This window comes from Nicotiana tabacum, chromosome 20, assembly GCF_000715075.1.
Source record: "Nicotiana tabacum cultivar K326 chromosome 20, ASM71507v2, whole genome shotgun sequence".
NCBI classification, from domain to species: domain Eukaryota; kingdom Viridiplantae; phylum Streptophyta; class Magnoliopsida; order Solanales; family Solanaceae; genus Nicotiana; species Nicotiana tabacum.
Genome location: NC_134099.1, coordinates 99,021,963 through 99,094,051, shown reverse-complemented (window position 1 = coordinate 99,094,051; position 72,089 = coordinate 99,021,963). Strand labels below are relative to the sequence as shown.

Sequence of the window (72,089 nt, the reverse complement as noted above, 5' to 3'; positions counted from 1 at the left end):
TATGCGCAGGGGAGAGGGCCTAAGATTTGAGGTTAGATTCTTGCCATTACCTTATAAAAAATAATACAAAAAGATTTGAGTTTAGGTTGTTACCGTCACTTCAACTGAATGATGGGCTTTATACCTATTTCCCTTGCATAATGGAAGTTAGAGGCGTACCAAATGATGGGACATGAAGAGGTTTTGAATCAGTTCTCTTCTTGTCTTAGGGAGGAGTTAAACTGATAGAATTAGCTATCAGACCATCTCTTCCCAAATTTAAATGATTCCTTCCTCATATTCCAGGATGTTATGATGCTTGATCAGTCAGTCTTCTTTGGGATGCCGGATATTCATGATCACCATAGGGATATGCGGCTTGATGTTGATAATATGACATATGAGGTTAGTGTGCTAAACAGAATTACATTACATTCTATTGCGAAGACGATGTGCTAAACTGTGCCTGTGTGATGTGTTTCCAGGAGTTACTGGCACTTGGGGAGCGCATTGGGGATGTTTGCACTGGGCTAACTGAAGAAACTATTTTGAGTCGTTTGAAGCAGCGAAATTATATTTGCATAAAAACAGAAGAACCCGAGGATACAGAACCATGCTGCATATGTCGGGTACTCAATTAATTTGATGTTCTCTACTATTATTGCATGCCTACTTAAAGTTCATACAACTAGTGGAGTTTTTAACTGGTTTTCATTCATTTGCAGGAAGAATATAATGATGGAGATGATGTTGGAACACTGAATTGCGGCCACGACTTTCACGCTGGCTGCATTAAGCAATGGCTCATGCAGAAGAATTTATGCCCGATTTGCAAAACAACAGGGCTGACTACGTGAGGAACCATATTCTCATGTCTAAAGAAAATGGATCGCGCTACTGAAGGTTGACGCCACTAAGTGTGCCCTCTTCTCTTCCATGCCTTAATTTGAGTAAGATCCTGTATTTTTTTCTCGTTAATTTTATTACATCTCCATTGGGGAGTTTATTCAACAAGTCAATTTAGCGCTAGCAGGATTAGACATTCATTTAGGGAAGAATTATCTGGAAATTTACATTTCCTTTTCCAATTAATTGAAACCCTTGAACATTCATTACTTTGCTGTTCTTTTATACAATACAAAATGCATACCTTTGATCGTTTTACCAGTTTAGAGGATTCATATTATAGCGTTTCCAGCTAATTTCGGATTGAGAATTGAATCTTGTACCCTTTATAATGCTGGGTGGCAAAAGCACCATTCACTTTCAAAACTGTAATCGATTGAAGTCTTTCACACAATATATATGAATTTGATTCTCACTATCTTTCTCCTTGGATTAATCAACTATGTCGACTGTGCAAGCCCTTATGGGATCGTATGGTTGGCGAACAAGTTATCTCGAGATTATAGTGACATGATTATTAGAGGCGGATCCAAGATTTGCATTTTTTAGGTTCAAATTCGAAATACCACATCGTATCTAATTTACTGGGTTCAAACTCTATATCTTACACTTATTTAGTTGGATTTTTAACACCTATATAGAGCTTAAGCCGAAGCTACTAGGTTCAGATGAATTGTAGCTTCTTCATTGGCTCCGTCCCTGATGATTATAATATTGTGGTAAATAATAACGAATTATTTAATGGAAATATTTATTGGTAAATGTTTAGTTCATTAAACTAAAAATTGGATATATAAGATATATTATAAAATATGTCTTGATTTTGAACTTATAAAGTGCACAAAAATTTATTTTCAAGTTTAAGCTTTTCTTTATTAAAAAGCTTTGGAGAATGATAAATGTGTCATTTTGTGGGGGAAGTGCACGATTAGCTACTAATAACACATGTATTTTCTTTTAAGTCACTGTTTAAAATGTCTTTAGTCTTTAGCCACTGCTTTAATAAACTTTAACTGCCCGGAGGAAAATACCTTTCTGCTCATGTCCTTAACTTTTGAACTTAATTTCAGGACTATATGTCCTTAACTTTTGAACTTGGAACTCTAAGTTCAGGACTTCAGGACTACATGTCCTTAACTTTTGAACTTGTAACTGTAAGTTCAAGACCAAATGTCCTCAACTTTTGAGCTTGTTAGTCTAAGTTCAGGACCTATTGTCCTTAACTTTTGGGCTTCTTAGGCTAAGTTCATGACCTATTGTCCTTAACTTTTGAGCTTGTTAGTCTAAGTTCAGAACTTCAGGACCGTCCTTAACTTTTGAACCTATATATTGTCCTTAACTTTTGAGCTTGTTAGTCTAAGTTCAGGACTTCAGGACCTATTGTCCTTAACTTTTGAACTTGTAACTGTAAGTTCAGGACCTATTGTCCTTAACTTTTGAGCCTGTTAGTCTAAGTTTAGGACTAAATGTTCTTAACTTTTGAACTTGGAACTCGAAGTTCAGGACCAAGTGTCCTTAACTTTTGAACTTGTAACTATAAGTTCAGGACCAAGTGTTCAAAATAAATCAAAATAAGTCTAGTTTCATATCCGTCAGTGCTCATCCAGTTAGTCAATTGAAACTTACGAAAATATGATTTAATTATCAATATCGTCTTACTTGAATTTATGATATGTAGATATTAAAGCAAATTTAATATATAATATGGACTTTTTATGTGGCAAATCTAAAATATGTTTACTGTCGAATTAAGGTAAGCATTTACCTCATCTTTTTTGTCCAATCTCTATTTTGGGAAGCTTGTCATGCATTATGGAATTTTAGTGAAAGTATAAGAAATAATTGCTTAGATAGTTAAAAGAGCCGAAGTGCATCAATGGAACTAATTCATGGCAGACGCATACACGACACGAGCCAAACCCATTGAAGATGAAGAAGAGTCTGCCATTTGTTCTTCTCCCTAACACATGAAAGAGATAGAAGGGTAACAGAATCCTTTCATATTAATTTTAATAGACTAGTGGCTGTTATTGCTAAGCATTAAAAATGCTGGATAAAAAGTAAATACCACTTTAAAAAGTGGCTATCCCACATGATTTACACTCATTTTGTTGGTTTATCCCAGAATTGGTAATCCGCGAATTATTATCTTCCATGTAGAGGGTGGTATAAAAATAATACCACAATTATCGTATAAAAATCCCATAATAATTAATCCCGCAATCAAAAGTTGTACCAAATATTTGATACTTCTTCCGTTCACTTTTATTTGTCCACTATACTAAAAATATATTTTTACTTGTTTATTTTAGCAAATCAAAAAAAGATAATTTTTTTCTTCATGTTTTACCCTTTGCTCATTCCCCAAATTATTTCCTGAGGCCTTTTGAAATGTTACCATTATTATGGGTAAAATTGTAAAATACATACTTTATTTTTTTTTCTTAGAGGGAGTGTTGATAGAAACTAGGAGTCCACCAAACAATATAGAGAACTCGGTTCTCTATCTGTTCCCAGAGTAAATAAGCGACAAGTAAAACCAAACAGTATAGAGAACCATGTTCTCTATCTGTTCCCATTGTAAATATGCAGCAAATAAAGAACATTTAAGTGAAAAACTCCTTGCCCAAGGGATTAAAAATTCCGACCTATCCTAGTAGGATTTTAACTCCATGGAACTGAGCAAACTTTAGATTACAACCTATTGCAATCTAGGAATTAAACTCTTAAATCTCTCACCCCTTATAATAGCTCTATTGAGCCCTTTAGACAACGTCATTGCACGACTGTAATAGTATATCGCGAACATCTTAATAACACTAAAATAAAATAAAATATGTCCAAATTAAAGGCCTCGATCGGGACAAAAACCACTCTTTCATACTCAACTTTGTGATACAATAAGTAAAAGAAGCTAAATCAACACTAGAAATTAAAGGAGCAGTAGCAATGTCTCTAATTTCTGAAATCCTGAAAGGATTTGATAAACCCTCCAACTCGTCAGCATAATCCATCATTATATCTTCCTCTTTGTCATGTACACAACGAACTACTGGTTCCAATCCCTGTCAACACAATGTAACACAAGGTCACTATATGCACCAAAGAAATATTCCCTCTATTCCAGTTTATGTGAACCTATTTTCTTTTTGGTTCGTTCCAAAAAGAATGACTCATTTCTAAATTTGGAAACAATTTAGCTTAAACTTACTATTCTACCATTAATGAGAAGCTTTGAGTTAATTACTCAAATGGTCACTCAACTATCCCAAATTATCTCCTAAAATCACTTTTCTTTCGTTTGAATCAACAAAGTCACTGAACTATGCTATTGCACTCAGAAGGTCACTCAACTAAATTTTCCAAATTTTAGATTGCCAAATACCTATTTTACCCTCTAAATTATAAACATTTATCTTCTTTCTATTTTTTTAAACTTTTTAATATTATGAGTTTTCCCTTTTTAATTTATATTATGGACTTACCTATAGAATAAATAAATATTATTTATAAATTAAAAAAATAAAAAGTATTTAAGCATATATAATGCTGGAATAATAAAATAATAAGCATATTAAAAAAATTAATTAGAATAATTTTTTAGTAATAATAATTTTAGTATTAACAACAAAAATTCAAAAATTTATTTATACAATTCAGAATGAAAGAAAATAAAGGTTGTAAAATATATATTCCATGCACGTAATATAAAAATAATTATTTAAATAAAGGTATTTTTATAATATACATTTTATATTCATGTAAAATTCATGAAAATTATGCTCAATTATATTAAATTCCACCATTGTTAGGTGCGAATTGAGCTTGGTTGATATATCGAAGGAAGGAGTTTTAGAGAGAAATTTTCTGGAAGCTTTATTCAATTAGCAATTATAAATGAAAATGCAATTCTCTGATACTAATGGAAGTTGCAAATAAGGAAGAGATCAAGACAAACTTTCTAATTGTAAAAGATTAATCTCATTAAGACTAGCTAGGAGACAGATGTAATAGATAAAAAAAAGTAAACTGTAAATCCAGTCGACTATTTATGTAACGACTATAAAAAAATTCAGAAGTTTCTCTTCTCCTCATACTAGGAAGATATCCCCTAGATATTCTAATATTTGCGTATTTTTCATCCATAACATAATATTCACGGGTTCGAGCCGTGAAAATAGTCTCTTGTAGAAATACAGGGTAAGACTGAGTACAATAGATTCTTGTGATCTGATTCTTTCCTGAACCCCGCCCATAGTAGAGCTTAATGCACCAAACTGCCCTTTTAAGACAATAAACCAAATAGGTTAGTTAACGCATAAATTATCGTCAAGTGTTATTTTAAGTTGTTCTGTTTTCGTTCTACTCAATGTTCTTATTTGCTTCTCGGATTTTCAAAATTTGTTTTTCAAAACATTCTTATATAGAAAAAAATCTCATATTTATGAATAATATCATCATCATTAATGCTCTCCGTGCCATCTGATCTGATTCATCATATCTTAGAAGAGATGTTATCATTCTCAAATACTGAACTTAAGTCCTCTAGTAGTAACCTAGCAATATTAGTGCTCAGAGATTTTTCCATCACTTTATTTTTCTTTCTTTCCTTTCCCTTCTTTATCCCTTCTGCACTTATTGCCATTTTCTTTTAGATTTTTCTTTTCTTTCGCTTTTCCTTTCGTTTTTCGTTCCCCTTTATTTTCTTATTGTATTTTCTAATTTACCTTAGTCGAAATTTAAAAAAAAAATTATTAGCTTAAAAGGGAATAAAGTATTATAAAATAAAGATTGTAAAGTAAATAAATCGAAAATAAGTATAGGGCTAGAGATTGATATTATTCAACTTCAAACTGATGTACATAATGAACTGAAAACTCCTCTATTTATAGAAGAAAGGAAGCAGCTGCGAGGCTTTTCAGGAAGCAACTGCAAGGCTTTTCAGGAAGCAGTTGCGAGGCTTTTCTTGAGCTGCTTGAAAGCTGTCTGCATGAGCTACTTGCAACCTGTCTGTTTAATAAGAAGCTGCTGCAAATTATTTCATTGAGTTGCTTGCAACGTGCCTACATCAGCTGCTTGTAGATAAACTTCAATGGAGTACTAAATGGATAATGTTCTTCCGCAAGATTATCTATAGCGGAGTACTAAATGAACATCCACAATATAATTATTTTCATAACACTCCCCCTTGGATGTTCATTAAAAGATATTCTGCCTCGTTACTTACTAGAAAAAATCCAGTGGAAAAAATTCTAGTGAAGGAAAAAGAGTACACATATTTAGTAATACGCATTTCTAGCTGCCTCATTAAAAACTTTACAAGAAAAATCCCATGGGAAAAATCTTAGTAAGAAAAAAAGAGTACAATGCATATTTTTCTCCCCTAATGAAAATCTTGTTTCAAATATTTGAATCTCTGCATTCCAATCTTGTATACCATCTTCTCAAAAATTGAAGTTGGCAAAAATTTAGTGAACAAATTTTCTAGATTGTCACTTGAACGGATTTGTTGCACATCGATGTCATCATTTTTCTGAACATCATGTGTGTAGAATAATTTTGGTGAAATGTGCTTCGTTCTATCTCCTTTTATAAATCTTTCCTTTAATCGGGCTATGCATGCAGCATTGTCTTTGTATAAAATTATGGATCTTTTATCACATTCCAAATCACATTTTTCTTGAATAAACTGAATCGTTGATCTCAACCAAACGCATTCCCTACTTGCTTCATGAATAGTTATTATCTCAGCATGATTTGAAGAAGTAGCAACGATAGATTGCTTTGTGGAACGCCATGATATGGCAGTACCTCCACATGTAAATACGTACCCGATTTGAGATCGAGCTTTATGAGGATCAGATAAATAACCTGCATCTGCATAACCAACAAGATCTGCACTACCTTTGTTAGCATAAGACAAACCCATACCAAGAGTTCCCTTTAAATATCGCAAAATATGCTTAATCTCATTCCAATGTCTCTGTGTAGGAGAAGAGTTATATCCTGGTAGTAAAAAAAATGCTATGTCAGGCCTTGTAGCATTAACAAGATACATAGGTGCACCAATTGCACTGAGATAGGGTGTTTCAGGACAAGGAAGTCCTTCATCCTCTTCTGGAGGTCGGAATGGGTCTTTATTCACTTCAAGTGATAGAACAATTATTGATACTTAATGGGTGTGCTTTTTCCATGTAAAAGCATTTAAAGACCCTTTCTGTATAGGCAGATTGATGGATAAAGATCCTGTCTGCTAAATATTCAATTTGCAGATCAAGACAAAGTTTTATTTTTCCAAGATCTCATATTCCTCCTTAAGATATTCAATTGCATTTTGGAGCTCTTCTGGAGTTCCAACAAGATTTATGCCATCAACATAAACAACAAGTATAATAAATTCTGATGTCATTTTTTATATAAAAATACATAGACAAATAATATCATTTATGTAACCCTCTTTCAGCATATATTCACTAAGGCGATTATACCACATGCGCTCAGACTATTTTAATCGTACAAAGACCTTTGTAATCTAATCGAGTACAATTTCTCGAGACTTTGAACTACATGCTTCATGCATTTTACATCCTTCAAGGATCTTCATATAGATTTAATCAAATGAGTCATATAGGTTATGACTTGCATTTAAATGGCATGACATCTTCATGTGTCAGGACTTTAGGTCCGCTTCTCATAATCTTTTACAATATTGTGCATTATATTGTATCAAATATATTGTCGACGATCATTTCGTATCGGTTCGCAAGAGACATAACTTGTTGAGATCTCATTACTTTCTTTATTTTCAGGTACCTAAACTTCTTCTGGAGTTTCATGAAATGTTATGTCGTGGTTTCTTCTAGAGCTTATTTCCTCCTTATTATGATCATTTTAATCTTTTTCTCCTATCCTTTTCAAGGATTGTTATCTTTGAAACCGATTGGTCTACCACGCTTCATGCGTACAGTAAACTATATCCTTCAGGGACTTTAATTTTAATAGGAGCATTTGCAGCTTAAATATGATATTTTATTTTGGATCAACAAATGCTTCTAGCATTTGACTTGAATTATTTTCTGAATGAGGATCATACTAATGATAATTCGATTCATATAACATATTTTTCAGTTTCTTATTACATCCCCCTAATGTTAGAAAAACTAACATATATCACAAATCTTCTTTGGGAACCTATATTTGTGCTTTGTGGCAGAGAAATTAATCATATACCATGCATCAAAGTTATTAGATAGTAAAAATATTTGATTTCTGATCCAGAACCAATTGTAAGGGGAGGACTTATCATATCTTGTTGGTATGATGCATACAAATGTTGTTGTATGCAATTTAGAAAATCTTACACCAACACATAAAGCTTTGTTCTCATAAACAATAATTTAGCCATTAGTAGAAGGTATTCAATGCTAAACCAGCTTGGATATAAACCAACATTATCAAGATGAACTGTCGTGATTTCATAATCTGAAAGTTATGCTCTTAATTGAGAAAAGCAATTTCAAATGTCAAACTGTCGGTTGACAATAAACACACATTAACCATTTCATATATGCATCTATAAGTGGTTCACATGATAGGTGAATTGGTCTATATTCACCTTTTATATATTCCAGAATTCAGGGATCTTAGTCCCAATTTTAGCTGGTATAATCAATTTATTATGAGAACAAGCAACACAAGAGAATTCTTGAAGAATCTTCTAGTTCTTCAGTATGCTTATCTGAATTCTCAAATAGCTCATCTAAAAATGGCTAATGAAAACTTCAAGTTTATCATGGCATGTGCTATCTCTTAGCAAACTTCCGGTTTACTATGGCATAAATTTTTGCATTAGTAAACTTGTAGTTTACTGTGATACATGATATAGTACAAATTGAAGAATAAGGCATGTAACTTCTCATATACATATTATTTTACCCCTATGATTGTGGAAGCAATAACTTTATTACAAAGCAACAAACCTTAACTAACTCTTATCAAGAATCAAACCAAACAATGATTAAAATCAATCCTATAAAGGCACTTCTTGAAAGTAGTGTAAGATTACAAATGAAGAACAAAATGACAAAGACTCAACAAACCTAAGGACTTAAGATATCTTCAATCTCTGGTCCTTGAGATTGTAGAAGCTTTATTCTTAAGAGAGGTAGTGGCTAGCACTTGAAATCCCTTGCCTTGTATTGATAATATATGTGTGAGGTCATCAAAGATAATGCAAGGGAGTGTCCAGTACACTGCATGCTTCAACAGTGTTGTTGTACTGTTGCCAGTACAATGCAACAACTTTAACACCTGTAGAGTTGACTTGTACTGCGATCGGAGGAGCTGAGCTGATCCCTATCTGTTCCCTCTACTTTTCCCTTATCTGATTTCATTGAGAATTGAACTATGCATCTAACTAGTTGCGCTGAACGCTAAGAAGCCAATTGTATCAGGTTCCCTATTTGGTTCTCTCATGAAGTTATCAAATCATCAAAACAAGGATGCATAAATTATCAATTTCTCCCTTTTTGATGATGACAAACTTAGAATTGATATTCTCATATGAGAACCAGATCTCCATATTGTTCCCCTTACGAATCAGCCATATTCCCCCTAAGAACTTGTTTACTCCCTTAAATTTTCAGTACGACGGCCAAGGGAACTGATCACATCTGGTCCATATCTGGTTCCTCGAAAACGTTTGGCAAATCATCAAAACACAAAATAGCATAACTTATCGATTTTTATCCTTTTTGACGATGACAAACCCAAAATTGATTTCCCCCCTAAGAACCAGATTCCTTACATGTACTGATCACATCTAGTCTCTAGCTGGTTCTTCGAGAACGTTTGGAAAATATCAAACTATGACATAGCATAACTTAATTTCTCCCTTTTGATGATGACAAACCCAAAATTGATATTCCCCCTGAGAACCAGATTCCTTACATATTTCCCCTACGGATTAGATCAACATGTTAACATCAATGTATCCTTTGCGAAGCAGACTTATCTTTCATGCACAATACAACATATCAATTCAATTATGTTCCTCCCCCTTGTTGATACCTATGTAACTTCCTCCTTTTGGCATCATTGAAAAGAATAACAAAAGAAGCACAACCAAAAAGAAGTTCAGCAATATTAACTCATGCCACTTGGGCAACACAACGTAACAATAACAAGAACAACAAGTGAATGTCATTGCACAAAATAGATTGATTGCCCATAGTAGAGTAATTATAATAAAAAGACAACAAGTTTAATCAATAGAGAATATGGCAATTTAAACAACCAAAGTACCAACGACATCAAACACAGGGATCAAAAGAAGATAGGAATTTGGAAAGGGTGAAAAACATGGATCACTTGACAGGAAGAAAATTAAGGGGCTAAGGTCTTGATGAGCTTGACCGTTAGTTCATTCGCAGTCCTCTGATCAGTGATCATATGCTCTGTCGGGTCCTCCACATGTTTCCTCAATCTTTCATTCTCAGCCTTCAACTGAGCATTCTCTTCTACCAAGGGACCACATAGACCTGGTTCTCTATATCTCTGAGCGAGCTTAACCATCATTTGGAACGCCAAGAATCTTCCCAAGCTTCTCCTCATCAAGAACAAACTCAGTCACATTCACATGCAGCATATCCGTAATAGACAAATTTACATAGAAGTTTTTTACTTCTTCTTCATAAACTTTGGAACTTTGAGGAACAAAAAAGGTGATTCCATTTTTGGAACTTAATAATGTCAAGAAGTTCCTTCATTTTCAGCAATATCAGAGTAAAAAACTCTGCCCAACTACAGTTTTTTAGACTTTAGAGTCTCATTCCTGTCCAACTCTGATAACTCAACCCTTTGCATCTTTAATGAACTAGGCACTCACTCACACTACCCTTTCTTTTCCTGATGGCCGAGTCTCCCTATTCTCCTTCTCAATCTATTCACCCTTATAATCTGTTACATTTTTCTCAGTCGACTTTCTTTACTCCATTTGGCTTTTCTTTGAATTCTTCCTCACAAGTGGAGAATTTTTACTTCATTCTCCTCATCCTCTACATTCACCACATCAGCAGGTGATGCCACTTCATTATTAATCAACCTATTTTTCACCAATCCTTTTTACTGGATCAGAGATTTGTTTAAACACAGCAAAAAAATCATCATCAGAATCAATATCTTGAGAAGGACCAGGTCCTTCATTTAGTTCCTCCTTTTTAGCACATTCACCAATTCCCTTGAGTTCCCTTACCACTTCTTCCACTCTTCAAGGCTTCTACAAATCCAATAACGTTTTTAACCTAACTCGCTAGAATATTAAATCTACCCTATCCCCTTTCAGTAAGAGATCCATCAAAATCTATCGAAGACTTCGTGGGGGTTTGATTCAGATGGAGTTGGGATTTTGGAAGGTGACAGAGTTGTGTTCAAAATAGGGTGGAAAGAATTGATTATGATTGGGTGTGAGAAAAAGAAATAGCTTTTTTAGGCAACGAGTCGGTTCAGAAGAGGTGTAACATGTTGGACTTCAAAAATTAGGATAGATGCGAGAATAAATGAATGACATGACACTCAAGAAGTTTAAAAAGCATATAATTATTGAAGAGACTACTAACCTGAGCCACAGGAACCAGGTTCCATGATAATTTTTGAAAATGTGAGCAACAACTTCTAGAAGTGCAATGTCACTTTTACTTGTTTTATCCTGAAACTGCCATGTGTGTATACCTGTAACAGAATAGATTTGACTTAGATGTCACCAAAAATACTTTTTAGCATTGTACCTTTCCTTCTTAACATAACCAATCATCAAGGGACCAGGTCCTTAGTTGAGTTTGATCAATCCCAACTCCAGATGATTTCTTTCAAAGTGTTCCCTACTCAACACCTCTGTGAAGATATCTGCTACTCTGTACGTGTCGAGCCTAACCTCGACGAAGTAGTGATGATGCTACGGCAGGACACTTACATTAGCCTGTACGCAATAATATTAATAATAATAATAATAATAGGAAAAAAGATAGGAATAGAAGTACTATAGGTAACTCATATCAACGAAACTCAAATTAACCAACAAAGAGTCCCGAATAACCAGTCATATAACTCATCTCAACAACCGAGGCCAATTCGACAGTCACATACAAATATTACTTTTATATATGTTGCAGCGTGTAACCCAATCCAACAATATAAACTTTAAACAAATCTGTTGCGGCGCGCAACCCGACCTCTCCATATAATCATCTGTCAATATCATAATCCATCCTTATTATGCCTTTTCAATTTTTGTTGCGGTGTGCAACCCGCTCCCCAAACAATGTAAATTAACAATAGCAACTCAATAACTAAGATTTACAAAAAATCATACATCAAGAGAACAAATGTACGAGCAATAGAGAATAACATGATAATCAAGGAGGCTCGAACTACTTGGATATCTCAACTTTATCAACTCAACGCTATCTACTGTTAACAATACATACAAGTGAAACTACTACAATGAAGGCAACAATTAATACAAAACTATAAGGCAGCAAGGCATAAGACAATTTAGATATATGAGGGAAACAAATCGAGACAAGTAGAAAATAAGTACGGAATCAGGGAAGGGATGGACAATTTAAGACAAGAAATGCTAAATGGCAAGTAGCAATTATGGCATGGAAGTCAAATAAGCATGTAGCAATTGAGGCATAAAAATAAGACTTAATATTAAGCAATGAAGATGGGGAAAACAAGTAATGTAACCGCTAAGTCATGAAATACGGGAAAGCATGGAAATAAGTAATTGACGACGTATGTACACTTGCCACCTTGCATATATGGCGCTACACATGTAATTCACATAGCACATAGCTCAGGAGTTCCTAATTTCCTCTAATCAAGGTTAGACCCAACACGTACCTTACTCCGTAATCAACTCAAGATTTATTAGTTTGTATGGGTCCACCAAACTGCATAGTACCAGATCCTCTACAAGATTCTGCTGAGAATGCTAATATAACAGTATGTAAATGAGGCAGAGGATTTTTACGTGGAAAAATTCCACACAAGGGGATCAAAAAACCACGACCTACACCTGTAGGCTTTTAACTTCACTAACTTGTAATCTGCCTATTACAAGCCACTTTACAATAATTCCTATTGCAAAGGATTTACTCAACTAACTTGTGGTACTCTTACCACAAGCTACTTTGTGACTTCCTAGTAACAAAGACTTTTTCTAACTTGTAATGCTCTCACCACAAGCCACTTTGTAACTCTACAATTATAAAGACTTTTCCTTATGACTAAATCCAGTCACAACATAAACTCAAGGAGTTTACGGATTTTCAAGAGGATTCCTAATCAAACGCTTCTAGGTAAGAAGTTTAGGAGATACAATAAGTACAATAACAAAGTTACAACTCAACTAGGATAACAATAGGCTATCTTTTAGGAACTGGTCTGTAGTTGTGTTCAACCTTGTTCTTCAAGCCTGTGAGGATTAATTTCTCTGTTTTTGCAAGAGGCTTGAATGAGAAACAGAAGCCTTCTAGTGATGTTTTGTATAAAGCTCATTGTGGGTACATCTTGATTACATCACTTGAAATGATGTGAGTACTTTGTTTGGTTAGAGAATGAGTGGGAGGACAGTGCAGTGCGACAGAAACAGTGTCGTCAGTCACTTCATTTTCAGCTATGTCCAATTGACTCTATACTACTATAAGGAAACCACAAGAGCATCAGGTCCTTGTGTGGGTTCCTAGCTTCTGAAGCTGTAGCAGTTCACCTTTAGCTGGAATCCGTTAAAGCTTGTAGCAGTCCAAGTAGGTCAGGTTCCCTATCTAGTTCTTAACAGTAAATTTGTTAGATCATCAAAACATAAGGCAAGAGTATTTAACATCTATCAATTTCTCCCTTTTTGATGATGACAAACTTAACATTTATAAACTGGAATTAGGGCAGTACCAGTTTTAAAGTATCAGGGAACACAGAGAGTTCCCACTGAGACTATGCCTTATTGTAACAATAGTTTACATGATCAGAGTAGTAAGAACCAGTTCCCCCATGTGTGTTTCCCCTGATTATTATTTTTCTTCCCCCTTTTGGCATTATTAAAAAGAATAACAACACAAAGAAGTCCAGCGAAACTAACTCATGCCACATATGTGCACACAATCATGATAGAGAATAAAACACAGAGAGTACTGACATAATAAAACGAGGATTGATATTAATAATGATTTAATATGCCTCTACCTTTGAAAAAGGCGAGAGGCAACATTTGGGCTTGCTAACGAGAGCAGTAGTGTTTCATCCCAACTATCAAAAAAAGAAAACAAAAAAAACATCTGCCAAACCATCAACAAAGAAACAAAAACATAAGAAACATATCCAGAAAACCGGTCACTGAAGGGGTACTTAGAGGGCACTAGGAGTAAAAGGTTTGGTAGCTGCAGCAAGTGTCTGGAGAACGAGGTCTATTCGGGCGTTTGCCGACTTTTGCTCGTTGAGCAGTTCCGCCTTCAGGTTCTCAACTTGCGCCCTGAGATCAGCATTCTCCTGTGTCAAACGAGCCACTTTATCATTCGACATGGGAAACCCTCGGGCTTGTTGACCTTCCAAGATAGCATTCCTGGCCTTCAACCGACGAATTTCCTCAGTTGCACTGTTGTGGGCATTGATAACCTGAGAAATGGTTGATGTACTTGCTACCCCCCCCCCCAAATACTTTTCCACGCACTCGCACTCTTCCAAAGTTGTCTATGAGAAGGTCTGCTTTTGAGTCCCCACTTTACCTATTCCCAGTGTAACTTTAAAGAATTTGGACACTGGAGTAAGCAGGAATCCATAGGGAAGGCCATGATTACCGTCCTTGAAGGTGACAACCTTTTGCATGTGTTCGATCATAATAGCAAGCAAACTCATATGATTGAAACCGTCCAGTTGCTCCATTAGGAATAGGTCAGACTTAGAAGTCACTGACCTCCTTTCAGCTCGAGGCAACATGACTTTATTAACCAATTCAAACAACAACTAGTAAACATGGAGTAGTACTTTCTTATGGATCTGGTCCCCTTTCTGATTAGCATTGTCTTTCACCACTACATTTCTGAAGTTATACTAACAAACATCTCGTACACTCGATACCTCAACTGTAGAAACTTTTAAAATCTCTCCAAACAATTTTACATCAAAGACTATGTCCACCCTATTGACCAAAGCACAGACATGGTCAGTATCAACTGGAAAAAGGCTAGCGAAGAAACTTTGTAGCTCCTCATCATACACCTTAGGTGCATCCATGTGAAATAGATGCACCCAACGTTTAAACTCGACCATTTCTAAAATTTGGCGCATTCCAGCCATCTCAGAGATTGTTGGGTCAAACGTACGACCCAACAGAACATTTTGATGCCTCAGACGCTCAGAGCCAAGACTAACTTCACTTCTCACTTCCTTCACTGAACTAGGTTCGTCAAAAGATTCCGACTTGCATTTCCCAAACTTCTCTCCACTGACTTTGCCTTTTCCCTTGGACTTAACTAGTACATCCTCATCAGACACAGAAAACTCACTCACTACCTCCTTCATCTTGGACTTAGATGTTGACCCTTTCTCTATTGACACAGGCTTTGTCTTTTTCGAGGACCGCCTAACAAGTGAACTGGGTTCCTCTGGAGTTCTCTCTTCCACCTCGACTACAGGGATAGCCTCATTATTTACAGGTACACCATCCTTCACCAACTTTCTTCTTTTCTTATTACTACTCTTCTTGCTCTTTTGGAGAGCAGAGTCGTAGGCCACTTCGACTTAAAGCCTGGTAGTAGGTCGTTTGATTTCAGACTCAGGGGTGGACACAACCCTTCGCTTACTTATGAACGCATAAAGAGCCACATTATCCAGGTCTTCTTCATCATTGGATCGCATTTCAGGTGCCTGAATTCCCAAGGGCACAACATCGAATGCGGGAACAGTACTGTCCTGGGGATGAGAGCCCTGACCTGGATCCTCTGGAGAGGGATCAGGTTCCTCATGTGATGCCTCAGTAGTATCTGCTACTGCATGCCCTTCAACAGCCACAATGGCTCCTTCTTCCTCCATACCATGTGTCTCATTTTTCTGGGATGTAGTTTCATGCAATACCCTATCAGCGGATAGTACAAACATAGTTACAACATCTTTCTCTTCTTCAACAGGTGCTTCCACAACCATGGAATCGGTGGAAATAATGGTAGAACCTTTTGTGAACTCAGTATTTTGACCCTTTTCTCCACTTAGGGTTTGACTGGTGGGAACAACAAACGATGGGGAGAACGGAACAGTAGTTCAAGGGTTTCTGAGTTAGGAAGAGATTGGGAAACTAGGGAAGGTGTGACTGCAGCAGCAAGAGTGATAGAGGGTGAGGAAGGCTCAGTCAAAGCGAAAGGTTCCATAGATGGGTCAGTGGTAGTTACAGTTGAGGCAGAGAGATCGAAAGTTTTCTCAGCCATTGAAAGAAGTGGTGTGATGATCCTTCCCTTTTGTGTGATTCTAGTATAGGACTTATGGTTAAGAAGAGCAGAAGAGAGGGTTTTTAAAAGGAAAGGATAATTATGAAGGGAGAGGAATAAGCACTAGTTCTGAAACGACGATTGGGTGTGGAGAATTGCAATGTTTCAGAGGGAGATAGAACATTTTGAATTGAAGGGATGTGACAGCATGATCTGAAAAGTTGATGACATGGCAGTTGTATTTTGTACCCTTTTTAAGACGTGTATTAAAAGGATGCACAGAACTACTAACCTTTAGTATAAGAACCTGGTTCTTGAAATTTCTTTTTTTTTCTTTTTTTTTGTTTTGAAAAGAATCAATCCTCTTTTATCATTCATGCACTGCATTTATCGCCTCTATGCTTATCATGCGTGTTTACCTGTAACAGTATTGAAGTGAGTTAGACATGACCAGAAAATACTTTGAGCCAGTTATTTCTTAAGGATAAGAGCCAGCCAAAGAGGTAACAGGCTCTTAATTAAGCTTCAACAGTCCCAGCTTTACTTTGTTTCTTTCAAACTGTTCCCTACTTAGTGTCTTGGTGAAAATGTCTGCAATTTGATCTTCTGTACTGCAGAACTTCATACATATCAACCCTTTCTCCACATTATCTCTCAAAAAATGATGCCTTACATCAATATGTTTTGTCCTTTTATGTTGAACTGGATTCTTGGTCATGTTGAGTGCACTGGTGTTGTCACATAGAAGGGGCACACTCTTAGTGAGTACCCCAAAAATCCTTCAGTTGCTGCTTGATCCATAGAAGTTGAGCACAACAGGATGCTGTAGCTACATATTCAGCTTCAACTGTTGACAGAGCCACTGAAATTTATTTCTTTGTTCCCTAAGATATAAGACATGAACCTAAGAAGTGAGCCATTCCAGAAGTGTTTTTTCTGTCCACAAGATAACCTGCATAGTCTGTATCAACATACCCAATCTGATTAAAACTGTCACCTGATGGATAATACAACACCAGGTCCTATGTTCTTTTGAGATATCTTAGTATTCTTTTGGCAGCCTTCAAGTGAAATTCCTTGAGATTTGATTGAAACCTCGCACATAGCCCCACGTTGAAAACAATATTAGATCGACTGGCAGTGAAATAGAGGAGAGACCCAATAATGCCTCTATTCATTATTTGACTCACATGAGATCCAGTTTCATCCATGTCCATTCTAGTGGCAGTTGCAATGGGAGTGTCTATCACCTTTGATGCTTCCATGTCAAACCTCTTCAAGAGTTCCCTGATGTATTTTTACTGACAAATGGAAGTACCCTTTGGGAACTGTTTACTTGAAGACCTAAGAAGAAGTTTAATTCTCCCATCATGCTCATTTCAAATTCACTTCCCATAAGTTTTGCAAATTCTTCACACAAAGAGTCAGTTGTTGCTCCAAAAATGATATCATCAACATAAACCTGAACGATGAGCAGGTTCTTTCCACGTTTCTTTAAGAAAAGAGTGTTGTCAATTTTCCCTCTTTTAAAACCATTTTCTAAGAGGAACTTTGACAGTCTTTCATACTAAGCTCGAGGAGCCTGTTTTAGCCCATACAGAGCTTTGTCCAGTTTGTACACATATTCAGGGTGCTCATGACATTCAAACCCTGGGGGTTACTTCACATAGACTTCTTCCTTAAGGAGTCCATTCAAAAATGCACTCTTGACATCCATTTGGAACAAGGTGAATTCCATATGAGATGCAAAAGCGATTAGAATTCTGATAGCTTCAATGCGAGCCACTAGAGCAAATGTTTCATCATAGTCAATCCCTTCATCTTGATTGTAGCCTTGGACCACTTGCCTAGCCTTTTCCTTGTGGTAACTCCATGTTCATCGAGCTTGTTTCTGAATACCCACCTTGTTCCTATAATGGTTCGATCTGGGGGTCTAGGTGCCAGGTGTCACACATTGTTTCTCTCAAACTGATGCTGCTCGTTTTGCATGGCTGTAATCCAATATGCATCTTTCAATGCTTCCTTGATGTTTTTGGGTTCTATCTGCATCTTTCAATGCTTTATTGATGTTTTTGGGTTCTATCTGGGAGAGAAAAGCTGAGAAGGCAAGTGAATTTCTAGCTCTTGACCTGGTTTGTACTCCGGAATCTAGAGGGGTGATGATGTTATCTAAAGGGTGAGAGCTTTGGTGTCTCCAATTAGACACCTGAGGTTCATTCTAAGAGGAGGAAAGTATGTTTGGCTAATTTTCCTCTATCCTTCTCTCAAGTACTAGTGGAGTTCCCTGAACTGCATCAACCACTCTTTCTTCAGCTTCAGTGGTTGTAATTGAAGTGCTTGGTTCTGTTGATGATGAGGTAGCGTTGTCTTAATTTGGCTCCTTTACTTGACTCATCATATCTGTCTTTCCGTTTGTCATGTTGATGACTTCACCAAGAACGAGTAAGGGTTCTCCATCTTGATCTTCCTCAGCACTCTTCTCAAATGATGGATAGGATTCATCAAAAATAACATGGACGCTTTCCTCAACACATTGAGTCCACTTGTTATATATCTTGTAAGCCTTGCTTTGAGAAGAGTAACCAAGAAATATTCCTTCGTCACTTTTGGCATCGAATTTACCAAGCTAATCCTTTCCATTGTTGAGAACATAGCATTTGCATCCAAATGTTCTTAGGTAAGTCATCTTGGGTTTTCTTCCATTCAATAATTCATACGGGGTCTTCAAAAGTGATCTGATCATGCACTTGTTCACTAAGTAGCAGGCAGGGTTGACAGCTTCAGCCCAGAAGTTCTTTGCAATTCCACTGTCAATCAGCATTGTTCTTGCCATTTCTTCTAGAGTTCTGTTCTTCCTTTCTACTACTCCATTTTGCTGGGGAGTTCTGGGAGCTGAGAAGTTGTGAGTGATGCCATTTTCATTACAGAATTCATCAAATTTGACATTGTCAAATTCTGTCCCATGATCTGATCTAATGCATACAACTCTAGACTCCTTCTTCAACTGGATTTTCTTCACAAAGGCCACAAACACTTCAACAGTTTCGTCTTTTGTTCTGGGAAATAGAGTCTATGTGAATTTGGAATAGTCATCCACGATTATGAAAATGTATCTTTTTCCTCCTCTGCTTTGCACCCTCATAGGTCCACACATATCCATATGCAGAAGCTCAAGCGGCTTTGAGGTGCTCACATCTCTTTTAGACTTAAAGGAGGACTTCACATGTTTTCCTCTAGCACAGTCATCACAGACTTTCTGCATCTTGAATTGTGACAAAGGCAGACCATGGACCAGGTCCTTCTGAATTAGTTTGTTCAGAAGGGAAAAGCTTGCATGGACTAGTTTTCTGTGCCATAGTTCAGCATCATCGTCAACAACTTTTAGACAACTCAGATCACCACTCTGTAAAGATTCGAGGTCAGCAACATAGATGTTCTTGTATCTTTTGGCCACCAGTACTATTTCACCGGTCACAAGGTCAGTGACTGTACATATTTTGGACAAGAATTCCACCTTGTTTCCTTTATCACAGATTTGAGAAACACTCAGGAGACTATACTTAATCCCATTGACATAGTACACATTTTCAATAGAATGCGTGAGTGACTTCCCAACTTTTCCAACTCCAAGAATGTACCCCTTTTTACCATTGCCAAAGGATACACTCCCTCCTTGCAGGGCTTTTAGTGAAAGAAAGTCTATGGTGTTCCCAGTCATGTGTTTCGAACACCCACTATCCATGAACTATTGTTGACTGCTTTCTTTTACTGTTCCCTGCACAAGAGATTAGGAGTTAGTTTTAGGAACCCAAACAAGTTTGGGTCCCTTTTAGTAAGCAAGAGGATGAAATAGAACTCTCTTAGTCCATGCAGGTAGTGTGTGTTTTTTGTGAGTGGAATCTGGTCCCTTTTTTGTGGTCACGGTTTCAGCAGCTGTCACACCTCCTTTTTCCGCACCCGAGGGGGCGCAGGGGAGTTTTTTCCAATTAAAGGACAATCGAAAGGGAATTGGTTTAATTATTTCAGAGTCGCCACTTGGGAGATTTAGGGTGTCCCAAGTCACCAATTTTAATCCCGAATCGAGGAAAATAATGACTCTATATTACAGTCTGCGTACCAGAAATCCGGATAAGGAATTCTGTTAACCCGGGAGAAGGTGTTAGGCATTCCCGAATTCCGTGGTTCTAGCACGGTCGCTCAATTGTTATATTCGGCTTATTTATCTGATTTTAAATACAATTATGAACCAATGTGCCAATTTTAACTTTTTACCGCTTTATTATTGTTATTTCAAAAGAATGTGAACATCGCTTAAAACACGTCTTTGGATTGCATCACATGAAATGCACCCACAATCCGGAACGCATTTTATTTGATGTTTTGAGATTTGGATTTGGGTCACATGAAATGCACACCCAAGTTTAAGAAAATAGATTATTAAACACGCGCCTAAAGAGACTATCGTGTTATTATTTTGGGAAGGCCGTGAAATTCGCTAAACGGCCCTCCTGAATTCTAAGTAATTTAAAACAAGTATTTACTGAGGGCCCCACAATTTGTATTTTTATTCGGCGAGGCTCATCTCATTCTTATTTTTTTGAAGGAATTTGCAACGACGTGGAAATGCGTCCCGGGCCACGTCACAATCAATGTGTCCGTGACTAGAGACATATTTCGACTCCGTTGAGATTTGGATTTGGGTCACATAAATGTGCACCCGAGTTTAGGGAGATAACATTATTAAAGGCGCGCCTAAAGCAACTAGCGCATTATTATTTTTTGGGTAGGGCCGTGAAATTTGCTAAACGACCCATCCCGGAATCTAAGTATTTAATACATATATTTTGTGAGGGCCCCGCAATTTGTCCCTTTTATTTGGCGAGGCTCGTCTCATTTTTTTTATTATTATTATTTATTATTTATTTATTTTTTATATTTTTAAAGGGATGCCATTTTTACGCTTTTAACCATACTAAACCTTACAGCTTCTTTACAACTAAAATCTCATAACTTGTTAGAAGTTTAATAAAAAGAGTTTTAGCGAATGAGTATTTCGGGAGTAGTAATAACATGTACTAATAATAAAATTTTTTTGAATGAACTAAGCGAAGTAAAGGACGAACAAATTAACGTCAAACTTGTGTCATAGAACAACTAGTCAAACTTAATTACATGACATCAAATAAACAAGAATCACATAACGCAAAATGAGCAAAAATGCATACGATGAAAACATAAGCAGAAAATTATCATACCAATTTCTATATTGCATCTTCGAACATTTAACGTAACATTTTCTTATCTAATACTTGAGGTTTACTAACCTTTGAACCTCGGCAAACTCAGGACGACAAACACCTCGACGAGGAACAACGACGAAACCTCGGACAAACACCTCGACGTACCGGACCCCGACGTACCGGACCTCGACGAACAGAAAGCTCGGACCCACAAATGTCAACGACCAGGGATTGTTTGGTTGCTGCTGTATTTTTCCGACGCGACACCTGTGTACGTGAAGCCGCAGTTGGAGGGGTCGTTTGGGCAGTTGACGAAGGGGGTGGTTGGACGACGCAGCAGCGATGGCTGCTGCTTGACGGGTGGTCGATGGGTGTTGCTGGGTTTTTGGATGAGGTCGACGGGACTGGGGCTGCGACGGGGGGGTGCGACGCGAAAGCATGCAGAACCAGCTGCTCGGAAATGCAGCGAAGCTTGAAAATAGTGGAGCAGCTCCGGTCGGGGTTGTCCGGTGGTGTTCAGGCGTTAGGGGGGGTGGTTTGCGACTGGTTTCTGTTTGGTTATGGTGGTTTCACGGTGGGGAAGGCGACGGGGGTAGACGCAGGTGGTTTCGGGGTATGGGTTTTCTAGTTTTCAAAAGGAGGAAGAAGGTGACGGGGAAGGTGATGGACTGGTTACGACGAGCGGTGGTCGACGAGCCCGTTTGGTTGTTCGACGGAGGTGGCGAGACGGAGAGGGACTGGTTGGTCGCTGGAGTTTTCCTTCTTCTTCTTTAGGAAGGAACAGTGAATTAGGGTTCAGTAGGTTTTTCGTTTTCACCGGAGGAAGAAGAAACATGAACAGTCATTTTTTGTTTCAAAATTTTCCAAGTCCGTTTTTCTTCAACCTTTTTCCAAAAATCCTCCTTTCCCAAATGTTTCATCCGTGTATTTAGCATGGGTTTGCCCAGAAAAATGAGCCCACGCGTGGTGGGGTTCAAGGCATATGTCCCCCACGCGTGGTGGGGTTCCCCACGTGTCCTGGACACGGTTTATTATGGGCTAGGTCCGAAAATTAGGCCTAAAACCGGGTAGTTTGAACCCGAATATTATTCTTTTGCCCAGACCCGAGAAATAGGAACACGTTGCTTAACTAGTCCTATGTAAGCAAAATAACTACCAAAAATAAGACTAGTATTTAACAAAACTATATCTTTTTAAATATTTTTAAGGATTTAAAATAGCTACAAAATATTAATAAAACTATTTTTGTAATTTTCGTAAATATTAAGATAAAATATGAAGTAATATTTTTGTATTTTTTCAAAGTTAAAATGACTATAAAATATTAATAAAACTATTTTTGTAATTTTCGTAAATATTAAGATAAAATATGAAGTAATATTTTTTGTATTTTTTCAAAGTTAAAATGACTATAAAATATTAATAAAACTATTTTTGTAATTTTCGTAAATATTAAGGTAAAATATGAAGTAATATTTTTTGTATTTTTTCAAAGTAAAAATGACTATAAAATATTAATAAAACTATTTTTTTGTAATTTTCGTTTTTTAATAAAGACAAAATATAAAATAATATTTTTTGTATTAAAACGACTACAAAACATTAATAGAATTATATATATATTTTTTTTTGTAATTTTCGAATTTATATAAAGTACCAAAATAAAGTACAATTTTTTTGTATTTTTTCAAGTTTATGAGAAGTACATAAACTAAAATTATATATATATTTTTGTGATTTTTCTTCTTGCAACGAAATAAAGTAAAATAGTTAAAATGACTATATTGGACCCAATTACATATTTATGCTAAAAAAAATGTGAAAATTCTCGGGGAGGGTCAAAAATCACGTGCTTACAGCTGCCCTCTTTGACTGGAAACACGAAGAGTTTTCCGACAAAGAACGACTAGACGTGTTTTTGACCCGACCATTACTTGGACGGACTACACTTAAGGAAAGGGAGGGAATGTGACCGAGCCCTGGTATCTGAGCTGCCTACATATTCTTGGTTATACAGGAATCAGGCCACGTGTAGTTCGGGAATGAGAGAGATAGTGAAGTGTACCGAGGTGGAGAGCCGATCGAGGTGCCGTTCCGTTGAGGTTCCGGTCCGCGGTCCTGTCATTACAACAAAAATGAAAACTGAAAAAGACTAACTAAGCCTATCAGCTACTAGTTACAAGGATTCCTATCTCTTAAGTCTTCTGAAACTTGGTCTTGAGTCTTGAATGGTGCTTCATACAGACTTTGGATCTGAACCTTGATACTTGCTAGTTGTAGGTGCTAGCTCTTGAGCAGACCACATTTGTTCTCCACTTCCGTAATTTGGGTTCTTTTTCTTTTTTTCTTTTTTTCTCTTTTTCTTCTTGTTTTTTTTTGTTTTTTGGTGACCAGCTTTTGTTGATCATCCCAGACTGTTGACTTGCATTCTTGGGGCGAGCTTCTTGTTGCTTCTATCTTGGATTGAGTGCTGGGGATTTTTGTTGTAACCTTCTGCTTTCCAGTGGGTCACTGCTTGATCTTGAAAAATGTTTCCCCGTTCTACAGGCGGACTCCTGACTTCTTCTATCTTCGACACGCAACAACCTCCGTTCTACAGGCGGGTCCCTGACAATCAAAACAAACAAAACAAACAAAATTTCCTAACCCAGTTTGTACTGGGAAGATTTGTGAGTCGTTAGCAAAATCGTAACTCACTTACACTACTGATGCAATGATGAGAGTAAACTAAAGACTAGGATGTGCATCTCCTATGAGTAAAACCAAAACTCTTGCTAGCAAATGTGTCTGCTAAAATAAAAACCTCAATGACTCAAACTAGAAAGTGTGTCTTCTATGGTTGAATCGGAATGAGCTAAACTAGGAAGTGCGTCTCCTAAGGGTGCAAACTTCAGTGACTAGAACTAGGAAGTGTGTCTCCTATGAATAAAATTTCGATTAGGAAGTGCGTCTCCTATGCGTGAAATCTTAATTTAGAAAGTGCGTCTCCTATGGGGTAAAGGTAAACTTAGGAAGTGCGTCTCCTATGGGCAAAACTAAACTCAAAGAAGTGCATCTCCTATTGGATACAATAAACTTAGGAAGTGCGTCTAATATGGGTACAATGAACTTAGGAAGTGCGTCTCCTATTGGGAAAAACTATTCTTAGGAAGTGCGTCTCCTACTGGGTAAAACTTGCTTAGGAAATATTTTTAGGAAGTGCGTCTCCTATTGGTGAAACTGAACTTAGGAAGTGCGTCTCCTATGGTAAAACTGAACTTAGGAAGTGCGTCTCCTATGGTAAAACTGAACTTAGGAAGTGCGTCTCCTATGGTAAAACTGAACTTAGGAAGTGCGTCTCCTATGGTAAAACTGAACTTAGGAAGTGCGTCTCCTATGGTAAAACTGAACTTAGGAAGTGCGTCTCCTATGGTAAAACTGAACTTAGGAAGTGCGTCTCCTATGGTAAAACTGAACTTAGGAAGTGCGTCTCCTATGGTAAAACTGAACTTAGGAAGTGCGTCTCCTATCGGTGAAACTTATCTTAGGAAGTGTGTCTCCTACTGGTAAAACTTGCTTAGGAAGTGCGTCTCCTATTGGTGAAACTTGCTTAGGAAGTGCGTCTCCTACTGGTGAAACTTGCTTAGGAAGTGCGTCTCCTGTTGGTGAAACTAACTTAGGAAGTGCGTCTCCTATGGTGAAATAAACTTAGGAAGTGCGTCTCCTATGGTGAAATAAACTTAGGAAGTGCGTCTCCTATGGTAAAACTGAACTTAGGAAGTGCGTCTCCTATTGGTACAACTATTCTTAGGAAGTGCGTCTCCTATTGGTGAAACTTCTTAGGAAGTGCGTCTCCTATTGGTACAATGGATCTAGGAAGTGCGTCTCCTATTGGTGAAACTTACTTAGGATGTGCGTCTCCTTAGGAAGTGCGTCTCCTATTGGTGAAACTAAATTTAGGATGTGCGTCTCCTCTTGGTGAATCTTATCTTAGGATGTGCGTCTCCTTAGGAAGTGCGTCTCCTATTGGTGAAACTAAACTTAGGAAGTGCGTCTCCTATGGTAAAACTGAACTTAGGAAGTGCGTCTCCTATCGGTGAAACTTAACTTAGGAAGTGCGTCTCCTATGGTAAAACTGAACTTAGGAAGTGCGTCTCCTATCGGTGAAACTTATCTTAGGAAGTGCGTCTCCTACTGGTGAAACTTGCTTAGGAAGTGCGTCTCCTATTGGGAAAAACTGTTCTTAGGAAGTGCGTCTCCTACTGGGTGAAACTATTCTTAGGAAGTGCGTCTCCTATTGGTGAAACTGAACCTAGGAAGTGCGTCTCCTATTGGTGAAATAAACTTAGGAGGAAATGCATCTCCTATGGGTAAAGACGTGGAAGTATGCCTCTGTTATCTGGGCGGGCTCCCAACTTCAATACTTGAAAGTAAAAACTGAATGTATGCCTCTGTTATCTGGGCGGGCTCCCAACTTCAACACTTGAAAGTAAAGACTGAAATGTATGCCTCTATTATCTGGGCGGGCTCCCAACTTCAACACTAAAAAAGACTGAATGTATGCCTCTATTATCTGGGCGGGCTCCCAACTTCAACACTTAAAAGTAAAGACTGAATGTATTCCTCTGTTATTATGGGCGGGCTCCCAACTTCAACACTTAAAAGTAAAGACTGAATGTATGCCTCTATTATCTGGGCGGGCTCCCAATTTCAACACTTGAAATAAAAGACTGAATGTATTCCTCTATTATCTGGGCGGGCTCCCAATTTCAACACTTGAAATAAAAGACTGAATGTATGCCTCTATTATCAGGGCGGGCTCTCAACTTCAACACTTAAAAGTAAAGACTGAAACCAACATATCCTATTTGAGGGCGGATGAACCCAACATATCCTATTTGAGGGCGGATGAACCCAACAGATCCTATTTGAGGGCGGATGAACCCGACATATCCTATTTGAGGGCGGATGAACCCGACATATCCTATTTGAGGGCGGATGAACCCAACAGATCCTATTTGAGGGCGGATGAACCCGACATATCCTATTTGAGGGCGGATGAACCCGACATATCCTATTTGAGGGCGGATGAACCCAACATATCCTATTTGAGGGCGGATGAACCCAACATATCCTATTTGAGGGCGGATGAACCCGAAATATCCTATTTGAGGGCGGATGAACCCGACAGATCCTATTTGAGGGCGGATGAACCCGACATATCCTATTTGAGGGCGGATGAACCCAACAGATCCTATTTGAGGGCGGATGAACCCGACATATCCTATTTGAGGGCGGATGAACCCAACATATCCTATTTGAGGGCGGATGAACCCAACATATCCTATTTGAGGGCGGATGAACCCGAAATATCCTATTTGAGGGCGGATGAACCCGACAGATCCTATTTGAGGGCGGATGAACCCGACAGATCCTATTTGAGGGCGGATGAACCCGACATATCCTATTTGAGGGCGGATGAACCCGACATATCCTATTTGAGGGCGGATGAACCCGACATATCCTATTTGAGGGCGGATGAACCCGACATATCCTATTTGAGGGCGGATGAACCCGACAGATCCTATTTGAGGGCGGATGAACCCAACATATCCTATTTGAGGGCGGATGAACCCGACATATCCTATTTGAGGGCGGATGAACCCGACAGATCCTATTTGAGGGCGGATGAACCCGACATATCCTATTTGAGGGCGGATGAACCCGACATATCCTATTTGAGGGCGGATGAACCCGACATATCCTATTTGAGGGCGGATGAACCCGACATATCCTATTTGAGGGCGGATGAACCCGACATATCCTATTTGAGGGCGGATGAACCCGACAGATCCTATTTGAGGGCGGATGAACCCGACATATCCTATTTGAGGGCGGATGAACCCGACATATCCTATTTGAGGGCGGATGAACCCGACATATCCTATTTGAGGGCGGATGAACCCGACATATCCTATTTGAGGGCGGATGAACCCAACATATCCTATTTGAGGGCGGATGAACCCGACATATCCTATTTGAGGGCGGATGAACCCCACAACATATCCTATTTGAGGGCGGATGAACCCGACAGATCCTATTTGAGGGCGGATGAACCCGACATATCCTGTTTGAGGGCGGATGAACCCGACATATCCTTAAGACTTGTAAATGTCTTACCTGGAAAACTTGGTGGGGATTATTTACTTACCTGTTGGGGGGTAAAATGTTATCAGCTGGGGGTACCTGACTTCCAGAAAATTTTCTAAATGGAAGGAAAATTTTCTGCCCCAGTTTGATAATATCCCTTGTGGCATGCAGTTTTGGCATCAATGCCATTTCCGTTACCTGCTTCAAATCAAACAAAATTTTGTTAGTTTAAAACGCGGTGGTTGGTTGTGATACTCCTACTGGGATTGCTTTCCCTTTCTCCTTCCTTGCTCTGCGCTCCACAACTTGTTGGGGATGATATTATTTGCTGGGGATAATCCCTTCCTGCTGGGGGATATCCCTCTTCTTTTGTGGCATAGCTTGAAAACTGGCATTTCCCCGACCTTTCAGTCTAGTATGGATTTCGCCAAATCATGCTCACCGCTTTCCTTGCTTTGTTCATGGGCCTTGGCCTTGAGGTTTATAACTTTTGTTTTGGCAAGGATATCTCTCTTGACGCTCGTCAATCCTTTTGTCAATTCCCTTTGCTGGGGATATCTTTTGACACTAGCCTCGCGCTTGTTCCTCGCTGACTATACCATTTGGATATACTAGTCAGATCTCATCTTGAAAAGCTGATGGCATATTTGAAGTCATTTCATACTTGTTCTGGCCCGATATACTCTATTGGGGAATTTTTCTATGAAAGGAGAAAGATAAAAGAAACAAAATAAAAGACAAAGGAAACGAATGACTCTTTTACAAAAGAAACTATAAATAAAAATCTATCAAACGCAGATACCGACTATAATGGCCATGACATGCGTATGTGGCCTATCCTCTGCCGTCAATCATCTTTTAAGATTTTCAATTGGCGATTCCCCCTCTGATTCTTAATCTTATTCGACTTGCAGTGCCCGAAGGGTTTTCACTATCAAGTCTCTCTCATTTCTGGTTTTTCTCTCAGCTTTCATCGCCTTATGGTGCCTGTGAAGGTTTTCACCGATAAGACTCTCTCATTTGTATCACTTTCCAGCTGGGGATGTGGAGTGTCGCCGGTATGACTCTTTCTGCTGGAGATTAGAGTCCCTTTTGCTGTGGAACAGAATGTTATGCTCGCCGGTAAGACTCTTCATTTGTCTGACTTGGCATCTTTTGAAGACTGATCGGAAGGTCTTTCTTTGGACCGTAATGTGGGTTTTGGATAGGGCTAGAAAGAAAAGGTATTAAAGGCTCAAAAAATGCATTAATTTTGGGTTATTAATTACAACCTTCGGAATTAGATTTATTTACATCAAACGCAACTTTTTGCCCCAGTTTCTTGCTTGGGGATATTTTAATTGATGATTTTTCATTTTTCAAAACTATGACCGAGCCGTGAAGCGCCTACGTATCCTCTTTGAGGAATCAGGTCAAACGTAGTTCCCAATTCCTCTTTTTCATTTGATTTCTCTTTTTTTTTCTTTGTTATCAATTTTCTTTTCTTTTCTTTTCTTTTTTTTCTCTTTTTTTTTCGTTGTTGTTTTCTTTCTTTCTCTTTTTTTCGTTGTTACTGATTCCGAACGAGGGGTATGAAAGAAAATAAATAAGGCTCAAAAGGGGTAACGAAGGATAAAGTGTTTGGGTAGCAGAACAAAATGTCTTCGTCATTCCAGTCTTCAACACATGCCAAGTGCAAACAACACAATTTAAATTTGTAGTCTCTTCTGATGGTGCTGGACTTGACAATTATATCCAACATCTGTTTGTTCATTTGTCACTTCTAAAGCACCGTTGGGCGACACTCTCATTCTCATTATTATGAATGACCCTCATGCCAATTTAGGCGAATCTTTCTTTAACGGTTTTCTTTGTGTTTACTTGCCCCAGTTCCACATGACTCGGGCTCCAAATAATCTCAAACCGTTCTTATTTCCTTTAAATGCTTTGATCACCTTCCCAGGGTTTTATGATTAACATTTAAGACTAGGCCCAAACTGGGTGCGCATGTCATGTCCCTAGAATCGGCATTGAACAAAAATGATAAAATGACTAAACAAAAAGATGACTGGGAATAATCAAAGACCGGATTTTGCATTAGACTACCGGCGAAATGGTTTGAATAAAAACCAAACAAAACAACCAGAATAAAATCCTAACACAAACTGGACAAAATTTAAATAAACTGCTATGACAAAATGGAAAGATAAGAAGGTTTGACACAGGACAAAATCCAAATTACAACCTTAATAATCCGGACAACAGAAATGACAACAAAATAAGCCACTACAAGCTTCTCTCTTGCTAACCAAGGAACGGAGCGTCCTCCCACTTTATCAAACTTGGCATCTTAGCCACTGAGCTTTGCATTAGTATTGTCAAGACCATTTCCAGCTTCAATATCATCAACCTCCGTCAATAAGTTCCCGATAGGATTTGAGTGCTTCTGCTATCAGGCCCAATCCCCGCAGAGTGTGTATCACCTTAACTTTATTTGCGAAACAAACAGGTTAGAATGGACTCAGTCGGTCCTCATTATTAACAACATCTTTTTTCTTTTCTCTTTTTGATGTTTTTTTTTTCTTTTTTTTTTCCTTTTTTCATTTCTTTTTTTTTCTTTTCTTTTTCTTTTTCTTTTTTTTCATTTTTTTTTGCTTTTCTTTTTGCTGTGGTCGAATCTTATGGAGATTGCCTACGTATCATGCCCTCGCATGAATCAGACCTTGCGTAGTTCGGGCTAATAAAAGATAAACAATAATAAACATTTTTTCACAATTTCCATTTTTCACAATTTTCAAAAGATTTATAAACTTCAAAACAAATGGCCAACTTTCTTCCTCCGTTTGCTAATTTTAACCAAATGGTTATTTTTGCAAATGTGGTCCCTTCCAATTCTCACATGAATTTTGAGGCCAGGGAGGATTATTTTATGACATTTTACAAACTTGTCCATTCTTTTACGAAAATAACCTTTCGACAACTGAAAGATACTCTAAGGCTATTTCGGCAAGAACGGTTTAAGACGCGGCCGAAGCTGGCTCGGCTTATTATTTTTTTTCATTTTTTTTTGACTAAACATCCAAACGGCATTCACCTGACCGTTTACTCTTTGTTTTTTTTTTTCAAATTATGATAAAAACTTGGTGTTGCAAAACACGACCTTTCAGCGTCTCGGGGACGAAGCTTTTTAAGGCTGTGTGGGTCAACTGGACCAAACTCCTAGACATGACCCAAAAGGTGGCTGTTTATGCAAAGTCAGCCTTCCGGCGTCTCTTTCGGGAACATTCAGCTATGTCTTGATAAAACAACGTCACCCGACTTCTTTATGACAAAAATTAAAATTTGACATATATTTTTTTTTATGATTATTATTTGTTTGTTTTTGGCTTTTTTAGCAAAAGGTGGGGTTGGACCCGATGAGGGTTGCCTACGTATCTCACATCCGGTGAGAATCAAACCCGCGTAGTTCGGGCAAATAGACTATTTTTGAGAAGACCCTTTTCCATTTTCTATTTTTTTTTTATTTATATAACACACAAACAAACTATTATTTTTCATTCATAACGAACAAACTAACGTAAAACCTAAAACCTAGAACATTCCTTCTTTTTTTCATTTGTTTTTCCTATTCTAAAGAAAAAGAAAATGTTTTTTTTTTGGAGTTTTTACCTTTAGTAAAAGAAATGCTTGAACTTTTAAAGAAGAGTCAAAATATTTTTGCATTTTTTTTTGGATTATATATATTTATTTTCGGAACAAATAATAAAATCACATTCAACGCCGGACTCTTTTTATTTTTATTTCTGGCATTTTCATAGACAAACAAAATAAAATAAAATAAAACATTTAAAAAAAACCAGACTTTTTTTTCATTTTCATTTAATGGCAAAACAAACTATTTTCTTTAATATTTTAAAAAAACCAGACAGAACAATGATGATTTTTTTTTTATTTTTCCTTTGCTTTTAATATAACAAACTAACAAGACATTTTTTTTTTATTTTCAAAATTTCGGCAGAGTTTCGACTCTACTCGGACTTCTATGCTGTTATTTTCTCCTTTTTTCACGATTTTCTTATATGTGGAAAATGATGACAACATACAAAATCTTTTTGAATTTTCATGCTTTGTTTTTATTTGTATTTTTATTTTTTATATTTATTATTTCTTTCAAAAATGTGGCATGGGAGACATAATGATTTCCAAGACTTCTTGGATTCCGCAAATGCTCCCCATGCGCTTTTCCCAACATATGAAGCGTGGGGACATATGGGAATTCCAAGACTTCTTGGATTCCACAAATGTTCCCCATGCTTTGATTAAAATAACATCATGCTGGAAATGACCAAATGACCCATACGCCCTTGACTAAATACAACATGTAGCACATAGGATGCCGAAAGATTGTCTATTATTTTCAGGTTGCTTGTCCTAGATGGACCCAACCCCTATGTTGAGTCCCCTAAGTCAAATGCACATGATGCAAATAAACGTTCCTACTAGGGATCCGGCATGTGGCTTTGTTATACTAGGTTCAAAAACCTGGGTCGGTGTTCTAGACAGTGTACCCGAGCGGACAACTCGAGCTGAGGAAGGAGCTCCTTTCCGGGAACCAAAAGGCCAGCCGGCTTAGAAACTTTCCGAGCCTCTTTTATTTAGGGTATGACACTAACAGAATAGGGAGTCTCAACCAGTAAGCACATCCCCTGAGGTAAGAAGAGAAAGGTTTCGGCACAGTTTATATACAGTTCAAATAATATCAAAGCGGTAAAAGCAGCATTTAGCACATTAGGCTCAAAACATGTAATAATCAGATAATAAATAAAGCCAAATAATAACAATTATTCTAAGCTCGAATTCTTAACCCTGAACCAGTGGTTCTAGGTGTTACATCCCCAGCAGAGTCGCCAGAGCTGTCACACCTCATTTTTCCGCACCCGAGGGGGCGCTTTGGAGTTTTTTCCAATTAAAGGACAATCGAAAGGGGATTGGTTTAATTATTTCAGAGTCGCCACTTGGGAGATTTAGGGTGTCCCAAGTCACCAATTTTAATCCCGAATCGAGGAAAAGAATGACTCTATATTACAGTCTGCGTACCAGAAATCCGGATAAGGAATTCTGTTAACCCGGGAGAAGGTGTTAGGCATTCCCGAATTCCGTGGTTCTAGCACGGTCGCTCAACTGTTATATTCGGCTTATTTATCTGATTTTAAATACAATTATGAACCAATGTGCCAATTTTAACTTTTTACCGCTTTATTATTGTTATTTCAAAAGAATGTGAACATCGCTTAAGACACGTCTTTGGATTGCGTCACATGAAATGCACCCACAATCCGGAACGCATTTTATTTGATGTTTTGAGATTTGGATTTGGGTCACATGAAATGCACACCCAAGTTTAAGAAAATAGATTATTAAACACGCGCCTAAAGAGACTATCGTGTTATTATTTTGGGAAGGCCGTGAAATTCGCTAAACGGCCCTCCTGAATTCTAAGTAATTTAAAACAAGTATTTACTGAGGGCCCCACAATTTGTATTATTATTCGGCGAGGCTCATCTCATTCTTATTTTTTTGAAGGAATGTGCAACGACGTGGAAATGCGTCCCGGGCCACGTCACAATCAATGTGCCCGTGACTAGAGACATATTTCGACTCCGTTGAGATTTGGATTTGGGTCACATAAATGTGCACCCGAGTTTAGGGAGATAACATTATTAAAGGCGTGCCTAAAGCAACTAGCGCATTATTATTTTTTGGGTAGGGCCGTGAAATTTGCTAAACGACCCATCCCGGAATCTAAGTATTTAATACATATATTTTGTGAGGGCCCCGCAATTTGTCCCTTTTATTTGGCGAGGCTCGTCTCATTTTATTTTTTTTTATTATTATTTATTATTTATTTATTTTTTATATTTTTAAAGGGATGCCATTTTTACGCTTTTAACCATACTAAACCTTACAGCTTCTTTACAACTAAAATCTCATAACTTGTTAGAAGTTTAATAAAAAGAGTTTTAGCGAATGAGTATTTCGGGAGTAGTAATAACATGTACTAATAATAAAATTTTTTTGAATGAACTAAGCGAAGTAAAGGACGAACAAATTAACGTCAAACTTGTGTCATAGAACAACTAGTCAAACTTAATTACATGACATCAAATAAACAAGAATCACATAACGCAAAATGAGCAAAAATGCATACGATGAAAACATAAGCAGAAAATTATCATACCAATTTCTATATTGCATCTTCGAACATTTAACGTAACATTTTCTTATCTAATACTTGAGGTTTACTAACCTTTGAACCTCGGCAAACTCAGGACGACAAACACGACCCCGACGGAACTCAAGCCGGACCTCACTGGACGAGGAACAACGACAAAACCTCGGACAAACACCTCGACGTACCGGACCTCGACGTACCGGACCTCGACGAACAGAAAGCTCGGACCCACAAATGTCAACGACCAGGGATTGTTTGGTTGCTGCTGTATTTTTCCGGCGCGACACCTGTGTACGTGAAGCCGCAGTTGGAGGGGTCGTTTGGGCAGTTGACGAAGGGGGTGGTTGGACGACGCAGCAGCGATGGCTGCTGCTTGACGGGTGGTCGATGGGTGTTGCTGGGTTTTTGGTTGAGGTCGACGGGACTAGGGCTGCGACGGGGGGGTGCGACGCGAAAGCATGCAGAACCAGCTGCTCGGAAATGCAGCGAAGCTTGAAAATGGTGGAGCAACTCCGGTCGGGGTTGTCCGGTGGTGTTCAGGCGTTAGGGGGGGTGGTTTGCGACTGGTTTCTGTTTGGTTATGGTGGTTTCACGGTGGGGAAGGTGACGGGGGTGGACGCAGGTGGTTTCGGGGTATGGGTTTTCTAGTTTTCAAAAGGAGGAAGAAGGTGACGGGGAAGGTGATGGACTGGTTGCGACGAGCGGTGGTCGACGAGCCCGTTTGGTTGTTCGACGGAGGTGGCGAGACGGAGAGGGACTGGTTGGTCGCTGGAGTTTTCCTTCTTCTTCTTTAGGAAGGAACAGTGAATTAGGGTTCAGTAGGTTTTTCGTTTTCACTGGAGGAAGAAGAAACATGAACAGTCATTTTTTGTTTCAAAATTTTCCAAGTCCGTTTTTCTTCAACCTTTTTCCAAAAATCCTCCTTTCCCAAATGTTTCATCCGTGTATTTAGCATGGGTTTGCCCAGAAAAATGAGCCCACGCGTGGTGGGGTTCAAGGCATATGTCCCCCACGCGTGGTGGGGTTCCCCACGTGTCCTGGACACGGTTTATTATGGGCTAGGTCCGAAAATTAGGCCTAAAACCGGGTAGTTTGAACCCGAATATTATTCTTTTGCCCAGACCCGAGAAATAGGAACACGTTGCTTAACTAGTCCTATGTAAGCAAAATAACTACCAAAAATAAGACTAGTATTTAACAAAACTATATCTTTTTAAATATTTTTAAGGATTTAAAATAGCTACAAAATATTAATAAAACTATTTTTGTAATTTTCGTAAATATTAAGATAAAATATGAAGTAATATTTTTGTATTTTTTCAAAGTTAAAATGACTATAAAATATTAATAAAACTATTTTTGTAATTTTCGTAAATATTAAGATAAAATATGAAGTAATATTTTTTGTATTTTTTCAAAGTTAAAATGACTATAAAATATTAATAAAACTATTTTTGTAATTTTCGTAAATATTAAGGTAAAATATGAAGTAATATTTTTTGTATTTTTTCAAAGTAAAAATGACTATAAAATATTAATAAAAATATTTTTTTGTAATTTTCATTTTTTAATAAAGGCAAAATATAAAATAATATTTTTTGTATTAAAACGACTACAAAACATTAATAGAATTATATATATTTTTTTTTTGTAATTTTCGAATTTATATAAAGTACCAAAATAAAGTACAATTTTTTTGTATTTTTTCAAGTTTATGAGAAGTACATAAACTAAAATTATATATATATTTTTGTGATTTTTCTTCTTGCAACGAAATAAAGTAAAATAGTTAAAATGACTATATTGGACCCAATTACATATTTATGCTAAAAAAATGTGAAAATCCTCGGGGAGGGTCAAAAATCACGTGCTTACAGCAGCCACTTTGTCTTTCTGAACTGATTGATTCTTGGCCTGGACACCTTCCTTGAAGCGCCCAGTATTCCCACATTGGTTACGAGGCCAGTTATCAGAGATAGTGACGTACTTATTGTAGGGGTTGTGAGGAGATTTCTCCCTTTGGAACCCTGCTCCCTGCCTTTTTTCACAATCATTAGAAAGCAAGGCAGTGGTAGCTTTTGAGGATTAGGTCCACTTAAGAGACTTTTCAAGATCATTCATTACTCTTTCTAGATTGGTTTGGACAAGCTTGTTTTTCTCAATTTTAGCACACATCCTAAATCTCATAGCTTTCACCTCATCTTCAAGCCTAATGTATTCCTCACTTGCTATCTCCTTTCCTCTTTCAGAACTTGCAAGTTTTGACTTAGTCCATGGTTTTACTATTGTTTCCCTTTGGTCTGCAATTTTTGCCAACAGATTACTCTTTTCTTTTTTAAGGGTTTCAATGGTTTTCTTATGGTCAGTAACTGCAGCCACTAAGTCTTCTCTAGTATGTTCAGATTCTTCTAATTCTAAGATCAAAGAATTCCTATCCTCCGCAAGACTACAAAAGGCAGTGATTAAAACATCAGCTAACACATGAGTTTTTTTTTGGAGAATAGGATTTCAGATTTCTCTGAACATCCCTGAAGTTTACATCTTTGTTGTCATTGTCTTCATTATCATCTGATTGAGCCATCAAAGCAAAAGTTGAATCATATCTAATCTCCTTGCCTTCAACTACCATCATGGAACTATCACCAGTATTATGTTTATCTTCAGACTATTTTACTTGTGTAGTTCCCTCATGAGCTGTTTGCAAAGCTTCCCATATTTCCTTTGCAGTGTCGCAGGTATAGATTCTATTGTACTCTTCAGGTCCCATTCCATATACTAGAATTTTCTTGGCACGAAAATTCTTCTCCACAGCTTTCTTGTCTGCTTCAGTGTATTCTTTGCTGGTTTTTGCCATTGAAAATGGAAATTCATCTAGTACCTTGATTGGAGTGTAGTTCCCTCATGAGCTGTTTGCAAAGCTTCCCATATTTCCTTTGTAGTATCGTGCATTCTAGCTCTCCACCACCAATAACATTGTCCATTAAACTCGGGGGGTAGGTATATGGAATGACCTTCTTCAAAATTTGATGGAGCCACCATGAGGATCCTTCCTAGGTGTTAGCCTAATAGGAGGAACCCGCTCTGATACCAATTGTTAGTTTGTATGGGTCCACCAAACCGTAGAGTTCCTGGTCCTCTACAAGATTCTGATGAGAATGCTAATAAACCAGTATATAAATGAGGTAGAGGATTTTTACGTAGAAAAGTCCCACACAAGGGGATCAAAAAACCACGACCTATACCTGTAGGCTTTTAACTTCACTAACTTGTAATCTACCTATTACAAGCCACTTTACAATAATTCATATTGCAAAGGATTTACTCAACTAACTTGTAGGACTCTTACCACAAGACACTTTGTGACCTCCTAATAACAAAGGCCTTTTCTAATTTGTGATGCTCTCACCACAAGCCACTTTGTAACTCTACAATTACAAAGACTTTTCCTTATGACTAAATCTAGTCACAACATAAACTCAAGGAGTTTACGAATTTTCAAGAAGATTCCTAATCAAACGCTTCTAGGTAAGTAGTTTAGGAAATACAATAAGTACAATAACAAGGTTACAACTCAACTAGAACAACAACATAATATCTTTTAGGAACTGATCCGTAGTTGCGTTCAACCTTGTTCTTCAAGCTTGTGAGGATTGATTTCTCTGTTTTTGCAAGAGGCTTGAATGAGAAACAGAAACCTTCCAGTGATGTTTTGTATAAAGCTCATTGTGGGTACATCTTGATCACATCACTTGAAATGATGTGAGTACTCTGTTTGGTTAGAGAATGAGTGGACAGATAGTGCAGTGCGGCAGAAACAATGCCGTCAGTCACTTCATTTCCAGCTATGTCCAATTGACTCCGTACTGCTATGAGGAAACCACATGAGCATCAGGTCCTTGTGTGGGTTCCTAGCTCCTGAAGCTGTAGCAGTTCACCTTTAGCTGGAATCCGTTAAAGCTTGCAGCAGTCCAAGTAGGTCAGGTTCCCTATCTGGTTCTTAACAATAAGTTTGTTAGATCATCAAAACATAAGGCAAGAGTATTTAAAATCTACCAAGATTCAATCATGGCCTTGCCTTTAGAACAAACCTCCAAACAAACCAAATCTAGCAAATTATTAACCAAACGATTCAAAATAAGTCTTAGAAACTACCTACGAATAAAAGAGGTTCAATTTAGATCATTATTGAAAAAGTTAATAAAAGTCAAACCATGAGCTCGCTTGGTCAAAATACGAGATTCGGACACAAACCTATCACCCATTCACCCCCGAGCATGGTTATGGAATTGAATTCGAAATTCGATCTCAATTTGAAGTCTAAATCTGAAATTTGCAAAATCCCCCAATTCTTCCCCAGTCCATAGGTTTCTACCATGAAAGAATAAAGATTAAGGCTAGAAATTAATGGGTGATGATGGATATAGAAGAAAATAAGTTAAAGTATACTAACATATGAAACAATGATGAAATATTTCTTTTAAATCGCTTCTAGGCCGAGCTCTAATGAAAAGATGGTGAAAATGGGTGGAATCCCGTGTTTGGAAATATTTAAGGTCTGGGCGTCATGCCTTTTTCGCGTTCGCGAAGGGCCTGGCGCATTCACGATACACAGCGGCTCAAATGGCCTATGTGTTCGCGAGTATACTCACGCGTTCGCGAAGGCTGCTCCTTCCAGGCCTTCGCGTTTGCGAGCCAGTGCTCCCATTTGCGTAGAGAAAATCACCTATCCCCCTCCCCAGGTCCCCCAAAGCTACACGTTCACGATATGATGTCCGCGTTCGCAAAGGGCAACCCCCTCCACTTTGCGTTTGCGTCCAGTACTTCGCATTCGCGAAGAGTAAAATCCACTCTAGTCCCAGCTACTCTTCATGATCGTGGGAGTATCTTCGCTATCGCGAAGAAGGATTCAGCAGACACTAGCAGAAGTTAAGAAAACCAAAAAATTCTAAGTTTAAATCATCTGTAGCCTATCTGAAACTCACCCGAGCCTTCGGGGCTCCAAACTAAACGTGCACACACATCCAAAAGTATCATACGAACTCGCTCGCATGGTCAAAGCACCAACATGACGTAGAACTACGAATAGCGACACCAAAACCAATGAAATTTTCAAAGAAACTTAAGAACTTTTATTTTAACAACAGGACATCCGAAGCTCGTCAAATCAACTCCGTTTTGCACTAAATTTTGCAGACAAGTCATAAATACTGTAGTGAACTTATACCAAGTTATGGAACCAGAATCCGGACCCGGTAGCAAGAAAGTCAAACTACGGTGAAACTTGGAATTTCTTTAAACCATTAAACTTCTAGTTTTCAACAAATTGTGATAATTCAAGCTAGGGACTTCCAAATTCGATTTCGAGCATACACCCAAGTCCCAGATCACGATACGGTCAGTCAAAATATTGATCCGGGTTTATTTGCTCAAAACGTTGACCGAAGTCAACTTAAAGGAGTTTTAAGGCATGATTTTACATTTTTGTCAATTTTTCACAAGCCTTTCGGAAAAAAGATACGGACAATGCATGCAAACCGAGGAAGTCTAAACAAAGCTAATCGATGTTTTGAAATACAAAATTTAGGGTTATAACTATAAATGACCTATCGAGTCATCACAACGTGATATTTACGTGGAAAAACTCCTTGCTCAAGGGATTATTAACCACGACCTAGCCTAGTAGGATTTCAACTCTACTAAATCAAGAAAACTTCAGATTACAATCTATTGCAATCAAGGAATTAAACTCTTAGTCCCTCACCCCTTACAAGAACTCTATTATAAGACCTTTACAATAACTCTATTACAAAGCAACAAACCTTGACTAACTCTAGTCAAAAAACCAAACCAAACAATGGTTAAAATCTGTCCTACAAAGATACTTCTTGAAAGTAGTGTAAGATTACAAATGAAGAACAAAATGACAAAGACTCAACAAACCTAAGGACTTAAGATGTCTTCAATCTCTGGATCTGGTCCTTTAGGTTGTAGTAGCTTTGTTATTGAGAGAGGTGGTGGCTAGCACTTGAGAGAATATGATATTTGGATTTGCAAGTGTTAAGTGAAATCCCTTGCCTCATGTTGATAATTTATGTGTGAGATCATCAAAGATGATGCAAGGGAGTGTCCAGTACACTGCACACTTCAACAGTGATGTTGTACTATTGCCAGTACAATGCAGTAGCTTTAACAACTGTAGAGTTGATTTGTACTGCGACCGGATGAACTGATCCCTATCTATTCCTTCTGTCGATCCTTTATCTGATTTCATTAAGAATTGAATCTGACATCTGACTAGTTGCTCTAAATGCTAAGGAGCCAATTGTATCAGGTTCCCTATCTGATTCTCTTATGAAGTATGTCAAATCATCAAAACAAAGACGCATAACTTATCATGTGCAAAGTCAAAAGTGGACATCTAAAAGTAAATGGAGGGAGTAAAATAATTCCACAAGTTATTCTGAGATTATAATTCTGTATACCACCAACCAAATGATCTGTAATATTTGATAGACCATGGTCTATAGATACAATAATTAGGGCAAGTTACAAATTTGATCCGTCGGCATATATATATCCCCGCACCAAGCCCCAACCACCCTCTATAGTTTAAGAAAATAAATGTAACAAGCTACTAAACTTTAGGATTACTATTTGGTTGGAAGGTGGATACATTCATATTCAATTTTGTTATCATACGATTCTGGCAGAAATCCGAGTTGGATCTTTAATAAGTTTTCTCAACCACTTTTTGATATACTACGTCTTGATCGACTGTGGATAGCTTTCTAAATTTACTAAGTAAAACTTTCAAAAACTTGTTTGGTTAAATTTTTATAACTGTTGTCTAATGCAACTAATGTTGAGGCAGTTAACTAAAATTGTTTGGTTAAAATACTTTTATGTTGATTTATTTGAAAAATCTTTCTTGTTTTCTTTATTTGTCTCTGTTCGTTCATAATAACAAATGGTAGTTACTTACCTTCAATTTTGAAATCTTCAAATACCTTATTGAATGGAATTTTCCACTACCTGATGGTAGGAGATAGTAAATATTTGTTGGAATTATCGAGATGTGCATATATTTATCCGAACACCACCATCATTAAAAAAATTATAGAACCAATGGTTCATTGATCTATATTTTACATAATTGATTAGCATGAACGAGTTCCGAGTTCGTTTTATTTTGTACATATTAATCATGAGAAGTCTTATGTAAATGGAATGAAACAAAATAAACTAATTAGATCACTATTCAATCATCAAATTTTTCAATAAAGAAACATAAAAGGACCACAGCTACAATTAAAAAAGGAAAAAAGAAATTGAAAGAAAAAGGGGTATTTGATGTATCACTATCATCCTCAAAATGGAGCCAAACAAAATCTGGTATCTTCAAGGGAATTTTTTTAACCAGCCAATTCTAACCAAACAACACCGATAAAAGAGCAATGAAGCAGAACAAGTAGAAAAAGATAAAGACACACTTTCAATTAAAGTCTATAGATGAATTACTCGGGTCCATCAGAAATCCGTATATGTATAGTCTAAAGATTCACTTTTGTTTAAAACGTCAGATCTCCCAACAAAGTGAAAATTAGAATAAGTAAAAGTTTCATCTTTTGATACAAGGCTGGCATGTGGGCCGGTCCGGTCCCTAAACTAGCCAAGTGGGCCGGTCAAAACGGTTTCGGTCCCGGTAAAAATTGCACGGGGCGCTCTATTTGATCGCCCCAATTTAATCTATACCAATTTTTTAAAAAACTTTTAATTTGTACTCACTTTTTAAATAACTTCAGCTCTCTTTCTCCTCCTTCATTTTCTTCTTTCTTCTTCTACAACGATGACTTCAACATTGCTCTCTTTGATTAATGAATCTAAAACAAATATACTGAGGACTTCCATTTGGATTATTATAACATTAAAACCAGTTTCCTCATTGTCTGGAAACACAACTCCGTCATCCATTGCTGGAAATTTACTTGATACCGTGAATGTTTCTGCACAAGGAACCCACCCTTTAACAGTAAATTTCAAATTCATTCTTTTCCATGCGCATGGAGTTTGTTCTTTTTTTTCTTTTCTCTTTTGAGTTTCTTTTTTTTTTTGCTATGAAACGTAGCTCTTGATATATTTAAAACATGAAAGTTAACAGAGTACAGTAGATGGAACTGAATGATGGATCCGATTACATAAAATCTAATAACGGTAAACTAAAGTTGGGTGAGTTATCAAAAACTAGAACATCTTGATAGTGGGATTCCCCAGTTACAAAGACAAAAACTTCAGCTCTAGAGCTGAAGTTTCCCAGTTACAACACAAAAACTTCAGCTCTAAAGCTGAAGTTCGCCAGTTACAAAACAAAAACTTCAGCTCTAGAGCTGAAGTTCGCCAGTTACAAAAACAAAAACTTCAGCTCTAGAACTGAAGTTCGCAGTTATAAACAAAAACTTCAGCTCTAGAGCTGAAGTTCGCCAGTTACAAAACAAAAACTTCAGCTCTAGAGCTGAAGTTCGGCAATTACAAAACAAAAACTTGCCAGTTACAAACAAACTTCAGCTCTAGAGCTGAAGTTTGCTAGTTACAAACAAAAACTTCAGCTCTAGAGCTGAAGTTCGATAGTTACAAAATAAAAACTTCAGATGCTGAAGTTTTGCGTGATTGCATTTGCTACTTCAGCCCCGTATGTTGAAGTTATGCGAAAAAACGAGTACGCTTGTAATTTTTTTTTACAAAGAGGGCACAAGTTAAAACGTGACACAAAAAGCGGGTATAGATGCAAAGCCCCCCGGTCCCGGTACCGGGCCGATCCCAAAATAAACGGGCCTAATGGTCTCGGGCTAAACGGTCTTTTTGTAGGAACTGGCCCGGGACCAGGCCCACAAACTCATGGCCCTGGGCTAAACGGGTCGGGGCCGCAGGCTAAGTGGTCCCAACGGCTAAATTTTAAAAAAAAATTAAATAGAAATTAGAGACAAAAAGATGTTAAAAAAAATATCTAAGGCAGTGCCTTGTAAATTTTATTATAGAATTGTGACCTAAATTTTTTAATTCAAATTTAAGACAAAAATATTGTAAAGAGATATTCAAAGCAATGCCTTGTAATTTTATTATAGCATTAAAAAAATATGGCAATATCTTTCTTAGTCTTTCTCCCTCCTATGGAATGAGCACAACAAGGTGCTAATACCACCATTGAGAAGAAAAAAAAATTAATCAAGATGTGCCAAAATACAAGTTACATAATACATACCAATTTTTGTTCACAAGTTACATGGTATCTCTTACAAACTTCATAAATCCTTCAAGGTCCGGAGGAATTTTCGTTGGTGGTGGCGAAAAAGTAGGACTAAATTTTTTTCTAATATAATGCACAACGTTAGGGTCAGAAGGAAAACTATAAGGTAAACACATAACAGTTACTATTTTTGTCAATTCTTCCCGATCTTTTTTTGGATCATAATATAAAATACAACTAGCAACAATATTAATTCCCCATTAAAATTGATTTGAACCAGTACTAGGGTCAGCCTCATTAGGAGTAGGTACATTTTCCCCCGCGGCTAAAGCTTTCAGACGAAGAAATCTGACTCTATCTTGAAGGTAATTTTGTATGTGTCTAGCCAAAATTCCCGTCCCCCTACCTCCCCCCCTCGACCCAAAATATTTAAAAGCTAACTTTGTACAACAAGGTTTATACTTAGCCTTATTTCCTGGAACTAGTTGAGTAAAAAATGGTCAAACAAGAGATGTTTCCGTCCGTTTGGTAGGTTGTCTAAAAAAAGTAGAGGTAGTAACAGGAGTATCAAATGGGACATCATTTGGATTAGCAGGATTATACTAGTTGGGTTAACATCAAGAGCAGGACTAGTGGGTGTATCATCTTCTGGTTGAGTTTTATCAAGATTAATTTCCTTATCATCATTTTCATCAATAATATTATTAAAATAAAGAATATTCATTAATTCACGGTCTAATTATTCACTAGCTACAATATTATGGCAAAATTGACTCTCGATAAATTGTAATAAACTATTATCGCTATCAAGAATAGTAGGTGTAGGGCGGATATGGGTTTTGGTTCAGGGAGTTGGAGGCAGGGGAGGAGGAACAACATGACCACTAGATTTGTCATTCTTGGATTTTCCCTTATTTTTACCAAAAAGTTTTCTTAAGGAAGCCATCTTAATTAATCAAGTAATAGCAAATAAATAAAACAAACAAAACTATAATATTAAAACTTAAGAGTTGGAACGAGTTTACCGAATTGATGAACAACTTGTTGAAAATTGATTATAGACTTGAAGACGTCAATTCACCAACTTCACAAATTTTTCACAAAATTGTAACAATAAAGTAAGCAATAGTAGCAAGTATAGAAGAAAATTAGAGAGAGACCGTGATAGATTGATATAGATTTTGTAAGAAAAACGAAAGAATGAGGGGTTATTTTTAGTTGAAAATAGAGAGAAAATGTAATTATAAAAAGTTTGGGGTTAAAATAAAGTTGGGGGATTAAATAGCTATTGACAACCCAACCGCTATTTTTAAACTTTTCAAACGGCTATTTTTTTTTTTAAAATTTACCGTTGGAACTGTTTGGCCCGCCAAGGGGCCGGTCCAGTCCGGCCCCTTGGAGGGACAAACGGTCCCGATCCTACCGGTCCCAAGGCCTAGAACCGGCCCACAAGACCGGCCCAGGTCCACATATACCGGTCCTACATGTCTTGGCCCGTTTGAACTGCGGTCCCGTGCTGTTCCCGGTCCCGGACCGACTCACTTGCCACCCTTATTTTGACACATAAAAGTGTAACATATATTCAAGTTGCTCAAGTTTAAAACAATAAATTAGACTTAGGGGTGGGCATAAAGTTTGAAAAATTGAATTTCGAATCGGACCGAATTAATTTGATATTTCGGTATTAGTTTATTCGGGGTTTAACGTCAACTCATTCAACGAATGTTCTTTCATTCACCACACGGATGAATCCTACTCTGTATTTTCCAGCGGACAGTCATTTATCTAAAGAGAATAGAAAGTATAACGGCTCTCTCTCATAACATAATGAAAGCAAGCAAGAACGAAATGAGCGCTTACCCTATCGACCGAAGCTATTGGTCATTCGGTACGATCCTCGATATTGAGGTTTCGAGATTTAGGTATAGCGAAATACCGAATTAATTTTACCTACAGTCCTACACGCCTAACCCAAATTTTAAAGGGAATCTTACAGAAATGTCCTAAAAAGTCCAAACTTATCAACCTATAGCCATTAATCATAAACTTACCAAAACTAGCCAAACACATATAAAAATTAAAAACCCAAAGAAATAAGGCCCTTTCTCTCCAAAAATCACACACATAACTAATACTAGCATAACTAATGCGAGCATAACTAATACCAACATTACTAATACATCCTATTCAGCATTATTCTTATGCACACTACCAAACGACCCCTAAGTAACATCCATTTAACACCTGCATTGCATGACTGCATTAATTTACAAGGGTCGTTTGGTAGGAGGTATTAAAAAAAAAATAATGCAAACATTAGCTCTATGAATTACTAATACTTTGTTTGGTACATATTTTCAACCTGTGTATAACTAATACTTGTATTAGTTATAGATCATACTTGGTATTATCCTATTTATAAGTTATGCATAGAAAACCATGTCATTAGTAATACCAAGGCTATTAATGCATCTATTAGTATGGTTAAAGACATAATTGTCCTTAAAGTCCCTTTAAAGCTAGAGAATATGGAGGACATTTTTGTAAACAACTATTTTTCTTAAAAATTATACAAAGCATTATAATTCTAATACACCACACCAAACAGTAGATAAGAAATAATATCTGCATAACTAATACTTGTATTACTAACCCATGCATTACTAATATATACTATTCCGCATTATTCTTATGTACCCTACCAAACGAGTAACTTACGTTGAGATGTACGGATTGAGTTTGACTCGTCGTCACAAGTAATTTTTGACAAATTGTGTCGGTGTCGTAGGAGATGAATTAACCTTCCTAATGCATTTTCATATATATAATTACAAGATCCCACTGATTTGTTTTCAGACAAAACATCTAGCAATGCAACTCAATTTATTACATCATCCGCTTCATTTATGTCTTAGTTTGATCGTTGTAAAGTTTAATATTATAAAGAAGATTTTTGAATATTAGGATTTTAAATTAGAAGTCCGTACGAATATCTAAAATATTACTGGAGTTTTATGTTTCTAAATATGCTACTCCTGTCATTTAAGGGAGTGCCACTTAGAAAAAATGAATTAATAATATTAAAACTTAGAAAAATTAAAAATGGTATTCTTTTATTCCAACCTATGCGATGTACTTTTCGTTTTAATAGTCCCAAAAAATTGTACAACTCTATATTTGAATTAATTTAAGTTTATATTCTTTACTTTTATTCTTAATGAAATAATTTGTAACCATATAAATAAATTTTAGATTAAAAGTAAAATACATAAATGGAGGAAGTAGTTTTGAATCTATTATAATAGGGCAGCGGGTCCAGAGAAGACTCGAATTATAAAAATTTATTGTAGCGTATATTTTTACAAGAGATTATTTTTATGCCTGAAAATCGTGAGGGATTATATAACAACAACTTTACCGGGTCCTTCGCAAAATCTATTTTAATCCTTCTAATTTTGACGATTCACTCCTTTTAGCAGGCTTAAACAAATCTTCCACTTTTAGCAGTCGCATCATTACAGCTGCTCCTCCCCCTCCCTACTCTTGACCGCTCACTTCGTCCTTTGGTCCAAAACCCACTCACCCACAGCTCCTCTAACATCCCACTGTCTGTACTCTGTACTATCCCCACACCATACCACCATATACTGTCACTAAACCTTACACTGGACTTCCTCTCTCTGTCTTTGACACTTCTTAGTGTTCATGTATTCCAATTTCAGCTAACCAAGATTTTTCTCAGTAGCAGAAGAATAAGAAAAAAAACATGTCAGCTTTCTTAAATGATGAGCTCTCAAAGAAGACTTCAATATTCGGTCTACACTTATGGGTAGTTGTTGGTATTATCGTTGGAGCTGCAATTGTACTCCTCCTCTTCCTCATCTCCCTTTGGTACACTTCAAAGCGTAATTCTACAAACCCCCAAATCCCACCAAACATCTCTTCCGAAATCAAAGAGATCCGAGTCGACCCATCTCGGACTCTACCCGAAAAACCGGACCCTCTTCCGGAACCCGAGAAAGAACCCCTAAACAACTCAGGTGGTGGTGGGTATCAACAAAGAATCCAAATTGAGATTGGGAGTGGGAATGGGAAGGGTCATTTAGTTAAGTTCCCGGATCGGGTCGGTTCAGGTGGCGGGTCGGGTCAGGGAAGCGGGGAGGTGCGTTCGGGTGAGCAGGGGAGCATTGCGGTGCCTGAGGTTTCGCATTTAGGTTGGGGTCACTGGTACACTCTGAGGGAGCTTGAGATTGCTACTAATTTTTTTGATCATGAGAATGTGATTGGGGAGGGGGGGTATGGCATTGTGTACCGCGGAGTTATGGAAGATAATAGTAGTGTTGCTGTTAAGAATTTGCTTAACAACAGGTAAAAGGCATTCAAAGTTGTTTGCTTTTATTCTGTATGCTACTGATAAAAAGTTGTTTGCTTTGTGCTTATTTTTTTGTGTATGCATAGGGCAATTGCTTATATATACTCCCCCATCCCATTTTATGTGAAGATGTTTGACTAGGCACCGAGTTCAAGAAAGAAAGACTGGCAGCTGAAATTTGTGGTCTAGAACAATCTATAGACATTTCAATGGCTACTCATTAAGTTAACAAGTTTCAAGTTAACTTGTTTCTAAATATAGAAAAATGTTTTTTTTTGGCAGACTAAAAAGGAAAGAGTATCACTTAACTAGAGAGAGTAGATGCTAACATGTTTAGGCATGTCACATACTCCTCGCACATATGTCTGCGTGCCATTTATGTTAAGTGTGTTTCATGGTTATGCGTCCTTTCTCATGAGTTAAATTACAATTTAGAGTTAGTAGGTTTAGAGTGTAGTTTCTTATGTAAATATACATTTTTAAAAGTCTGCAAATGTACATGATCTGAGCTGAAAGTAGTGGATTCGATTGAACTAGCTGCGAAGGGGTAGATCTGCCACTGTTTTTTGGTCCTTGATTAGTTAAATGCAAGCTTGAAGTTTGATGGGTACTTATAGGCTTATTTGGTGAGGAACAAGTTTCTTTTTGTTCTTTAGGTTTTTCATGTGATATTCTTTTCAGGGGACAGGCAGAGAGGGAATTTAAGGTTGAAGTGGAAGCAATTGGTCGAGTTCGGCACAAGAATTTGGTGAGGTTACTTGGTTACTGTGCTGAGGGAGCTCACAGGTATTTCAATTTCAGCAGTCTGCAATTTGATTTGATCAATTACCGTTACATTTCTGCGCTTGTAGCCTATAAGGATTATTTGGACCTACAAATCTGCTGATTTTAGTGTTGGGATTATTCAAGATGATTCTATGCTATTTGCAGGATGCTTGTGTATGAGTATGTGGATAATGGGAACTTAGAGCAATGGCTCCATGGAGATGTAGGGCCATACAGTCCTCTTACATGGGAAGTTCGGATGAATATTATTCTTGGAGCAGCAAAAGGGTATAAGTTCAGCTCTGTTTGTTTGGGATATTTAAACTTCTAGCTTTTTCATTTTGGGCAGTCATTGTTATCTAGATTGTGTTAAATGAAAAACTAACTCTTGACAATGAATGCAGGTTGACCTATCTGCATGAGGGCCTCGAACCCAAAGTTGTTCATCGTGACATCAAGTCAAGCAATATTTTGCTTGATAAGCAGTGGAATTCAAAAGTATCTGATTTTGGTTTAGCTAAGCTTTTGGGCTCAGAGAGGAGCTACATAACTACCCGGGTTATGGGAACTTTCGGGTTAGTGCTGGACGTCTCAAATCCACTAGCATTTACTGTCGCTTCTAGTTTTTGGGGATAACCGTGTAAATTGATTTGCCATTGTACTTGTTTTTCTTATCAGCTACGTTGCTCCAGAATATGCCAGCACTGGCATGTTGAATGACAGGAGTGATGTTTATAGTTTTGGAATTCTTGTTATGGAGATTATTTCTGGAAGGAATCCTGTGGATTATAGCCGTGCTCCTGGAGAGGTTTGTTCCGATTATCTAAATGGCCGTCTTGTTTTAAAAAACCTCTTTAATCTTGCATCTTGTTCTGACTTTTGTAGTGGATCTAACTCTCAGGTAAATCTGGTTGAGTGGCTTAAGACTATGGTTTCTAACCGGAATTCCGAAGGTGTTTTGGATCCTAAGTTGCGTGAGAAGCCATCTTCAAGAGCATTGAAACGTGCCCTTTTGGTAGCATTACGATGTGTAGACCCCAATGCTCAAAAGAGGCCAAAGATGGGGCATGTGATACACATGCTTGAAGCTGACGATTTCCCCTTCCGCGATGTAAGCTTGAGCTTTTCCTCTTAGAACTGCATGCCCTTAAACTGAATATCATATATTACTAGTCATGACAGCTGAACATGCATTTTGGTTCCTGGTATCTTGCTAACTTTATGTATGCAAACCTCCTTTCCTTATAGAGGAATGCAACTTCTCTCTTATTTATTGTGTGAAGGAACTCCGAAGAACATATCCTCTGGGAGACGGAATGAACTGAATTGAGTCTAATAATCACTAAAGTATGGTGCAATTTTGTTGCTTTAGAGTGTTTACTTATCTGTGATGTAATGAAGGTCATGTGTCTTCTTTTCTGTTATGAGCATTCAATGCATGCCACATTCTCCTCTATAAAGACGATGCTTGTTGCACCACAGATTCAGTAACGGGTCATTTGGATAGTGAAAACTTTAATGAATCTCCCTCTCATTTTCTACGCGTTGATTGTTTTAAAAACTAATTTTAGAAATCTGATCAAATATCTGATATCAAGTTTATTATTATGAACTAACACTAGTCAAAACTTTTGCCAGGAAGCTTTGTTATGTAGTACTTAAATCACCTTATCAGTTTTCTATCAATCATCATATGATAGTGCATTGCTTCCCTCCCTTAAACTGTGTGATTCATGCAGGATCGAAGAACTGGAAGAGAACATGGACGTTCACATCATGATGAAATGAAAGAGAGGGTAATGGACAAGCGCATAATTGAATCAGGTGATAGCAGCGGATATGAAAGCACTGTTCAAACCAACCGATCTTTATTGAGGAAGAAAGAAGTTGATGACGAGGAGTAGCCTGGGCAACTGGGCTTAAAGGTCAAATTCAAATTCCCTAGTTTCTTCTACCATTCATTTTGGAGCTGGCGAATGTACATACAATTCACTTGTGCAAATTCAGCACTCGCTGTAGGTTTTTTGTAGAGTAGCTCTTGTTGTTGTCATATTTAGTTGCTTTCAATTTTGTTAAGAGCATAGCTCTTTTGTTAGTATATAATTAAATTTCCACTCACTCTTCTAGTTGGATGCACTTTCCAAATGAAAAGAAATTGTCAGATTGTATTACAACAGACCTATGTAACAATCCCCTTTCAATTCCATGTATCAGTTTGGTCTTCATGTAAGGAAATGTTGAAATGATATTAGGTGAAATTAGTAGTAAAATGTAGCCTATGTTTTGCCTTGTATGGGTTTCAACATGTTTAAGAAAGTGAATACTGTTTGTTCCATTTTATATATGTTACTCTTTCCTATTTAGTCTATTCTAAAACGAATTATACATTTATTAAAGAGTTTCCAAATATAGTTGTTCCATCTCAAAAAGTATATTTGGAAACAACCTTAAACCCCCCTCCCCCCTCATTTTGCTCTATATGACCTATATTCTCTTTGTTAAACGTTGTGCCTAGTCAAACATTTCTATATAAAATGAAACTGTGTAATTGCTTGACTATATAAAATGAAACTGTGTAATTGCTGTAATGCTTTTAGTAATTTGGTTTATGAGTTGGGATATTTGTGGATGCTGGGAGGGGTTTTGGGGGTGGGGGCCCCCCCACCAATAACCACTGTAGTCTCCAGCATATGCTGCGAGAAGGAAAAGAGATAATATCTTTTGTTTGACAGCTAAAAAGGGGCACACATTGTGGATTTTGGACCCCTCACTCATTTATTGTGTTTTCTGATCTTGTCTCATTGGAAAAGGTCAAGGGGTAACTTTCATTGTGACTATGCTAAGGGCCCTACCAATAAATGATTATCTTGACTCTCTGCATGTGAACTAGAGAAGAGAGTTTTGAAGTGAACGTATAGTTGCTTTCAGGCTAAGTTGCTCGGATATGGGTGTGGGTGTTCGAGCTAAATGTAAATTCTAAGATTCAGGGATACGGATTCTAGTTTAGGATCTAGCTAAAAATAATTCAAAAAAATAAAAATTTAAAAATATCTCTAAATTATGAGATATTTTGTGGAATACTTACGTATAGCTTGTAAAGTGTAGATCTTTTTTTGAGTCTCGAGTTGTAGATAAGTAAATGATTGATTTCCTAGATAAAGTATTATATTTTCTTCAAATTTACCCTATTTTAGTTCTGATTTCGGGCATCAAATTGTGTCCGTCTCGCATTTTTTGTCCGTCGTTAAAGTACCCAAAATTGTTTAATCAAATCCGGTACAAATCCCATATTCATACCGGTGCGACACCTAGTCGGAGTAACTTAGCTTTCTTGCTATGGGGAGAGATTTCTCTTCTAATGCTTATCCTAGCTAAGAACAATGGCATTATATTCCTCCATTATTGAGTCCGTGAAGTCAAAAGATACTACTGCAAATAGCTCCTCCTCTCTACAGGGCTTCGTTTTATTCATGCGACAGTGCATCTCACATGTAGTTTCAAACCGTTCTTTTCCGAGACTGAATTAGAAATTCTGCACAAATCGCCTGGTTTTGTCTGGGTTTATAGTGATATAACTATCGCACTTATTCAGCTGGACTTATCCATATTACTGCCACCCGTGAAGGAACCCTATGGTTCTGATGTGCTCGTATATTTATGGATAAAGCAAGCTATGTTATATGTGATAAATAGTGGATAATGTTATGAAATATAATTCAAGGTAGCAATATGGAACAAGGAAATAAAAACAATTTAGTAAAACATGAACAAGAAATGGAGATAGAGAGAAGGAAGAAATTTTTTTTCTTTAATTGTGTGTATTTTCCTATCTATTACAAGGCCTTTATATATGCATGAAAAGTGAAGAAAATATGCATGGAATATGTTATTAAGCATTTGACATGAAGATCATGGAGAAAGAGTAGACATCCACCATAATATGATATTTATCATAACAGATAATTATTTTTTGCAAAAGATCCACTTTATTGCTGAATCTAATGACCTTGTTGCTATGTACATATCACTGAATCTAACATCTTACACATCAAGAGGTCCTTGTCAGGAGTCTTGAAGCCGGAATCAAATGTGGTTCTTATGGACTCAAACAACAAAAATATGTAAAAAAAAAAAAAAAAACTTAGTGACCAAAATATATATAGTGTTTTTTTTAAAGACGCTATACTTTAACGGCCGTTTGGCCGGTTACGTATAACGTCTTTCAAAAAGACGCTATATATATAGCATTCTTCACTAAAACGCTATACATATTAAGTGGGCCCACAAATAATTCTTCTATGCTTAATTGACATAACAATAATTCAACTGGGTATAGTGTTTTAAGCTAAGACTCTATACCTCAAATAATTGAACCCCCAGGCTGGTTTTTGCCTTATTTAAAGAGGTGAAAGATACCACTACAGGGAACTAAAGTAATAATTTATCTAGTTTACTAATCTTTTAGCAAATAAATAATCTAACCCGAATAAAAATAATAAATTAATTTAATCACAAAACAATCATGAAATTACATATATGTAATGACCCGACCGGTCGTTTTGAGAGTTAGAGCCCCGATTCTCTAAAAACTGTTTCCCTGTATCTGTTTTATGCTATTGTAATTTGCCAGGAGGTTCATTTTGGTTTTTGGAAGTATCTGAGATACTTAGTCCCCAAAATGGAGACTTAAAACTTAGAATTTGGACTGAAGTCAGAACTGTGTGAAGACGACTTCGGGATGGAGTTTCGTCAATTCCGTTAGATCTGTTGGGTGATTTTGGAATTAGGGGTATGTCTGGATTGTGTTTTGGATGTCCGTAGCTTATTTAGGCTTGAAGTGGCGAAAGTTAAATTTTTGGAGAAACAGACCAGTAGTGAATTTTTTGATATCGGGATCGGAATCCGATTCCGAAAGTTGGAGTAGGTCCGTAGTGTGAATTATGACTTGTGTGAAAAATTTGAGTCAATTGGATATGGTTTAGTTGGTTTCGGTATCGGTTGTCAAATTTGGAAGGTTCAAGTCCTTTAAGGCTGAAACGGAGATTGATTAGTGTTTTTAGTTTGAAAAACAATCTAGTTCGATCAGAATAGGAAGCTAAGAGTTGATACTGATTCCTTTTGTTCAAAGTTGTTGCTCTATGATGTTGCTAAACAATTACCAATTTTGAAATCTTTTTGTTTTCTTACCATCACTATGATATCATATCTACAAGTCCATTCCTATTTAATATGAAATTTTGTTGTGAAGGGATTTTAATGTGTGGTTTTCTCTGAGTTCTGTAATTAGCTAAGAGTGCAGGAAGTAAAATAGATTAGTTCCTGGTCTCTGGTCCACCTTAGTTTGCACCTGAACTTGTGTGTTGCATGCTCTTATTGTTTCCCTCCCTATTGTACAACAATAGCTACTACTATGCATCAATCCTAAGCAAGTTGAGATCGGACTATATGAATCCTCACTAACCGTGTCACTCCATGCAAATCTTGGACCAAAAACTAAACATAAAAAGTAGTAGTAAGAAAATGAAAAGTACTAGAGATTTTCTATATTTTGTAGTGGCATATAAAATTCTTACAAGACTAAAAGACTCCTAGAAATATGAGACTTAAAATAAATGTACAAACATGACTGAAACTCACTTCCAACTAATTTGTATCACCTATGTAGATCTTTTCTTCCATCGTGCTCTATTTTTTGCTAGGTTTGCACGGATCACAAGAGATTGCATGTCTTCCAAGAGGATCTCTTTCCATGCAATTTAGGTCTACCCTCGTCCCCACACCTTGATTCACTATGGGTTCACACCTATGGAATGATGCATCTGGAGGTTGATGTAGAACATGACTGAACCATCTCAAGCGGCCTTTTTTTATTTTATCCTCGATGTCTGCTACTTCCATGTTTTGCCAAATTTTAATTATTTTTAATCTTGTCTAATCTTGTATGACCTCATATCTACCTTAACATTCGCATCTCTGCGACACTCATCTTGTGAGATGTGGGACTTTAATGGTCCAATGTTCACTCCCATATAATATTGCTCGTCTTATATTGTTCTATGCAACTTATTTTCGACTTTGGTAGGCATCCTTTTTCACATAACACCTCAATAAGACTCTTTGTTTCAACCATCTTGTTTTGATTCTATGTGTAACTTCTCTATCCCTCAAACCAATATCTTGGAACATCAAGCCTAGATATCTAAATTGTTTGTATTTTGACAACGCAATCCTGTCTAATCTCACGTTAATATCACTCTTTCTATAGTAAATGAATGAAATATCTCCGTTTTATATGCTCTGATTATTTGTTGTGGAGAAGGTACTGATCTAACTATTCCTTCAATTTCAGTATCAACTTCGCCGAGCCTCGTTGACTGAGAATGATGCTTTTGCTTTTCTTAAAGTTGACAGCGATGGTGATTACATTACGTATGCTGGGTTTTCTACAGGTGCGGTCCAGTGCTCGCAGATGCGGTCCTAACCCACTTAAGTGAATTCTGCACCTGTGATAGAATTTTCGTAGGTGCGGCGCCCTAGGTGAGAAGAAGGGTCCGCAGGTGCGGTTTGACTGGCAGAAAAAGGGCAAATTTGAGGGTTTGATTTCATTCTCCATTTTGGACCTAGAGAGCTCAGATTGAGGCAAAATTTTGAGGGTTTTTCAGAAGAAGTTTGTGGGTAACTTTCCTTACTCGATTTTGGTTGCATTTCATTAATCTATTATTGTTTTCTTCATTTAATCAAGGAATTTGACTGAGAAAGTTGGAAAATGGGGGAAAAGTCCCCCAACCGAATTTCTAAGTTTTGAGTGGGATTTTAATATCGGATTTGAATAATTTTGGTATGAGTGAACTCATGAGTTAATGGGTGTTCATAATTTGTGATTTTTACCCGATCTCGAGATGCGGTCCCGGGGAGGATTTTTGGGTATTTTTTTTTATTTTCTTGCCTTAACTTTGATTTTATTAACTAGCTTGGTTGCTTATAGCTATGTTTATGTTATGTAATTGATTTGGCTAGATTTGGGCCATCCAGAGCCGGATATTCATGGAAAGAGCATTATTACGGATTGATTTGGGCTTGGTTCGAGGTAAGTGGCTTGCCTAACCTTGTGTGGGGGAACTCCCCTTCGGATTTTGGTACTGTTTGATATATGAGTGCCGTGTACGTGATGTGATGAGTACGTACAGGGGCTATTTGCTGTAAACTCCATTTTTCACTAAGTCTTAACTTGTTTTTCCTTGTTGAAACTACACTAGTATATGTGATTACCTTGTTTAGATTCGAAAAGCATGCCTACGTGTTTTAACTTTGAACCCTGTGTAGCATGTTTAGTGAAAATTACCTATTTTCTTTGATATTAACTTAGTCTAAACTGTGGAATTCCTTATTGAAACTGTTGTTTATGTTGATTGAGCTACATATTTACTTTGGGACTACGGAACGGTATTTCAGGAGATCCCCATATACTACATATTTACTTTTGGGACTATGGAACGGTATTTCAGGAGATCCACCTGTACTGCATATTTACTTTGGGACTATGGAATGGTATTTCGGGAGATCCCCATGTACTGCATATCTTTGGAACTACAGAATGGTATTCCGGGAGATCCCCCTATTGCTATTACTGTGTTCTGAGTTGTTGGCTTTTATTGAGTTCTATTCCTGTTAGATTTATGTATTTATTTTACTGTAATATTCCTCTGTCTTATTTCATTATATTTATACCAGTAGGGCCCTGACCTGATCCCATCACTACTCGACCAAGTTTAGGCTTGGCATTTAATAGGTACCATTGTGGTGTACTCATGCCCTTTTCTGCACATAATTTTCGTGTGTAGATCCAGGTACCGCTTATTAGCCACATCACCCGTGAGGAAAGTCAGTTGTAGAGACTTCAAGGTATATCCGTAGCCTCCGCAGACTTCGAAGTCCCTATTTATTCCACCCAATGTCAACCCTTCTTGTATTTTCTTCTTATATTAGACTCTAGAGTATGGATGTACTGTTTCTTTCTTTAGCTTGTGACTTATGACATTCCGGGTTTTGGAGAGTTATGTACTATTCGGAAGTGATTACTATATATGCCTAGCGACATATCATTTCCTTGTTTAAATTTACTTATTAGTTGATAGCTTTTATGTTTTTGTTCCTTTTTCCACAAATGTTAGGCTTACCTAGTCGTAGAGACTAGGTGCCGTCACGACGGTTCACGGTGGGAGAATTAGGGTCATGACAAGTTGGTATCAGCGCTCTAGGTTCATAAGAGTCTTGAGTCACAAGCCGATTTATTAGAGTCTCATGGATCGGTACAGAGACGTCTATACTTATCTTTGAGAGGCTATGGAATTGTTAGGAAAATTCCACTTCATTTGATTCCTTGTCGTACGAGATTATTAACTTCAAAATTCTAAACTTATGTCTTCTATTCTCTCACAAATAGTGAGGACACGTGCTACCGGAGATGACCAGGTACCTGCGCCTCCTGCTAGAGCCACTAGAGGCCGGGACCGGGGTAGAGGCCGAGGACGCGATGTGGTGTAGCTAGAGCACCCGGGCGAGCTGCTACAAAGGAGCCACCAGTAGCTCTAGCTGGAGCACATGCACCTGATACACCTACCACTACTACTCTTTCTCTCCAAGAGACCCTTGCACAGTTGATGAGCTTGTACAACACTCTAGCTCAGGTAGGGTTGATTCCCCTTGCTACAACCATATCTTAGTCCAGGGGAGGAGCATAGAATCCCTCCGCCCGCACCCTAGAGCAACAGGTTCAGGTTGATCAGATCCCAGAGGTTATACCGGTACCGCTTATAGCCCCAGCTCAGTCGGAGTATAGGGCAGTAGTTTCATAGGAGGAGCAACAGTGGCTTGAGAGGTACAAGAAGTACGACCCTCCTACATTCAGTGGTCTAGAATTAGAGGATACTCAGGAATTTCTGGAGGAGTGCCACCGTTTCCTCCGCACTATGGGCATAACAGAGTCGAGTGGGGTTTCTTTCACTGCCTTTCAGCTTCGAGGAGCAGTCTATTGGTGATGGCGTACTTATGAGTTAGACAGTTTGGCTGAGGTAGCTTCCCTTACATAGACTCAGTTCTCGGACATGTTTTTGAGAGAGTATGTACCTTAGAGCCTCAGGGACACATGGAGCGCGAAGTTTGAGCAGTTGCGCCAGGGTACCATGACTGTTTCAGAGTATGCGGTCTGTTTCAATGACTTGGCTAGACATGCACCGACTTTGGTTTCTTCAGTTTGAGAGAGGGTTCGCCGGTTTATTGAGGGGCTCATTCCCAGCATCAGGACTAGCATGTCCCGGGATTTAGAGATGGATATCGCGTATTAGCAGGTGGTGAGTATTGCTAGGAGAGTAGAGGACATGCTTGCTCGGGATAGGGAAGAGAGAGAGGCCAAGAGGTCTCGAGAGTTGGGCCATTTTTCTAGTGCCCGTGCCCCAGCTGCAGTTTGTCATGGTAGGGGTTATGTGAGTCACCCCGTTCATTCAGCTCTTCCAGTAGCCAGTGGTATTCAAGCTCCTCCTAGACCTCATGAGCCTTATTATGCTCCTCTAGTATCTAGTGTGTCTCCTGTATGGGGTGCCATCAACGGGCAGTCCAACAGACCTGGCTCGATCTAGTCGCAGCCGCCACGTCCTCCCAAATCTTATTTTGAGTGTGGTGACACTCGTTATGTGGTAAGAGATTGTCCCAGACTTAGGAGGAATGCACCTCCACAGACTTCTCAGCCACAATGTGCTCCACCAGGTTCTTAGGCTATGATTACAACACCAACTTCCACACCACCTACTCAGCCAGCCCGAGGTGGAGGTCGGGTTGATAAAGGACGCCCTAGAGGGGGAGGCCAAACCAGATACTATGCCCTTCCTGCTCGTACATAGGCTGTTACTTTCGATTCTGTCATTACATGTATTGTTCTGGTCTGTCATAGAGATGCAACAGTTCTATTCTATCCAGGCTCCACTAATTCTTATGTGTCATCTTATTTTGCCCTGTATTTAGGCGTATCTCGGGATTCTTTGAGTTCCCCTATTTATGTATCTACTTCTGTGGGAGATTCTCTTGTTATGGACCACGTTTATCGGTCGTGTTTGATCATTCTTAGTGGTTTTAAGACCAGAGCCAATTTATTATTGCTCAACATGGTAGATTTTGATGTTATCTTAAGCATGGACTGATTGTCTCCCCATTATGCTATTCTTGATTGTCACACCAAAACCATGACACTGGCTATGCTAGGTGTACCACGATTTGAATGGAGGGGTACCTTAGATTGCACTCCCAGTAGAGTTATTTCATTTATTAAAGCTCAACGAATGGTTGAGAAGGGGTGTGACACGTATCTAGCTTATGTGAGAGATGTCAATATTGATACCCCTACAGTTGATTCAGTCCCAGTAGTAAAGGATTTCCCTGATGTGTTTCCAGCTGATCTTCTGGGCATGCTGCCCGATAGAGATATTGATTCTTACATTGATTTGTTGCCGGGCACTCAGCCCATCTCTATTCCTCCTTATCATATGGCCCCTCCTGAGTTGAAGGAACAATTATAGGAATTTCTTAATAAGGGTTTCATTCGGCCCAGTGTGTCACCTTGGGGTGCTCTTGTCTTGTTTGTAAAGAAAAATGATGGTTCTATGCGTATGTGTATTGATTATCGCCAGTTGAACAAAGTTACAATGAAGAATCGATATCCTTTGACTCATATTGATAACCTATTTGATCATTTACAGGCTGAACGAGTGTTTTCCAATATTGACTTGCATTCGGATTATCATCAGTTGAAGATTCAAGAGCCAGACATCCCGAAGACTGCTTTCAAGACTCGGTATAGACATTACGGGTTTCTTGTTATGTCAGTTAGGCTGACCAATGCCCCAGCAGCATTTATGCATTTATGCATAGTATATTCTGGCCTTATCTTGACTCATTCATCATTGTCTTTATTGATGACATTCTAGTGTACTCTTGGAGTCGGGAAGATCATGAGCAACACCTGAGGACAGTGCTTCCGACCTTGAGAGAAAAGAAATTATATGCAAAGTTCTCAAAATGTGAGTTCTGGTCAGATTCTGTGGCATTCTTGGGTCATTTAGTATCGAGTGAAGGAATCAAGGTGGATCTGAAGAAAGTGGAAGCAGTGCAGAGTTGGCCCAGATCATCCTTAGCTACAGAAATCCAGAGTTTTCTTGGTTTGGCGGGGTATTACCATCAATTTATTGAGGGATTTTCATCTATTGCATCACCTATGACCAGGCTGATCTAGAAGGGTGCTCCGTTCAGGTGGACGGAAGAGTGTGATAAGTGCTTTCAGAAGCTTAAGACAGCTTTGACTATAGCCCCAGTATTGGTATTGCCTTCAGGTTCGGGGTCTTATACAGTTTATTGTGATGCGTCACGAGTTGTCCTCGGTGCGGTGTTGATGCAGGACTGTAGGGTAGTTGCCTATGCGTCCAGGTAGCTGAAGGTGCATGAAAAGCACTATCCTGTCCACAACCTTGAGTTAGCTGCTATTGTTCATGCCTTGAATATTTGGAGGCACTATTTGTATAGTGTTCCTTGTGGGATCTACACTTATCACCAGAGTTTGCAGCATCTGTTCAAGTAGAAGGATCTTAATTTACGTTAGAGAAGGTGGTTGGAGATGCTTAAGGATTATGATATCACCATCTTGTACCACCCAAGGAAGGCCAATGTGGTGGCCGATGCTTTGAGTCATCGGGCAGAGAGTTTAGGGAGTTTAGCTTACCTACCAGCAGTAAAGAGGCCCATGGCGTTGGATGTTCAGGCCATAGCCAGCCAGTTTGTGAGATTGGATATTTCTGAGCCTAGTCGAGTATTGGCTTGTGTGGTCTCTCAGTCTTCTCTTTATGATCGTATCAAGGAGCGTCAATATGATGACCCCCATTTTCTTGTCCTAAAGGACATGGTCCAGCACAGTGATGCCAAGGATGTCACTATTGGTGATGATGGTGCATTGAGGATGCATGTCAGGCTATGTGTGCCTAATGTAGATGGTTTGCGTGAGTTGATTCTTCAGGAGGCTCATAGCTCATGGTACTCTATTCATCCGGGTGCCGCAAAGATATAGCAGGACCTGAGGCAGCATTACTGGTGGAGCAGGATGAAGAAAGATAGTGGGTTATGTTGTTCGGGGCCTAAATTACCCATAGGTGAAATATGAGCATCATCGACCGGGTGGATTGCTTCAGAAGTTAGATATTTTGTAGTGGAAATGGGAGCGGATCACTATGGATTTCGTTGATGGACTCCCACGGACTCAGTGGAAGTTTGATGTAGTTTGGGTGATTGTAGATAGGCTGACCAAGTCATCTCATTTCCTTCCTGTGATGACTACCTATTCTTCCTAGCAGTTGGCTCAAGTTTATATTCGTGAGATTGTCATACTTCATGGTGTGACGGTATCTATCATCTCTGATCGGGGTACACAGTTTACATCATGGTTCTAAAGAGCCGTATAGCGGGAGTTGGGTACTCGGGTGGAGTTGAGCACAACATTTCACCCTCAGACGGACGGACAGTCTGAGCACACTATTCAGATTTTTAAGGATATGCTCCATGCGTGTATGATGGAGTTTGGAGGTTCTTGGGATCATTTCATGCCACTTGCGGAGTTTGCCTACAAAAACAGTTATCAGTCTAGCATTCAGATAGCACCGTATGAGGCTTTGTATGGTAGGCGGTGTTAGTCCCTAGTGAGTTGGTTCGAGCCGGATGAGGCTAGATTATTGGGCACAGACTTGGTTTAGGATGCCTTGGAGAAGGTGAAGGTGATTCAGGATAGACTTTGCACAGCCCAGTCCAAACAAAAGAGTTATGCGGACCGGAAGGTTCGTAATGTTTCATTTAAGGTTGGAGAGCGGGTCTTGCTTCGGGTTTATCCCATGAAGGGCGTTACGAGTTTCAGAAAGAGAGGCAAGCTGAGCCCAAGTTTTATTGGCCCCTTTGAGGTGTTGCAGCGTGTTGGGGAGGTTGCTTATGAGCTTGCCTTACCTTCCAGCCTAGCAGGAGTTCATCCGATATTTAATGTTTCGATGCTTCGGAGGTATCACGATGATCTGTCTCACTTGTTGGATTTCAGCTCAGTCCAGTTGGACAAAGATCTATATTATGTTGAGGAGCCAGTGGCTATATTGGACAGGCAGGTTCGAAAGCTTAGGTCAAAGAATATTGCATCAGTCGAAGTTTAGTGGCGGGGTCAGCCGGTCGTGGAGGTGACTTGAGAGACCGAGTAGGATATGCGCAGCCGTTATCCTCATCTTTTCACCACTTCAGGTATGTCTCTATGCTCGTTCTAGGACGAATGAATGTTTTAAGAGTTAGAGCCCCGGTCCCCTATAAACTGTTTCCCCATATCTATTTTCTACTATTGTGACTTGCTGGGAGGTTCATTTTGGTTTTTGGAAGTGAAGTCAGATTTGTGTGAAGACGACTCGGGGATGGAGTTTCATCAATCCCATTAGCTCCGTTGGGTGATTGGGCTTAAGGGCGTGTTTGGATTATGTTTTGGAGGTATGTATCTTATTTAAGCATGAAATGGCGAAAGTCGAATTTTTGGAGATTTAGACCGGTAGTGAAATTTTTGATATCGAGGTTGGAATGCAATTCCGGAAGTTGGAAAAGGTCTGTAGTGTGAATTATGACTTGTGTGCAAAATTTGAGGTTAGTCGGACGTGGTTTGGTTGGTTTCGGTATCGGTTGTCGAATATGATGTTTCAAGTTCTTTAAGGTTGAATTAGAGGTTTATTGGTGTTTTTAGCACTGTTTGATATGATTTGTGTACTCGACTAAGTTCGTATGATGTTCTAGGATTGGTTTGTATGTTTGGTTGAGGTCCCGAGGGCCTAGGTAAGTTTCGGGTGCTTAATAGATTGGTTTGAGATTTATGCAATTTGCTGAAGTTGCTGCACCTGGTGTTTTCACACCTGCGCACTTTGGGCCGCAGGTGCAGAGCCGCGAAGCGTTCAAGGAACCGCAAAAGCAGAATTGAGCCTAGTCCAGCTGGGTCCGTAAATGTGATGAGGAGTCCGCAGAAGCGGTTGGGGATCGCAGGAGCGGCTCGCAGGTGCAGCCTAGTGCTCGCAAATGCGGTCCTATCCCACTTTAGTGAATTCCGCACCTGCAGTGGAATCTCTGCAGGTGCGGCACCCCAGGTGCGAAGAAGGGTCCGCATGTGCGGATTGACTAGCAGAAAAAGGGCAAAATTGATGTTTGTTTCATTATCTATTTTTGGACCTAGAGAGCTCGGATTGAGGCGAAATTTTGAGGGTTTTTTAGAAGAAGCTTGTGGGTAACGATTCCTTACTCGATTTTGGTTGCATTTCATTAATCTATTGTTGTTTTCTTCATTTAATCAAGGAATTTGAGTGAGAAAGTTGGGAAAATGGGGGAAAAGTTCCCCAATCGAATTTCTAAGTTTTGAGTGAGATTTTGACATCGGATTTGGATAATTTTTGTACAAGTGAACTCGTTAGTGAATAGGTGTTCATAATATATGATTTTTACCTGATTCCGAGACATGGGACCATAGAGGCTTTTTGGGTGTTTTTCTATTTTCTTGCTTTAGTTTTGATTTCATTAGCTAGCTTGGTTGCTTGAAGCTATACTTACGTTATGTAATTAATTTGCTAGATTTAGGCCATCTGGAGCCGCATTTTTGTGGAAAGAGCATTATTACGGATTGATTTGGGCTTTGTTTGAGGTAAGTGGCTTGCCTAACCTTTTGTGGGGAAACTCCCCTTAGGATTTTGGTACTATTTGATATATGAGCGTCGGGTACGTACACGAGTTATTTGCTATAACACTCCGCGTTCACTAAGTCTTAACCTGTTTTTCCTTGTTGAAACTACACTAGTATATGTAATTACCTTGTTTAGATTCGAAAAGCATGTCTACGTGTTTTAACTATTTATTTGAACTTTGTGCAACATGTTTAGTGAAAATTACCTATTTTCTTTGATATGAACTTAGTCTAAACTGTGTAATTCCTTATTGAAATTGTTGTTTATGTTGATGGAGCTGTATATTTACTTTGGGACTACGGAATGGTATTTCGGGAGATCCCTTGTACTTCATATTTACTTTGGGACTACGAAATGGTATTTCGGGAGATCCCCCTATACTGCATATTTACTTTGGAATTATGAAACGGTATTTTGGGAGATCCCCCTGTACTGCATATTTACTTTGGAATTACGAAACGATATTCCGGGAGATCCCCTTGCATATTTATGTTTGGACTACAGGACGGTTTCCCCGGGAGATATGTAATGACCCGATCAGTCGTTTTGAGAGTTAGAACCTTGATCCCCTATAAACTGTTTCCCCGTATCTATTTTCTGCTATTGCGACTTGTCAGAAGGTTCATTTTGGTTTTTGAAAGTGTCTGGGACACTTAGTCCCTAAAATGGAGGCTTAAGACATAAAATTTGGACCGAAGTTAGAATTGTGTGAAGATGACTCCGAGATGGAGTTTTGTTAGCTCCGTTGGGTGATTTTGGGCTTAGGGGAGTGTCTGGATATGTTTTGGAGTTCTGTAGATTATTTAGGCCTGAAATGGCGAAAGTCAAAATTTTGGAGATTTAGATCGGTAGTGGAATTTTTGATATCGCGGTTGGAATCCTATTCCGGAAGTTGGAGTAGGTCCGTAGTGTGAATTATGACTTGTGTGCAAAATTTGAGGTCAATCGAACATGGTTGGTTGGTTTCGGTATCGGTTGTCGAATTTGGAAGTTTCAAGTTCTTTAAGGTTGAATTGGAGGTTGAATGGTATTTTTAGCATTGTTTGATGTGATTTGTGTGTTGGACTAAGTTCGTATGATGTTTTAGGATTGTTTGGTATGTTTGTTTGAGGTCCCGGGGCCTCGTTGAGTTTCCAGTGCTTAACGGATTGGTTTGAGACTTATGGAATTTGCTGAAGTTGCTGCACCTGGTGTTTTTGCACCTGCGCACTTTGGGCCGCAAGTGCGGAGCCACTGAAGCATCCAAGGAACTGCAGAAGCGTAATTGGGCCTAGTCCAGCTGGATCCGTAGATTCAGTGAGGAGTCCATAGAAGCGAAGGCGCAAAAGTGGTTGGGGACCGCAAGAGCGGCTCGTAGGTGCAGCCCAGTGCTCGCAGATGCGGTCCCAGCACACATAAGTGAATTCCACACCTGCGATGGAATTCTGGAGATGCGGTGTGATAACTAGGGATTATGGTTCATTTTACACTCCTTCTTACTTGAGTTTTAATTAAAAATGTATACAAAATAGTCACAAAGGCTTACATGTTGTACTTGTTTGCAAGGTTTGGTAAAAAAGGTGACAATTAGTCAAAACCAGCTCAAAAAGGAGTGAAACATGCACAAGTACCAAGAACAAGTCCAAGCACAGTGCAACAGGTCCACTACGGCTGCACTCCATTTAGTGCGGTCCGTAGTAAGGAGATTCAGAGATGTGCTTATTTTAGAAACTCAAGCAATGCGGCCGCAAAGCAATTTGTGCGGACCACAATAGACTCACCGTGGCCGCACTCGATATTGTGCGGTCCGCAAAGACACAGTTTAGAGAGTTTCCACTTTGGAGAATCAATGCCAATGTGGTCCGCGGTCCTTTTTGTGCGGACCGCAATAGAAGCCACCGTGGCCGCGATGCATTTTGTGCGGCCCACGGTGGTCATGTTCAGAGAGTAGAGTTTAAAGCCAAGAAGCCTCACTGCGGCCGCACTACCCCCACAGAGGTATTTTTCTACAAACAATTCGGCCTAGTATAATGATAACTAGGGATTATGATGCATTTTACACTTCTTCTTGCTTAAGTTTTGACTAGAAATGTGTACAAAATAGTCCCAAAGGCTCACATGATGTACTTGATTGCAGGGTTTGATCAACAAGGTGACAATTTGTCAAAAACCATCTCAAAAAGGAGTGAAACATGCATAAATACCAAGACCAAGGCCAAGCTCAGTAAAATAGGACTAGTGCGGCCGCACACCATTCTGTGCGGTTCGCAAAGCTGAAGTTCAGAGAGTAGGCATTTCAGGCAGCCAAGCAATGCGGCCGCAAAGTATTTTGTGCGGACCGTATTGATTTCATTGCGGTTGCACTCGACTTTGTACGTCCGCAGAGCCCAAGATCAGAGAGTTGCCAAGTTGGAGGATTATGCCCAATGTGGTGCATGGTCCATTTTGTGCGGACCAAAATAGAAGCCACCACGGCCGCGGTGCATTTTGTGTGGTCCGCGGTGTCCAACTTCAGAGAGCACATTATTTCAGCCAAGAGCCTTAGTGCAGACAAATTTCATTTTATGCGGTCCGCACTAGCCTCGCAAGGGGATTTTTGTCTAGAATTTTCAGCCTAGTATAAATAATTTCTTTTCCCATTTTTAGGTCATCAGTTGTAAGTTGGACCGAAGCTGCGCTCGTGAACAGTTCTTATTTTCTATTTTGAGTAATTTTAGCTTAGTTTCATCATTGAATACTCAAGTTTTATCTAGAAATTAACTATTATGGGCTTTTCTTCATCTATTTCTTTGTTTTCTTCTATAACCATGAGTAGCTAGACCCATTAACTATGGTTGTGGCTCAACCCTAGTATGGGTAATTGATGGGTCTTGTGTTTTAATGCTTGATTGTCTATGGATATTTGATATTTGGAATAATTTAGGGTTTTAATGTTGAATTAGTGGTTGCAAACACTAGTTTATGTCTAGTTGACTTTGGCTCTTCTTGAGAAAGAGAGCCTAATTGCTTGCACCAATTAAAGGGTTAAACCTAGAGATGGTAATACCTGACTTAAACCTCAATTGCCTGCACAAATTATCATACCCAATTGGTCTTGAGAAATTCAATTCGGGCAAAATCACTCGAACTACCAAGAGGTATAAGTGAGTAGAATCGTGCAATGGTTATATCATACTCCCCAAATATGACAATCTAGCCTTAGACTCAAGAATTCATAAATTAGCCACCTAGGAAAAAGTCACTACCCTAGTGCCTTTTATCTATTTGGACAACCTTCAATATTTTACTCTTAGCTTCACTTAGTCTAGTTGAGCATCTTAGTAGTATAAATTTAGAATTAAAATCAAAACCAACAATGTTTAGAAGTGCAATTAGGAACAATTACGCAACACCAATTTAGATAGAAACTCAACTCCAATCTCTAGCTCCCTGTGGAAATCGATCCCGACCTTCTTGGGTAAAAGCTGCTTCGACCTCTCTTGCTACTTTGTAGTAGTATAGGGTTGGCCTCGATCAGTGGCTGGTGAGATCGCTCACTCTTGGTTTTGGCTATCTATATAATTAGTCAGGTGTATTGTTCTTCTTTCCTTCTGTGTTACTAATTTGTGTGTGTCACAACTTCAGGTACCAAATGGCAACAAACAACAATGAACCTCTTGAAAATGTGATTGCGGGGGAGGACAATATTCCAGACCCTCATAATTCCAGACCCTCCTCCGCTACCTCCAAGAGTGGCTCCTCGAGTGCTTCCTAACCAAGGCTATGCAAGTGCAATTGTCCCACCCCGAATTCGGGCGGGCAATTTTCAAATTACCAATGTGATGCTGACATTGCTGGAGCAGCGTGGGTATTTCATAGGCGCTGCCAATCAAAATGCTTACAAACATCTCAAGAGTTTTGTGGATACCTGTTGGGGGAGAAAGTAAACAAATGTGTCCGAGGATGCACTTCGGTTGAGACTCTTCCCATTTTCACTTAGAGGGAAGGCGTTGGATTGGCTTGAGTGACTTCACAACCATTCCATCACTACTTGGGATGAGTTGGCAGACAAGTTCATTGCAAAATTGTTCTCACCGGGGCATATGGCAGCTTTGAGAGATGAGATCTTAGCTTTCAAGCAGAAGCCCACTGAACCATTGCATGAGATTTGGGAGCGCTATAGAACAATAGTAAAGGAATGCCCCAACAATGATATGACTGAGGCGATGATCTAACAGACTTTCTATCGGGGAATTAACACAACAAACCAGTGCATAGTAAATCAACTTGCTGGGGGCAACTTCATGAAGTTGACTTATGATGAGGCTTGTGACATTCTTGATGAGATAGTAGACACTTCTTCTACTTGGCAAAGTAGAGCCAATGTGCCGCAGGGTGACCCCACAGTCACTCATTTGCATAAGGAGTTACATGATCATGGGCAGGCTATAGCTGAGTTGACAACTACAATGAACCAACTAGCAAAGGCACAATTGCAAAAAGTTCAAAATCCTCTCCAAGTGAATGCCATGGAGGGTGTCAACATGCTAGTCAACAAAAGAAGACAAAGAGGTCAACAGAACCAAAGGAGTTCGGAGCAATTTGATATTGATTGTGTGGATTCCAAGATGATGGTTATGATGTGCAGAATGAAGAGGTGCAATACATGAACAATTATCAAGGACAAAGGGTCAATTCTTCCAACCAACAACAATGGAGGCCCCAAGGCAATTGGTGCAATCAACAACAACAAGGCAATGGTAATTGGGGGAACAACAACCAAAATTCCAATTGGGGCAATCAGAACAATAATCAAAATAATCAGGGTAATTAGAATGGTAACAACAACAACTAGGGTGGTAACAATAATCAAGGTGGGTGGAACTATGGCAATCAAGGAAACCGGGGGCAAGGCTTTCAAAGGCCCCCAATGTACTAACAACCGAACAATCCGCCCCCATTTCCATCCCAAGGTCCCAGTTCTTCTAACAATGATATAGGGAGAATTGAAATGATGTTTGAACAGATGATGAAGAAGAATGAGATTCTGATGCTCAGTAGTCTTCTCACAATACTTCAATTAGAAATTTGGAGGTTCAGTTAGGCTAAATCTCACAGTCCTTGAATACTCATCCTAAGGGGGCTCTACCAAGTGATACGGTAGTAAAACCGAAAAGTGGGAACAATCATGTTATGGCAGTAACTACAAGGAGTGGATGAGGCGGTGATGTGAATACCTCCAAACAAAAGCAAATTTTGGGTGATGATGTTGAGTTACGAGAAGATGAAGCTCCTTTGGTGGTTAAAAATGTAATTGATGAGAATGTGAATGAAAAAGTGAGGATTGATATTCAAGATGCCGAGGTGGAAACTCAAGATGATGTGAACCCATCTAGGGAATAGGTAATAGACATGTCAGAGCCGGTTGTGCCTAAAGCCAAAGATCCTTTGCCAAGGCTACCTCCACCCTATCCTCAAAGGCTCGCGAAGCAGAAAAATGAGAATCAGTTTAAAAAGTTCATTGATATGATGAAGAGCTTATCCATCAATGTGCCTTTGGTGGAGGCTCCTGAACAAATACCGGGCTATGCTAAATTCATGAAGGACTTGGTTAGAAAGAAATGATCCATGCATTGTGAAACTATAAAGATGACCCACCAAGTTAGTGCAATAGTGCATTCAATGGCCTCGAAGCTTGAAGATCCCGATGCTTTCACCATTCCTTGCACCATTGGGAGTGCGAACTTTGCTAAGGCTCTATGTGATTTGGGGGAAAGTATCAACTTGATGGCCTACTCAGTTTTCAAGACTTTGGGTATTGGTCAACCGAGGTTGGCTTCCATGAGATTGCAAATGGTGGATAGAACGATGAAGAGACCATTGGGTATTATTGATGATGCGCTTGTTCGGGTGGACAAATTTATCTTGCCATCTGATTTTGAGATCTTGGATTGTGAGGTGGATTATGAAGTTCCAATCATATTGGAGAGACCTTTCCTTGCTACTGGGAAGGCCTTAGTTGATGTGGAAGCAGGGGAACTCACCTTCCAGGTGGGTGATGAAAAAGTGGTCTTTCATGTGTGCAAGTCAATGAAGCAACCCAACAGCTCCAAGGTGTGCTCTTTTGTGGACCTTGTCATGGCATTGATAGTTGATGATACCAGTGCAATGATCAATGTGGAGGACCCTCTAGAGGCTGTATTGTTGAATCTTGATGTCAATAAGGATGAAGGTCGAGTGGAGTGTGTGAATGCTTTACATGAGATGGGATCTTACTCTTATGAGCCTAGAAAACTATCTTTCGACCTTTGAGAATAGGAAGACTCCACCAATAAAACCTTCAATTAAAGGAACCTCCGATGTTGGAGTTAAAGTCATTGCCTCCACACCTCAGGTATGAGTTCTTAGGCCCTAGTTCTACTTTGCCAGTTATTCTTTCCTCTTCGCTTACTAACATGCAGGTTGATGCCACATTGGCGGTGCTTCAAAAGCAGAAAAAGGCAATTGGATGGACTTTAGCTGATATTCGGGGGATAATCCCCGCATTCTATATGCATAAGATTATTCTGGAAGATGATGCAAAGCCTTCCTTGAAACATCAAAGGAGGTTGAACGAGGTAATAAAAGAAGTTGTGAAAAAGGAGGTGATCAAGTAGTTGGATGCCGGGGTTGTGTACCCTATCTTTGATAGCTCTTGGACTTCGCCGGTGTAATGTGTACCAAAGAAGGGTGGCATGACCATGGTTGCAAATTCACAAAATGAGTTTATTCCCACCAGAACCGTCACCGGTTGGAGGGTATGCATGGACTACCGCAAGTTGAATAAAGTGACCCACAAGGATCACTTTCCATTGCCTTTTCTTGATCAGTTGTTAGACCGACTTGCTGGGTGTGCCTTCTACTATTTCTTGGATGGGTATTCTGGATACAACCAAATCTTGATTGCTTTGGAAGATTAGGTGAAGACCACATTCACTTGTCCATATGGTACCTTTGCCTTTTCTCGGATGCCTTTTGGGTTGTGTAATGCACCGGCTACATTTCAGCGGTGTATGATGGCCATTTTCACCGATATGGCGGAAGACATTTTGGAGATATTCATGGATGACTTCAATGTTGTGGGTGATTCATTTGATGAGTGTTTGAAAAATCTTGATAGAGTTTTGGCCCGTTGTGAAGAAACCAATCTTGTTCTTAATTGGGAGAAATGCCACATCATAGTGGAAGAGGGCATAGTTCTTGGGCATAAAATTTCAAAGCATGGTATTGAGGTAGACAAAGCAAAAATTGATGTGATTTCAAGGATTCCTCCCCTACCTCTGTCAAGGGAGTTAGAAATTTTCTTGGTCATGCGGGGTTCTACCGGAGATTTATCAAAGACTTTTTGAAGGTAGTGAACCCCTTATGCAAGTTATTGGAAAAGGATGCCAAGTTTGTGTTCGATGAGAGATGTATGAAGTTGACCACCACTCCTATCATTACCGTACCTAATTGGAGCTTGCCCTTTGAGATCATGTGAGATGCGAGCGATGTTGTGGTTGGGTCGATTTAGGTCAAAGAGTGAACAAAATGTTTCATCCAGTGTACTATGCGAGTAAGACAATGAATGATGCTCAAGTGAACTACATAGTGACCGAGAAAGAATTTTTGGCTATTGTGTTCGCAATGGAGAAATTTCGACCGTATCTTATGGGTGCCAAGGTCATAGTCCACACCGATCATGACACACTCGGGTACTTGATGACGAAGAAGGATTCCAAAGCTAGACTGATATCATGGGTCTTGTTACTTTAAGAGTTTGATTTGGAGATTGTAGACCAGAAGGGTAGTGAAAACCAAGTGGCGGACCACTTTTTCCGCTTGGAGGAGGAGGGGAGGCCTCGTAATGGCCTAGATATCAATGATTCATTTCCCGACGAACAACTCCTTTCGGTGTCGGTGAATGGTATGCCATGGTTTGTGAACGTTGCTAATTTCCTTGTGACTGGTAAAATCCCGTGTGAGCTCTCTTCTAACCAAAGGAAAAAGCTCAAATGAGATAGTTTGGATTTCTTTTGGGATGAGCCGTATTTGTTCAAGATTTGCACGGATAGTGTGATCCGAAGGTGTGTCCCGGAGGAAGAGAAATTGAGTATCTTGGAGGCTTGTCATTCATCTCCTTATGGTGGCCATCATGGCGGGGTGAGGACGGCTTCCAAAGTTCTTAGTTGTGGGTTTTATTGGCCAACTTTGTGCAAAGATGCAAGTGAACTTGTGAAGAGGTGTGACGAATGTCAAAGAGCGGGTGGAGTTTCGAAGAAAGATGAGATGCCTCTCAATACCATTCTTGAGGTTGATATTTTTGATGTATTGGGCATTGATTTCATGGGCCCGTTTGTTAGCTCGTGTGGGAACATATACATTCTTGTGGTGGTTGACTATGTTTCAAAGTAGGTTGAAGCCATGACTTTACCCAACAATGAGGCCCAGAGTGTTGTTTTATTTCTCAAGAGGATAATTTTTACAAGGTTTAGCACTCCTCGTGCAATCATAAGTGATGGGGGGTCTCATTTTTGTAATAGAGCTTTTGACACTTTACTTGCAAAGTATGGTGTCAACCACAAAGTTTCTACTCCTTATCACCCTCAAGCGAGTGGCCAAGTTGAAGTCTCAAACAGGGAAATCAAGAGTATATTGTCAAATACGGTCAATGAAAATAGGACCGATTGGTCAAAGAAATTGGATGATGCTCTATGGGCTTATAGGACTGCTTACAAGACTCTGATTGGTATGTCTCCATATCGGTTGGTGTTTGGGAAAGCTTGTCATCTACCGGTTGAGTTAGAGCACAAGGCCATGTAGGCTTTTGTCGTGCCCAAATCTTGAATGGGATGTGGCAGCAAATCTTCGTGTGGAGCATCTTAATGAACTTGATGAATTCTAATTCCATACCTACTCCAGTTCATCCTTGTACAAGGACAAGATGAGGTACCTTCATGATAAATATGCTCGTGGCAAGGAGTTCAAAGTGGGTGATTTGGTTCTCTTGTTCAACT

The 72,089-nt window shown here is 38.7% G+C and overlaps 2 protein-coding genes across 4 annotated transcripts in view; both read left to right on the top strand.

The window, feature by feature from the left end:
• Positions 1 to 1,131, top strand: part of LOC107815888 (putative E3 ubiquitin-protein ligase RHG1A) — a 5,775-nt gene extending 4,644 nt beyond the window's left edge. For all 3 annotated transcript variants that reach the window (XM_075240524.1, XM_075240525.1, XM_075240523.1), the window contains exons 4-7: positions 1 to 31; positions 286 to 384; positions 465 to 608; positions 705 to 1,131. The exon at positions 1 to 31 is cut by the window's left edge and continues 20 nt beyond it. In XM_075240524.1, coding sequence (XP_075096625.1) covers positions 1 to 31; positions 286 to 384; positions 465 to 608; positions 705 to 836 — 406 coding nt within the window. In that variant the 3' untranslated portion in view covers positions 837 to 1,131. The remainder of the gene's footprint in view (positions 32 to 285; positions 385 to 464; positions 609 to 704) is intronic.
• A 45,511-nt stretch (positions 1,132 to 46,642) lies between these two features.
• LOC107790514 (putative serine/threonine-protein kinase At1g01540) lies at positions 46,643 to 50,544 on the top strand. Its single transcript, XM_016612444.2, has 7 exons — positions 46,643 to 47,550; positions 48,236 to 48,340; positions 48,485 to 48,607; positions 48,724 to 48,894; positions 48,998 to 49,127; positions 49,221 to 49,430; positions 50,059 to 50,544. Exons 1-7 carry the CDS (start codon positions 46,949 to 46,951, stop codon positions 50,221 to 50,223), a joined length of 1,506 nt encoding a protein of 501 aa, XP_016467930.1. The 5' UTR covers positions 46,643 to 46,948; the 3' UTR covers positions 50,224 to 50,544.
• Positions 50,545 to 72,089: the final 21,545 nt, after the last annotated feature.

Bases quoted from the DNA above. Each gene is read 5' to 3' on its own strand.
- LOC107790514 (XM_016612444.2), top strand. From the start codon at position 46,949: ATGTCAGCTTTCTTAAATGATGAGCTCTCAAAGAAGACTTCAATATTC. The intron at 48,341-48,484 runs GTATTTCAATTT...TGCTATTTGCAG, and splicing joins TGTGCTGAGGGAGCTCACAG to GATGCTTGTGTATGAGTATG. The intron at 49,431-50,058 runs GTAAGCTTGAGC...TGATTCATGCAG, and splicing joins ACGATTTCCCCTTCCGCGAT to GATCGAAGAACTGGAAGAGA.